This window comes from Pristiophorus japonicus, unplaced genomic scaffold (genome assembly GCF_044704955.1).
Source record: "Pristiophorus japonicus isolate sPriJap1 unplaced genomic scaffold, sPriJap1.hap1 HAP1_SCAFFOLD_42, whole genome shotgun sequence".
Lineage (NCBI taxonomy): Eukaryota > Metazoa > Chordata > Chondrichthyes > Pristiophoridae > Pristiophorus > Pristiophorus japonicus.
The window spans coordinates 5,425,400-5,497,488 of record NW_027254090.1 but is presented as its reverse complement, the minus strand read 5'-3'; the positions used below and the strand labels follow the sequence as shown (position 1 = coordinate 5,497,488).

The following is a 72,089-nucleotide window of genomic DNA, read 5'->3' as shown; positions in this document are numbered from 1 at the left end:
TGTCTGGACTCGACAGTTCAGCACAGAGCGAGGATGAGTTCCTCTGTGCATTTACCATCCAGACAACAATGGAAGGCTCTCAATGTAATTAAATTTGAAGAACAACATTCTACTTCTACCAGCCTCACAGCACAAACAGCAAATGTTCTGTTACTTACACCAGAGGTGTGGATAATGACCCACCAGGTACTCCAATTGCTGCCAGGATAGGGTAATACACCAATTCGATCTCCGTAATTCGATAAAAAAACATTTATTTTTGAAGATGACTTGTTTTTGTGCTGTAAAGAGCTGTTCACATTCCAATAGTCAGTTCATGAAGATAACGTTTTGGTTAATATCGTTCGAGCAAACCGCTAGTGGGACAATTAGATCACATCCCCACTGACATTACTTACAGACTCTTGAACAAACAGGTTTTGGTCCCATGTGACGTTTATCTACAACACTCATTAAGCTGATGCAACATTACACATTGTACAACTGAGTATCTTTTGGAACAATGAAATGCACAATGACAGAACCACGATTGTTAAGTTTCATATATCCCATGGCAAATGTAACCAGAAGCACACGGCGTAAAATAAAAGGATATATTGCTGATTAAAGTGCCATTTTTACTTGAATCACGTGTACTGCAGATCCCAATCCAGCCCTGTTGTTCCTTCTATAGCCCGACCATGGCCTTTAGCAAAATCTCGGTCACATTGTTTCAGTCACTCCCCCTCGTACTGTCACTCTCATTGCCCAGACCCCTTTCACACAATCCCGAGTTCCTTGTCTGGTAGATTTCTCCCTGTCAGTCTTCATCTTTAATGCCCTCTGCCTCTCGAGCTCCATTTCCTTCCTGTTCTCCTCTCTTACCGGGTAACGAACGTGACTCAAAATCATTTTCTATCCTCAGCTCGTTATAAGTTTGTTGGGTAAGGGTATCGCTTCACGTGTACCTGGGATTGCAGTGTCAGATATTGAATATTGAAGGAAAGAAACACCATGGGCGCTTCCAGAGGCCTCTACTGATTGGAATTCTAAAGAATGAGAGGTGATCTTATCGAAACGTATAAGATTATGAGGGGGATTAACAGGGTGGATGCAGAGAGGATGTTTCCACTGATGGGGGAGACTAGAACGAGAGGGCATGATCTTAGAATAAGGGGCCACCCAATTAAAACAGAGATGACGAGAAATTTCTTCTCTCAGAGGGTTGTAAATCTGTGGAATTCGCTGCCTCTGAGAGCTTTGGAAGCTGGGCCATTGAATAAATTTAAGACAGAAATAGACGGTTTTTTAATCGATAAGGGGCTAAGCGGTTATGGGAAGTGGGCAGGGAAGTGGAGCTGAGTCCATGATCAGATCAGCCATGATCTTATTGAATGGTGGAGAAGGCTCGAGGGGCCGTATGGCCTACTCCTGTTCCTATTTCTTATGTTCTTATGTCCATGAGCAACTCTTCAGATACTGAAGCAGTCTGAGCCCGCATGCATCATATTCCCATGTGGATATTTGCACCTGCAGCTCACCAACATTATTTGGATCTGGAGGATAACTGGTTTAGTCATTCACCACCAGATCTGGCTAGATCACATAAAGCATTGTTGGGTCCTGCTCCCGTCTGCAAACATTGCTCACTATTCCACAATCATTCTGGAATGTCAATATAAAATGTGGCTTGTATTCTCCACAGTTAACCATCTTTTTAAACCCCTCTCTCATGTCTCCACCCTCCGACACTAAGTGTGAGGAGCTCATGGACTTCTTTGTCTCTCAGATTGTGACCATTCGTTCGGCCACCTCTGCCTCTTCCCTTCCTTCCCCTCGCCTATCGGGACAAACTTATTCTAAAGTCCAACTGCCCGAGCCCTGAGCTCACACCTTCTCCACTTTATCTCCCATCTCCCCCCATAACCTCTCTGAGCACATCCTAGTCCATGAGACCCATTTCCTTCTCCCTTTACCCTGTTCCCAACAAACTGTTGACCACCCAACTTCCTTTTCAGGCTCCCATGTTAGCTAATATTGTTAACGGTTGTCTCTCCTCATGTACGTTCCCCCTGTCCCTCTGATCAGCCGTCATCACCCCTCTGCTCAAAAATCAGCCCTCGACCCCTCCGTCCGTGTTAACTACTGTCCCATCTCCAACATCCCTCTTCTCTCGAAATCTCTTCAATGCGTTGTCGCCTCCCGAATCCGTGCCCATCTTTCCCACAATTCCATGTTTGAATCCCGCAAATCCGATTTCTGCGCCTGCCACAGGACTGAAACTTCTCTCATCAAAGTTACAAATGGCATCCTTTGTGACTGTGCCAAAGGAGAACAATCCCTCCTGGTCCCTCTTGACCTGTCTGCAGCCCTTTGCTACGGTTGCCTACTCTATCCTTCTCCAACGTCTCTCCATCATAGTCCAGCTGGGTGGAACTACGTGCGCCTGGTTCCATTCTTATCTAATCGTAGCCAAAGAATCAGCTGCATCGGCTTCTCTTCCCACCCCCACATCGTTCCCCAAGGATCTCTCCTTGGCCCCCTCCTATTTCGCATCTACATGTTGCCCCTTGGCAACATCATCTCAGTTTCCACATGTCCGCTGATGACACCCAGCTTCACCTCTCCATGGTCTCGAATTGGTCAGACTCCTTGTCCCACATCCCATTCTGGATGGGCACAAATATTCTCCAATTGAATATTGGGAAGACCGAAGCCAATGTTTTAGGACTTGCCACAAACTCTATTCCCTCTCACTGACTCCATCCCACTCCCCCGCTTCTATCTGAGGCTGAACAATACGTTCGCAAACTTGGTGTCATACTTGACCCAGAGTTGATCTTTCGACCACCTATTGACAGCATAACTAAGACCGCTTATTACTACCTCTGTAACATCGCCCACTCCGCCCTTACCTCAGCTCATCCACAGCCGAAGCCCTCACCCATGCCTTTGTTACCTCTAGACTTGACTGTTCCAACGTACTCCTCGCTGGTATCCCACATTCTACATAAACTAGGTGATCCAAATCTCAGCTCCCCGTGTCCTATCTTGCACCAAGTCCCACTCACCCATCATCCCCTGTGCTCGCTGACCTACATTGGCTTTCGCTTAAGCTGCGCCTCAATTTCAAAATTCTCATTCCTATTTTCAAATCCCTCCATGGCTTCGCCAACTATCTCTGTAAACTTCTCCAGCCCCACAACCCTCCAGGAGACATCTGCACTCCTCTAATTCTGTCCTCCTGACCATCGCTGATTATAATCGCTCAAAGATTGCTGCCCTTGCCTTCTATTGCCTATGTCATAAGCTCTGGAATTCCCTGCCTAAATCTCTCCGCATCTCTACCTCTCTTTCCTCTTCAGGACACTCCTTAAAAAAAACCTCTGACCAAGCTTTTGGTCACCTGCCCTGATTTCTCCTTATGTGGTTCAGTGTCAAACTTTTTACTTATAGTTTGTTGATCAATATTGCCAGGATATAGAGTCCGAACATTCCATTTACTGATGTCATGGATCGAATTTTGTTCTAATTAATGGTGAGGCTTCCAGTGCCCACCTTCGTTTGTGAGCAAATCGGACAGCAACTTTCAGGGACCAAGCTGTTCAATGTGGAAATCTGGAAGTTCCTGTGTAAGATACCCAGCTCCTCACAATGCTTCCTCGTAAAACCATTTCACCATCTGACTCAGCATTTAAAGGGAGTAAATGGCGTCAATTTGCTGTAATGACATTGTAGATAAGAAACTCACCAAAAATGCTTTACACATGCCCGTTCCAGTGTAAGTACCCTTGTAACGGCCGGGTAAATGTTAATTACTGCCAAACAAACTACCCGGCACTGAAAATTAACTTTTCCAATTGTGGAGTCTCATTCCTTCAGTTTTTAGTTATTGGTGGAGTTTTTAAATAAATATTTCTCTCCTAATCAAATGTTTCTTTCCCTCTCCTTATTTTTCTTTCAGTGCGTGGTTTCGGTCTGAATTTAATGTTCCAACTGAGACTTCCTGGTCAGACTCTGCGCTGCTCATTAACGATGCTTCAGTCTGATTGGTTGAGGAGAGACAGTTGCTTCCCTGTTCACACAGGTCCCATTTGCCCTGTAGAGGGCGCTGTGCTTTTTGGATGGGTGGCTGCAGGAGGTTGTTGAGCGAAGGTCTCCGACAAGTGTAAGTCTAATAAATGTCTGACGCCGTTCTCACACCCTTGTGTTTCATGGCCAGTAAAAATGTTTCCATCCCAACTCGATTCTTGAAAGATGAGCGCAGCACCGGGAGGAGTGGGACTGAACAAAGATTTGATCTCACCGTTAACGTTGGAAGGTAGTTACACATGTGTAATTCCATATTACTTTGGTATCAGAGGGGATAATGGCCTCAGAGAGAGTATCAGGGAGGCTAAGGGATTTTTTGTGGGGATTATAAGTGCATGGGGTTCTCAGAGGCTGTAACAGAATCCAAGGGATTCCCGGGGGTGGCAAGGAGTTTGGGCCTCTCAGAAGGTCTCAGCGAGGGCAGTGTGACCAAGAAGATATGAGAGAGGGTAAGGGGCTCAGGAGGTACCACAGTTAAGGGGGATCAAGCAGAGAGAAGCAGTGGCGATTCTGAGGGCATCGGAGAGGGTGAAGGACAACGTATCATGGGGAAGGAGCTTTCAGGGGCACTGGAGAGCGTAATGAATACGGATCAGGCATCAAAGAGGATGAGAGATTTTCAGAGCATATCGGAGAAGGTAAGAGACAGAGTGCATCGGAGAAGATAGAAGAGCCCAGGGAGAATCAGTGAGGGTAAGGGAAGCTCCGATGATATCAGAGAGGCTAATGGACCCATGTTATATTCTAAACATGGCAGCTTCTAAACAATACTTGTTCTAAATAACAACTTAGTTATAATGGCAAAAAATAAAGGAATAATGGAATAAAGACAATTCTCAGAATAAGAGGGTAAGAGACAGAGCACATCAGAGACAATAAGGTGTTCAGGGAGAATCAAACAGGGGACGGCTCGCTCAGGAGGTGTCAGATAGTCTAATAAGTTGGCAACATCTAAATATTATATTTTCTATATAACATCGTTAATAACAGCAACAAATCAAACTGAATTGAACAGCTAACGTGCCGTGTCACACGTGGAAGGAATGCGAGAGTACAATGGGAGCGGACTGGATATTCGACAGCGCTGGCGGGTTCCTTTCATGCCGCTCAGCGTTGTGGCCATTTTTATAACTGGGTTCCATGGACTGAAGCCAAGAGATTGCTCCTGGAACCATCTGTCCCCCAGTGTGAGAAGTGAAAGACAAACTGCTGGAACCCACAACGCTGAGATTCAGAGACTCCTGCTCTACCACCTGAGCTAGCCATGCCTGCCCCAATCACTCCTCCCTGTCTGTTATTGCAGGAAGGCAGCTCTTGGCGAAGCTGCAGGGGCTCAGCTTGGCATACAATCCCAGAAGTGCTCCTCTAGCACAAACACTTTTTATTGTGGAATCATTCTCAGGCCTTTCACTTGTCATCGTGCCCCATATTGAGCAGTATAGTACCATAGGGACAGGAGAAGACCATCCAGCCCCTCGGAAGGGAACGCAAGCCGAGGGCTAAGGGAAAGCTTGCATAGTGGTTATGTTACTGGCTGAGTAATCCCGAGGCCTGCATTAATCATTTGGAGACGTAAGTCCTTAATACCACCTGGGCAGCTGGGGAATTTAAATTTATTAACTAACTAAAGCTGCAGTAAAAGGCCAGTATCAGTAATGGTGACCATGGAACCACCGGATTGTCGTCAAAACCCATCCCGTGCACGACTGTCTTTTAGGGAAGGAAATCTGCCGTCCTTACCTGATCTGGCCACATGTGACTCCAGACCCACAGCAATGTGGGTGACCCTTAACTGCCCTGTGAAACGGCCTATTAACATGCACAATCTCTTGGTGGAGAGAGTTACTGCGTTCTGCAATAATTTGTGTAATTGTGTCCTTCCTGATTTGACTCACGATAGAATGCAGCACAGAGGGAAGCCATTTGGCCCATAATCCCTGGACTGGCTCTTTGAAAGAGCGAGCCAATTAGTCCCACTGCCCAGCCTTTCCCCGTAGCCCTGAAAATTTCCCCCCTTCAAGTATTGATCAAATTCCCTTTGTTAATAATATTATTGAATCTGTTTCCATCTCTCGCTCAGGCATCGCATTCCAGAATGTAACAACCCGCTGCGACAAACTCGTCTCGCCTCTGGTTCTTTTGCCAATTATATTAAATGTGTCTCCCCTGGATACCGCCCCTGCAGCCAGTGGAAACACTTTCTCCCATTTTACTCAAAAGCCTCATAAACCCCAGTATTAATTCCCTCATTCCTGGCTCCATTCTAGGAAATCTCTTCGGCACCATTTCCAAAGCTGTGCCATGATTTGATGTGGTGCCCAGAATTGGACACAATACTCCATCTAATGCCGAACCAGTGATGTGTAATGATTGAGCACAACTTCCTTCCATTTGTATTCTATGCCTCTGTTTATAAATCCAAGGATAGTGTATGCTTTATTTAACAACCTGCTCAATGTGACCGGCCACCTTCACTGATTTGTTATGCAAACGCCAGGTCTTTCTGATACTGTATCCCTTTAAAATGTAGTTCATATTGCCTCTCCTCATTCTGCCTTGCAAATTGTATCACTTCACATGTCCCTACAATAAATTTCATCCGCCATGTGTCTGCCAATTTCTCCTGTCTGTCCTCCTGTAGTCTGTTACTATCCTCCTCATTGTTTACAACATTTCTGAATTTGGTGAAGTCTGCCAACGTTGAAATTATTCCCAGTATACACAAGTTCGCGTCATTATTATATATGGAAAAGAGCAGTGGTCCTAATGCAGATCCCACTTTATATTTTATACTTCTCTCCAGTCTGAGAAACAACCGTTCACCACTACTCTCTGCTTTCTGTCCCATGTGTGTACTTTATTAAATGCTTTTTGGAAGTCCAGATATACAACATCTACCACAATACCCTCATCAACCCTCTCCATTTGTTCACCAAAGATCTCCTTCAAGTTTGTCAGACAGGATTTTCCGTTCACAATTCCATACTGGCTATCATTTATTAACCCCTCATTTTCTAATATTTTTTCAACAGCGGTGTAACGTTTGCAACCCTCCAGTGTTCGGGCAGCTGTCCCAAATTAAGGAGGATTCAAAGATTTTGGCCAGAGCCTTTGCTATTTCTCCCCTTACTTCCCTCAGCAACCCAGGATGCATCCCATCTGGACCAGTTGACTTTTCTACTTTGAGCACTGCCAACCTTCTAAATATTCCCTCTTAATTTTTTTACCGATCGAATGTCTCCACTAACTCCAGCATTACTGTGACATTGGCAGCATTCTCTGCTTTTGTAACAACAGATGCAAAGTCATCATTTAGTGTCGCAACCCTCTGCATTAACAAGTTTATTTCCTTTTTGGTCCATAATTGGCCCCACTCTTCCTCGGTCTATCCTTTTACTATTTGTACATTTATAAAATACTTTGTGTTCCCTTTTATGTTACCAGCTAATCTATTCTCATAGACTCTATATTCCCACCTTATTTCTTCTTTACATTTCCCCTCTGCACTTTCTGTATTCTGTTTCATTATCCGCTGTATTATGAATCTGCCATTCTTTGTGTCTGTCCTTCTTGGGTCCCCTCCCTCACCTCTTTTTCGGGAACATTGATGACTGTATTGGTGCAGGTTCCTGCTCTCGCCGCGAACTCGAAAATGTCATTCACTTTGCATCCAATGTCCACCCTTCCCTCACCTTCACATGGTCCATCTCTGACTCTTCCCTTCACATCCTCAACTTCTCTGTCTCCATTTCTAGCGATCGGCTTTCGGCCACTGACTCCCACAGCTGGCTGGACTATACTCCCTAATATCCCGCATCCTGTATGGACTCCATTCCATTCTCCCAATTTATCCATCTCCGTCGCATCTGTTCTTACGATGCCACCATTCACATGAGTGCCTCTGACGTGTCTTCCTTTTTCCTCACAGTGGATTTCCCCCCACGATAGTTAACATGGCCCAACACCGTGTCTGTTCTATTTCCTGCACCTCTGCTCTCACCCCTTCCCCTCCCTCTCAGAACCACAACAGGGTCCCCCTTGTCCTCACCTTCCAACCAACCAGCCTCCACATTTTACGGACATCCTCCGCCATTTCCTCCAGCTCCAGCCTGGTCCCACCATCAATCACATCTTCCTCTTCCCTCCCCTCTCAGCATTCCAAAGGGCCCACTCCCTCCCCGACAAGCTGGTGCCTTCTGCAGTCACCTCCAGCAGCCCCACTCCTTCCCACGGCACCTTCCCGAACAAGGGCAGGAGAGGCAACACCCACCCTTTTACCTCCTCCCTTTCAGGTATTAAATGAGTGTTTGTATCTGTCTTCGCCAAGGGAGAGGATGCTGCCATAGACATAGTGAAGGAGAGGGTAGTGGAGACAAATGGATAAACATTGATAAAGAGGCTTTAAGAAGGCTGGCTGTACTTAAAGCAGATACATCACTAGGAGCGGATACTGAGGAAATTGAGGGTGGAAATGGTGGAGGTACTGGCCATAATATCCCAATCCTCCATAGCTACAGGGGAACTGCCAGAGGAATGGAGAATTGCAAATGTTACACCATTGTTCAGGAAAGGGAGTAACAATTAACCCAGCAACTACAGGCCAGTAAGTTTTACCTCGGTAGTAGAAAGATGTGAGAAACCATAATCAGGGACATAATTAACAGTCACTTGGATAGGAGTAGATTAATGAAAGAAAGCATGCATGGATTTGTTAAAGGAAAATCGTGTTTAACCAACTTGATGGAGTATTTGTGATGAGGTAACAGAGAGGATTGATGAGGGTGATGCAGTTGACGTAGTGTACATGGATTTGCAAAAAGCATTTGAAAAAGTTCCACATAGTAGGCTTGCCAGAAAAATTGAAGCCCCTGGAATATAAGGACCAGTAGTCTGGATAGGAAATGGTCTCAGTTACAGGAAACAAAGAGGAGTGGGGAATGGTTGTTCTTCGGTCTGGAGGAAGGTGGTCTTCCCCAGGGTCGCTTTGGGACCACAGCTTTTCTTGGTATGTATTGATGTCTTGGACGTGGCTATCCAGGGCACAATTTCACATTGTTCAGTTGAGGAAACTGGAAGTGTATTGAGGAGGAAGGTAATTGTCTTCAGGAAGACAGAGATGGCAGCTGAAATTTAATGCAGAAATATGTGAAGTGATGCATTTTGGTAGAAATAATGAGGGGAGCACATATAAACTAAATGGCACAACACTAAAGTGGGTGTTCAAACAGAAGATAACTGGGGGTATGTGTGTGTAAATCGTTGAAGCTGACAGGACAGGTCGATAGAGCGGTTATAAAGCGTACAGGATCATGGGCTTCATAAACAGAGGTATAGAGTGGAAAAGTGTGGAACTGATGATAAACCTATGTAAAATCCTGGTTCGGCCCCAACTGGAATACTGGGTCCAATTCTGGGCATCGCACTTGAGGAAAGATGTGACGGCCTCAGAGAGGGTCAGAAAATATTGGTGAGAGTTATTCCAAGGATGAGGGACTTCAGTTACATGGATAGACTGCAGAAGCTGGGCTTGTTCTCCTTATTACTATTATATCTTAACCCCATGTGACAACCTCATTCAATACAGTCGTGCATTTACATAGGGTGAACAGGTCCCACTGGTTCTGTAGTTTGTTCCACTCCAGCGGGGAGCTTGTTGACTGTGAGGTGGAGCATGGTGGCGAGAAAGATTGAGAAGAGGGTTGGGGCAATGACACAGCCCTGTTTGACCCCGGTCCGGACATGGATTGGGTTTGTGGTGGATCCGTTGGTAAGGATCACGGCCTGCATGTCGTCATGGAACAGGCGGAGGATGGTGATGAACATTTGGGGGCATCCGAAATGGAGGAGGACGCTCCATAGACCCTCGTGGTTAACAGTGTAAAAGGCCTTTGTAAGGTAAGAGAAGGCCATGTATAAGGGCTGGCGCTGTTCCCGGCATTTTCCCTGCAAATGCAGCGCTGCAAAGATCATGTCCGTTGTGCCCCGTAGGGGACTAAATCTGCACTGTGACTCTGGGAGGAGCTCCTCGGCCAAGGGAAGAAGGTGGTTGAGGAGGACTATAGCGATGACTTTCCCAGTGGTTAATAGCAAAGAGATTGCGCCGTCTCCAGGCCAGATCCAAGACCACCCCAACCTCTGTCGTTGAGATACAGTACACGGATGAGGCCTGCATCTGCGCACATACAGAGGCTGAACTCCTGGACATAGTCGACGTATTTACTGAGGCGTACGAAAGCATGGGCCTTCCGCTAAACATCCGTAAGGCAAAGGTCCTCCACCAGCCTGCCCTTATCGCACAGCACTGCCCCCATACATCAAGATCCACGGCACGGCCCTGGACAACGTGGACACTTCCCATATCTCGGGAGCCTCCTATCAACAAGAGCAGGCATTGATGACGAGACCCAACACCGCCTCCAGTGCACCAGTGCAGCCTTCGGCCGCCTGAGGAAAAGAGTGTTTGAAGACCAGGTCCTCAAAACTGCCACCAAGCTCATGGTCTACAGGGCTGTAGTAATGCCTGCCCTCCTGTAAGGTTTAGAGACATGGACCATGTGCAGCAGACACCTCAAGTCGCTGGAGAAATATCACCAACGATGTCTCTGCAAGATCCTACAAAACCCCTGGGAGGACAGGCGCACCAACATCAGTGTCCTTATTCAAGCTAACATCCCCAGCATTGAAGCACTGACCACACTCGATCAGCTCCGCTGGGCAGGCCACATAGTCCGTACGCCAGACACGAGACTCCCAAAGCAAGTGCTCTACTCGGAGCTACTTCACAGCAAATGAGCCAAAGGTGGGCAGAGGAAATGTTAGAAGGACACCCTCAAAGCCTCCCTGATAAAGTGTAACATCCCCACTGACACCTGGGAGTCCCTGGTCCAAGACCGCCCTACATGGAGGAAGTGCATCCTGAGAGGGCGCTGAGCATCTCGCGTCTCGTCGCCAAGAGCATGCAGAAATCAAGCACAGACAGCGGACAGAGCATGCGGCAAACCTGTCCCACCCACCCCTTCCCTCAACGACTATCTGTCCCACCTCTGACAGGGACTGTGGCTCTCGTATTGGACTGTTCAGCCACCAAAGAACTCACTTCAGGAGTGGAAGCAAATCTTCCTCGATTCCGAGCGACTGTCTATGATGATGATGAATTTACGCACATGTTCTCCAAACTGGCCTTTGCATTTCTCCCCCGTCTGATCCCTCTTTTTGAACTACTTGTAATTCTGATGCTGCTTGTCACTCGCCGTCCTCTGTACACCTTGTGCCTCCTCTCTGATGCATCATCCTGATTCCCAACAACTGGCAAATTAGTTTCCACCCTCCCCCATAGCAAGAGTTAACCTCCCTGTGAGGACATTTGCCTCAGCCCGGTCCATATGCATCCTTTCATCTTGAACAGGTTTCTCCTGCCGCAGGATTGGTCCCAATGTTCCAGGAATGTAAAGCCTCCCTCTTGCACCATATCACCAGCCACACATTAACCTGATTTATCTTGTTATTACTGTACTATCGGTGTATTTAAGGGGAGGCTAGATAAGCCGATGAGGGGGGTGGATGTAGAGGGTTATGCTGATAGATTTAGATGAGGAAGGACAGGAGGAGGCTCCAGTTGAACATAACCGCCGATATGGACTGGTTGGCCGAATGGTCTGATTCTTTGCTGCATATTGTATGTAATCGATGTACTAGTGCGCGGCAGTGTCAATAATCCAGGGATTGTCACCTTCGAGGTCCTTCTCTTCCAGCCCCTCCCTAACTGGCCAAGTGTTGTCTGTAGGGTACGAAGCCTTTTCCATCCGATATCATTAGTTCGAACATGGACCACGACTTCTGACTGTTACCCTGCCCCACAGAATGTTTCTGTTCCACGTCATATGTAAATCTGGCACCAGGGAGGGAACATTTCATGTGTGACTCACACCGAGAGTTACAGAAGGACATGTCTATCCCCCTCACTATTCAATCTCCTGTGAACTAGGCATTTCTACCCTTTCCTGTGCCCCCATGTAGTCCTTTGCCCCACAATGCCGTCAATGTGCTCTCGACTGTAGTGCGCCCGAGGTGCTGCTACCCGCGAAGACAACCAGTTTCTGAGTGCCACACTCCCGGCAGATTGCTGCACTGCCTGCCTCGTATTCCTCCCATGTCGGATGGCCACCCACGTACTGTCCTCCTGAACTCTCTGTGCTGCACGCTGGCAACTTCCTGGAACGTGTGCTCCCGGGAAATCTCAGCCTCCCATATTCCCAGCGGTGACACCTGGCGCTCCACAAGCTCAGAGACCCTGAGCTCAAGCTCCAACAGCAGAGGCACTTCTTTGCCCGTGGTAATCCAGGAGACACGAAGTGTCCTCGAGTTCCCACATTGAACACAATGTGCAGGCAATGGGTCTCGGCTCTCCCATCATTTTACTGACATTAACCGTTAGTGATGTTAAAGTTCTTTTTACATCGAGTGCTTCACTCCTCCCTCCTGTATTTTGCTCTTGTCCCCCCCGCCCCGGTTTAAATTACTTCTCACCTCCTTCCCTCTCTGCACCTAATCCCCCCTCTCACCAAATCCCTGTTTTAAAGACATTTTCCTGCTGGTAATTCACTGTGTCGAGCAGTTCACTCTCTCCATGCTCCATCCCTCGAGTTTCATTCCAGTTCCTGTCAGTAATTTAATGCTCCCCTTCTTTCTCTTCCTGACAATCCAGTGTTGTTTATTTCTCCAAAGTAGAAGTTTGTTCTTTGATTATCAAGTCATCGTCACTGTAATTCTACCTTTTCAATTCAATATCTCAACAAACATCACCTTAAAAAAACTACAACAGGGAAACATACATAGAAATATAGAAAATAGGTGCAGGAGTAGACCATTCGGCCCTTCGAGCCTGCACCACCATTCAATAAGATCACGGCTGATCATTCACCTCAGTAGCCCACTCCTGCCTTCTCTCCATACCCCTTGATCCCTTTAGCCGTAAGGGCCACATCAAACTCCCTTTTGAATATATCCAACGAACTGGCCTCAACAACGTTCTGTGGTAGAGAATTCCACAGGTTCACAATTCTCTGAGTGAAGAAGTTTCTCCTCATCTCAGGTTTATATGTCTTACCCCTTATCCTTCGACTGAGACCTCTGTTCTGGACTTCCCCCAATATCAGGAACATTCTTCCTGCATCTATCCTATCCAATCCCGTCAGAATTTTAAATGATTCTCCGAGATCCCCTCTCATCCTTCTAAATTCCAGTGAATACAGGCTCAGTCGATCCAGTCCTTCTTCGTATGTCAGTCCTGCCATCCCGGAAATCCATCTGGTGAACCTTCGCTGCACTCCCTCAATAGCAAGAATGTCCATCCTCAGTTTCGGAGACCAAAACTGCACACTATACTCAAGGTGTGGTCTCATCGAGGCCCTGTACAACTGCAGCAAGACCTCCCTGTTCCTATATTCAAATCCTCCAGCTATGAAGGCCAACATACCATTTGCTTTCTTAACTACCTGCTGTACCTGCATGTCTACTTTCAATGAATGATGTACCATGACACCCAGGTCTCGTTGCAGCTCCCATTTTACTAATCTGTCACCATTCTGATAATAATCTGCCTTCCTGTTTTTGCCACCAAAGTGGATAACCAAACACTTATCCACATTATACTGCATCTACGATGCATTTCCCCACTCACCTAACCTGTCCAAGTCACCCTGCAGCCTCTTAGCTTCTTCCTCACAGCTCACACTGTCACCCAGCTTTGTGTCATCTGTAAACTTGGAGGTATTACATTTAATTCCTTTGTCTAAATCATTAATATATATTGTAAATAGCTGGGGTCCCAGCACTGAACCTTGCAGTACTCCACTAGTCACTGCCTGCCATTCTGAAAAGGACCCATTTATTCCCACTCTTTTCTTTTTGTCTGCCAACCAGTTCTCTATCCACGTCAATACATTACCCCCAATCCCATGTGCCTTAATCTTACACACTAATTTCTGGTGTGGGACCTTGTCAAAAGCCTTTTGAAAGTCCAAATACACCACATTCACTGGTTCTCCCTTGTTCACTCTACTAGTTACAACTTCAAAAAATTCGAGAAGATTTGTCAAGAATGATTTCCCTTTCATAAATCCATGCTGACTTGGACCAATCCTGTCACTACTTTCCAAATGCGCTGCTATTATATCTTTAATAATTGATTCCAGCATTTTCCCCACTACTGATGCCAGGCTAACCGGTAGAGAATTCTCTGTTTTCTCTCTCCCTCCTTTTTTAAAAAGTGGGGTTACATTAGCAACCCTCGAATCCACAGGAACTGATCCCGAGTCTGTAGAATGTGAGAAAATGACCACAATGCATCTACTATTTCTGGGGCCACTTCCTTAAGTACTCTGGGATGCAGACTTTCTGGCCTTGCGGAATTATCGGCCTTCAATCCCATCAATTTCCCGAACACCATTTCCTGACGAAGAGGGATTTCCCTCAATTGCCCCTTCTCGCGAGACCCTCAGTCCCCTAGTATTTTCGGGAGGTTATTTGTGTTTTCCTGAGTGAAGACTGAACCAAAATATTTGTTCAATTGGTCTGCCATTTCCATTGTCCCCATTATGAATTCACCTGATCCTGTCTGCAAGGCATCTACATTAGTCTTCACTAATATGTTTGTCTTTCCATATCTATAAAAGCTTTTGCAGTCAGTTTTTATGTTCCCTGCAAGCTTACTCTCATACTCTATTTTACCCGTTCTAATTAATCCCTTTGTCCACCTCTGCTGAATTGTAAATTTCTCCCAGTCCTCAGGTTTGCTGCTTTTTCTGGAAAATTTATATGCCACGTCCATGGATTTAACACTATTCCTAATTTCCCTTGTTAGTCACGGTTGAGCCACCTTCTCCGTTTTATTTTTATGCCACACAGGGATGTACAATTGTTGAAGTACATCCATGTAATCTTTAAATGTCTGCCATTGTCTATCTACCGTCAACCCTTTAAGTAGCATTCGCCAGTCTATCCTTGCCAATTCACATCTTATACGATTGAAGTTACCTTTCTTTAAGTTCAGGACCCTAGTCTCTGAATTAACTGTGTCATTCTCCATCGTAATAACCCTATTATGGTCACTCTTCCCCAAGGGGCCTCGTACAACAAGATTGCTAATTAATCCTCTCTCATTACACAAGACCCAGCCTAGGATGGCCTGCTCTCTAGTTGGTTCCTCGACTTTTTGGTCTTGAAAACCATCCCTTATACACTCCAGGAAATCTTTCTCCACAGTATTGCTACCAGTTTGGTTCGCCCAATCTATATGTAGATTAAAGTCACCCATGATAACTGCTGTACCTTTATTGCACGCATCCCTAATTTCCTGTTTGATGCCATCCGCAACCTCACTACTACTGTTTGGTGGTCTGTACACAACCCCCACTTAAGGCTTCTGCCCTTTGGTGTTTCGCAGCTCCACCCATATATATTCCACATCAGCCAAGCTAATGTCCTTCCTTACTATTGCGTTATCTCCTCTTTAACAAGCAACGCTACCACACCTCCTTTTCCTTTCTGTCTATCTTTCCTGAATGTTGAATACCCCTGGATGTTGAGTTCCCAGCCTTGGTCACCCTGGAGCCATGTCTCCGTAATCCCAATTACATCATATCTGCCAACAGCTATCTGTGCAGTTAATTGATCCAGCTTATTACGAATGTTCCTCGCATTGAGACTCAGAGCCTTCAGACTTGTTTTTTTTAGAATTATGTTGGAATGTGTCCCTTTTTGATTTTTGCCCTTAATTTCTCTGCCCTCCATTTTTACTTTTCTCCTTCTTATCTTTTGCTTCTGCCCCCTTTTTACTTCCCTCTGCCTCCCTGCATAAATTCCCATCCCCCTGCCATATAAGTTTAAATCCTCCCCAACAGCACTTGCAAACACTCTGCCAAGGACATCAGTTTCGGTCCTGCCCAGGTGCAGACTGTCCGGTTTGTACTTGTCCCATCTCCCCCAGAACCGGTTCCAATGTCCCAGGAATTTGAATCCCTCCCCCTTGCACCATTCCTCAAACCAGGTATTTCTCGAAACTATCCTGCTATTCCTACTCTGACTAGCACATGGCACTGGTAGAAATCCAGAGATTACCACCTTTGAGGTCCTACTTTTTAATTTAACTCCTAGCTCCCTAAATTCAGCTTGCAGGACCTCATCCCGTTTTTACCTATATTGTTGGTACCTATATGCACCATGACAGCTGGCTGTTCACTCCAGCCCTCCAGAATGCCCTGCAGCCGCTCCGAGACATCTTTTGATCCTTGCACCAGGGAGGCCACAAATCATTCTGGAGTCTCCTTTGCGGCCGCAGAAATACCTAGCTATTCCCCTTACAATTGATTCCCCTACCACTATCACTCTCCCACTCTTTTTCCTGGCCTCCTGTGAAGCAGAGCCACCCACGGTGCCATGAACTTGGCTGCTGCTGCATTCCCTCATGAGCCACCTCCCTCAACAGTATATCTCTTTTGGAGGGAGGTGACCGCAGGGGACCCCTGCACTACCTTCCTTCCACTGCTCTGCCTGCTGGTCACCCATTCCCTATCTGCCTGAGTAACCTTTACATGCGGTGTGACCAACTCACTAAATGTGCTATTCATGATATCCTCAGCATCACGGATGCTCCAGAGTGAATTCATGCGCAGTTCCAGTGCTGCAATGCGGTCTGACAGGAGCTGCAGCTGAACAGATTTCCTGCACACATAGTAGCCAGGGATACTGGAAGTGTCCCTGACTTCCCACATAGCACAGGAGGAGCATGACGTGGGTCTGGGCTCTCCTGTCATGACTTAACCCTTAGATTGACTTAATTTGGCAACAATGCCAAAGGTTTCCTACTGATAAGAAAAGAAGAAAAGATGTAATTCGGTTGTGAACAGATTGCCTATTGCAGACAATACCTCCTATTGATAAACTCAGGGTCTGCTCGAGCACAGAGCTCTCAGCTTTTAATCCGTGGTCTTCATAAGAGTTAATGAAGTTTTCTTGTTGATTTGTTCTCTGGTGTCGATTTACTCGTTTTCTTCGCCTGATTTCCCTGCGGTCCAATGAAATTCTCGCAACAGATTTCTCAATAATAACTTGACTTTTCCGCACAGGACTTCTAGTTTGATGGATTTGGAACTATTTCGTTGAAGGATTGAGTTGATTTTGTTCTGTAAATCTCTCGCTAGCGTCTTTATGGTCAACACAAGTTTAACTGTTGTGTTTTCAAGCAGCCAATAACTTTATTTCAAAAGCCCACTGTCCCAGCTGATGACATCACTGGTGCTGATGATGTAATCATTGACCCAGTCGTGTAGATGTGGGTTGATGTTTAAAATGGTTGAAAATTATTTTCCAGAAAGCCCATCAAAACTAATCAACATAAAAATGGAGATTAGATGGACATGTGCTCCCAGTGGGGATTTCTGCTGGTCTCCATATACGAACATAAGAAATAGGAGCAGGAGTCGGCCAATCGGCCCCTCGAGCCTGCTCTGTCATTCAATAAGATCATGGCTGATATGATCTTGGCCTCAACTCCAATTTTATGCCTGCTCCCCATAACCCTCTACTCCCCTATCATTGAAAAATCGGTCTATCTCCACCTTAAATATATTCAATGACCCTGCCTCAAAAGCTCTATGTGGTAGAGAATCCCGAAGACTCACGACCCTCTTGGAGAAGAAAATCCTTCTCACCTCTGTTTTAAATGTGCGACCCCTTATTTTGAAACTATGTCCCCTAGTTCTAGATTACTCCACTAGGGGATACATCCTCTCTGCATCAAACCTGTCGAGCCCCCATAGAATCTTTGGTTTCAATAAGTTCACCTCTCATTCGTCTAAACTCCAGTGAGTATTGGCCCAACCTACACAAGTTTTGTTCACTTCCCCATTCCCCACAGGCACTCTGTGCTCGAAGTCTGTAATGGACACATGATAATAAGAAATAGGAGCTGGAGTAGGCCAATCAGACCCTTGAGCCTGCTGCGCCATTCAATAACATCATGGCTGAACTTCTACCTCAACACTGTCCTGTGCTATCCCCATAGCCATTGTCCCTTAATATGCAAAAATCTATCGATCTCTATCTTGAATATACTCAATGACTGAGCAGGCACAGACCCCGGGGTAGGGAATTCAAATGATTCCCCACCCTCTGAATGAAGACATGTCTCCTCATCTCAATCCTAAGTGGCCAATACCTTATTCCAAGACTGCAACCCCTGGTTCAAGACTCCCCAACCAGGGGAAACATCCTCAATGCATTTCCTTGTCAAGCCCTGTCAGAGTTTTGTATGTTTCAATGAGATCACCTCTCTACTCTAGGCCTATTCTACTCAATCTCTCTTCATAGGACCTAATCTCCCCTCCTGCCTCCATCCCAGGATTCAGTCTGGTGAACCTTCGTTGCATGCTCTCTGTGCCCTGTATATCCTTCCTTAGGTAAGACCAAAACTATACACAGAAGTCCAGGTTTGGTCTCAACAAGGCCCTACATAATTACAGTAAAACTTCTTTACCTCAAATCCTTTTATAATAAAGGACGACATTCCATTTGCTTTCCTAATTGCTTGCTGTCCCTGCATATTAACGTTCAGTGATTGGTGCACAGGGACACCCAGATCCGTCTAACCACCAACATTTCCCCATCTCTCACCATTTAAAAAATACTCTGCTTTTCTATTTTTCCTACCAAAGTGGATAACTTCACATTTCTCCACATGTTATTCCATTTGCCGTGGTTCTTGCCCTCTCACATAGCCTGTCTACATTCTCTTCAAGTCTCTTTGCATCCTCCTCACAATTTACATCCCCAACGAGCTTTGTGTCATCAGCAAACTTGGACATATCACACCTGGTCCCCTCATCCAAATCATTGATAGAGATTATGAATAGCTGGGGGCTAATGACAGATTATCGCATTTTCCATACTACTGATATCAGGCTAACTGGTCTGTAGTTCCCCATTTTCTCACTCCCTCATTTATTAAATAGCAGGGTTATATTCGCTACCTTTCAGTCTGCGGGAACCGTTATAGAATCTATGGAATTTTGGAAGATGACAACCAGCGCATCCACTATCGCTATAGCCACCAATTTCGACACCCTAGGATGTAGGCCGTCAGGTCCAGGGGATTTATTGGATTTCAGTCCCATTAATTTCTCCAGTTCTTCTTTTTTTTACGAATACTAATTTCTTTCAGATCCTAATTCTCGCTAGACCCTTGGTACTCCATTATTTCCTGGATGTTTTTTGTGTCTTCTTCCATGAAGACATACACAAAGTATTGTTTTAATTTCTCCTCCATTCCCTTATTCCCCATTATAATTTCTCCTGTCTCAGCCTGTAGGGGGCCCACATTGACTTTGGCTAATCGTTTCCTTTTTACATACATGTTGAAGCTTTTAGTCTCTCATTTTCTATTTTCCCTTTCCTTTTCAATTTCTTGGTCCTGCTTTGCTAAATTCTGAAATCCTCTCAATCCTCCGGCTTACTGCTCTATTTGGAAAAATTATAAGCCTCTTCCTTCGATTTAATACTAATTTAAACTTCTCTTGTTAGCCACGGTTGGAGCACTTTTCTTGTGGGGCTTGTGTGCCTTAAATGAATGTATGGTTATTGTAAATTATGTATTAATTCCTTAAATGCTGGCCATTGCTTGTCTATCGTCAGACATTTTAATGTAGTTTTCCAATCTAACTTAGCCATCTCTCCCCTCATGTATACATACATAGTTTCTTTGTTTAGATTCAAGACTCTAGTTTCAGATTTAAATAAATCACTTTCAAACTTAATGTAAAATTCTATCATATTATGGTCACTCTTCCCAAGGGCCGCTTTATTACAAGGTTATTAATTAACTCTTTCTCATTGCAAAATACTCGATCCAAAATGGCCTGTTCTCCAGTTGGTGCCATAACTTATGATTTTGAAAACCATCTTGTACACATTCCATGAATTCGTCCTTCACACTATTATTGCAAGTATGGTTTGCTCAGCCTATATGTCGGTTAATCTCCCCCAGGATTTCTGTATTACCCTCGTTACATGCACCTCTAATTTTGTGGAGTTATACTGTGCCCTACATTACCACTTCTGTTCGAGGTCCTATAAACAACTCCCAGCAAAGGCTTCTGCCTCTTGCTGTTGCTGTGCACCACCCAAACTGATTCTACTTCTTGGTTTTTAGAGCTAAGATCCTTTCGCTAATGTCTTCATTATCAGATATCCCTCCTCCTTTTTCATTTCGCCTATCTCTTCTAAAAGTTAAATATCATGGAATATTTAGTTCCCAACCATGGTCACTTTGCAACCATGTCTCTGTAATGTCTGTTAGATCAAATCTATTAAGTTCTGTTTGCACTAGTAATTCATCTATTTTGTTTCTGCGACAGCACCTCCCAAATATGCCACCTCTAACACCCAGAAGGTCAAGGGCAGCAGGTGCATAGCAATATCAGCACCTCAAGGTTCCCACCCAAGTCACACACCATTCTGACTTAGAAATATATTGGCATTCCTTTATTGTCACTGGGTCAAAATCGTGGAACTCCCTCCCTAACAGCACTGTGGGAGGACCTTCACCACACGGACGGCAGAGGTTCAAGAATGTGGCTCACCATCACCTCCGAAAGGGCAATCCGTGATGGGCAATAAATGCCCAACTTACAGTGACACCCACATTCCGCGGATAAATAAAACAAGAATATCCTTAATTTGTGACTAACTGAGCAAGATGATAACCATGAGCTGCCGTTTGATGACGTACCACATACGAGACGTGTTAACAACATTGAATGACGTGGGATAAAAGGGCAACATGGATACATTATTGGCAAAGGGACAACAAGCAGAGAGTTGTGGTGAATGGCTCTGTGTCGGACTGGCGGACGATGTACAGTGACGTTCAAGGTTCAGTCCTCGGACCACTGCTGGCTTTGATAGACATTAATGAATTGGACTTGGGGGTGCAGGGCGAAAGTTTACAATTTGCCGAAAGCACGAAACTTGGAAGCGTGGCGAAAAGTGAGGAAGGTAGCAATAGACTTCAAGAAGACATAGACCGGCTGGTGGCATGGGCGGACAAAGGGCCGATGGAATTCAGTGCAGAGAATTGTAAGGTGATATGTGTTGTAGCAAGAATGAAAAGAGACCGTACAAACTCAATGGTACAATTTTAAAGGGGGAGCAAGAACAGACAGATCTGGGAGTGTTTGTGCACAAATCTTTGAAGGTGTTGGATAAGCTAATAAAGCAGTTAGCAAAGCATATGGGACGCCGGGCTTTATACATGAGAACACAAGAAATCGGAGCAATTTTGCCCCTTGAGCCTACTCCGCCATTAAATAGTATCATGGCTGATCTGATCTTGGCCTCAATTCCACTTCCCTGCCCACTTTCCATATCCCTTGACTTGGTTATCATTCAAATATTCATCTACCTCCACCTTAAATATATTCAATGGCCCACCCGCCAGAGCTCTCTGGGTACAAGAGTTCCAAAGATTCATGACCATCTGAGAGAATAAATTCATCCTCATTACCATTTTAAATGGGCAACCCCTTATACTGGAACTATGCCTCCGGGTTCGATATTCCCCCTCGAATGGAAACGTCCTAACTGCATCATCCGTGTCAAGCCCCCTCAGAATGTTATAATTTGCAGTAAGATCACATCTCATTCCTCCAAACACCAATGAGTATATGCCCAATCAGCTCAATATTTCTTCATAAGGCAACCCCTTCATCTCAGCAATCAAGCTCATGCACCTCCACTGAAATGCCTCCAATGCAATATATCCCTCCTTAAATAAGGAGACCAACCTGCACGCAGTACTCCAGGTGTGGTCTCACCAACGCCCTGTACAGTTGTAGCAGGACTTCCCTACTTTTATCCTCCATCCCCCTTGCAATAAAGACTAACATTCCATTTGCTTTCCTGCATGCTATGTTTTTTCCATGCATATTAACCCCCAGATCTTAACCTATCTATATAGTTTTGCATATTATTTGCATCCTCCTCACAACTTTTTTTCCCACCTATCTTTGTATCCTCAGCAAATTTGGCTGCAGTACACCCGGTCCATTCATCAAAGTCATTTATATAGCTGGTAAATAATTGAGGACAAACACTGATCTCTGTGGCACCCCTCCAGTTACAGTTTGCCACCTCTCTGTTATTTGTTAGTTAGCCAATAGTCTATCCATGCTAATATATGACCCCCAACCCCCGATCACTTATCATGTGCAGTAACCTTCTATGTGGCAGCTTATCGCATGTTCCCTGGAAATCCAAATACATTACATCTACTTGTTCCCCGTTAACCACCCTGCTCGTTGCATCCTCAAAGAACTCTATAGCAAATTTGTCAAACACGATTTCACTTTTATAAAACCATGCTGACTCTGCTTGATTGTATTATGATTCTCTAAATGGCCTGATACTATTGGACTCCAGCATAACTGATCTATAGTTTACCGCTTTCTGTCTTCCTCCTTTATTTAATAGGGCCGTTACATTTGCCGTTAAAATCGGGGATTCTCAAGGGGCCAGTATGGGGAGCGCAGAAATCTTGGGGTGTTGTGGGGCTGGAGGAAATTACAGAGATAGGGAGGAGCGCCACCATGGAGGGGTTTGAGAAATTAAGGAATATAATTTTTAAATCAAGGCATTGCTTAAGCAGGAAACAGTGTCGGTCAGTGAGCACAGTGGTGATGGGTGAATGAGACTTATTCTGTGTTAGGACATGGGCAGCAGAGTCTTGGATGACCTCACGTTTACATAAGGTACACCGTGGAAGCCAGCCACGGCAAGTCTAGAGGTAACAAATGCATGGATGAGGATTTCAGCAGCAGATGACCTGAAGCAGGAGCAGGGTCAGGTGATGTTATGGAGCTGGAAATAGGCAGTCTTAGTGATGCCACGGATATGTGGTCAGAAGCTCACCTCAGGGTCCAATATTGCACCAAGGTTGCAAACAGTTTGGTTCAGCCTCAGACATGTGGCAGGGAAAGGGAAGGAGTCGGTGGCTGCGAAATGCACAAGATTCCACAAAAGAGACTGTTAGCTAAAATGAGTGAAATTGAAGGCAAATTATTGGAGTGGTTAGAAGATTGTTTAGATGGTCGAAGACAGGGAGTAGGGATAATGTGAATATATTCGAATTGGAATGTCGAACTAGTGGTGTCCCACAAGGATCTGTGCTGGAGGATCAACTATACACTCTATTTATTAATGACATGGACAACATTACAGAGAGCCAAATATCTAAGTTTGCCGATGGTACAAAGTAAGTCGTGTAGATATAGTAAGTAGTGTAGATATAGGCACAACATTACAAAGATACATTGATAGATTAAGTGAGCGAACAAGGCTGTGGCAGATGGATTATAAAACACACAAGCGTGACTTCATCCATTTTGAACCTGAGAGAAATACATCGAGTATTTTTTGAGTGGTGTAAAGCTGGGAGCCGTGGGTAGATTTCGGGGCCCATGTACATACACTAAAATATAGTAGTCAGGTGCAAAATATATTCACAAAGGCTAAAATAATTTTCGTCTTTAGATCTACAGTGCTGGAATATAAAGAAGAGAATGTATTCCTAAACTATAAAAAGCTCTGATTACATCATATCTGCAGTATTGTGCACAGTTTTCGGCACCGCACCTTAGAAATGATATATTGGCCGTGGAGAATGTTACCAGGGCTCCGTGTTAAACTGTGAGGATAGATTAAATAAACTAGGCTTCTGGTCCTTGGAATACAGCAGGTTAGGGAGCGATTTCATTGGGTGTATTGGACTTGGAAAGGAATTGAAGGGTAGATGGAGAGACACACTTTCCGCTGGCGGAGGACTCTAAGACAAAGGAACACAACCTTAAAATCCCAATCTGGCCATTCGGGAGAAACGTTGGGAAACACTTCTTCACTCAAAGGGTGGTAGAAGTGAGGAGCTCTCTCCCACAAAATGCAGCAGATGCTATCTCAATGAATTATTTTAAATCTGAGGTAGATGAAGGTTTTCTTGCCAAGGGTATTACAGGATATGGAGCCAAGGCGTGAGGACACAGATCAGCCACAATCTCATTGACTGGAGGAACAGGCTCGAGGGGTTGATACATATTAATGCTTGAGGGTCACCAGACACCAGAGGGCGCTGCAGTCGGAGGTCATGGGGGTTTACACCTGTGGCATGCGTGCTTGGTCATCTGTTTCTAAGCTGGGTGTCTTTGTCACGCAGACACTCTCGGGCTGGAATAAAGATGGATCAGGTTGCACCTGAGTGAGTTTACAGCAACAAGACTCTTGAGTCATTACAATTGGCGTCGAGGTAATTTAAGACCCTTCGCATGCACAACGGGCACATTGGAAATCCTGAAGAGATTTGTGAAGGGTGAGGATTGGACGGATTTTGTCGACCGCCTGGATCAGTATTTTGTGGCCAACGGCATGGAGGCAGAGACCTACACAGTTAAGCACAGGGCAGTTCTCCTCACCGTTTGTGGTCTGTAAATTTACGTCCTCATAAAGAATCTTCTCTCGCCTATACTTTCGGTGGGAAAAGTGCATGAAGAATTGTGTACGTTGGTGGGTAACCATCTGAAGCCACAGAGGGGAGATCGTCATATCACGCTACCGTTTCTACACACATGTTCGTGCTGAGGCTGAGGATGTGTTGGGATTAATTGCCGACCTGCGCCGTCTTGCTGAGCCGTGTAAGTTCAGGAACATGCTGGAAGACATGCTGCGTGATGTCTTCATGCTGGGCATCAGCCATGATGCGATCCTCAGGAAGCTGTTGGCTGCAGAGACGCTGGATTTGAAAAAGGCCATCGCGACTGCCCAGGCTTGCATGACGACGGATGATAATTTGAGGCAGATATTATCGATGAGTCAGAGTTCCACGGCAAGTACTGTAAACAAGATGGCGCCGTTTCTGGGCAGAGCTGCTTACACGAAACCTGCCGCTGCTCAGAGCCCGCCAACTGCTTCGAACCAGATTTCACCCTGTTGGCATTGTGGGGGCAATCATCGGCATCATCAGTGTGAGTTTAGACAATATTTATCAAATGAATGTTCGAAAGTGGGGCATCTTCACAGGATGTGTCAGTTTCCCCTCTTTATGCTCCGCAGATAAAGGCAGCATTGGACAACAAACTCATTTCTCCTCCATAGATTTGTAACAGGTAACTGTCGGTTGAGCACACGATTTGACAACTCGATTTGTTGATCAAGCCTCATTGACAAAGGCAACAAAACTGGCCACCAGCATCAGGTGTCTCTCACTTGTTGATCCCAAATTTTCAGCAGCTGGGACAACATGAATTCAGATCCACCGAGATTTGAACTTGAATCACTGGATTCAGAATCCAAAGTGCTGACCATTACACCATGGAACCAACAATGGCAAAAAATTGGAAACATTTCCCAAAACAACAAAACCATCTCCAACATTACACTTTGGCTCGGCCTTTTCTCATCCACACCGTCAGTTTCCCCTCTTTACGCTCTGCTAATTATTGATGCAGAGCAATTCACACAGATGCCGTCGAGGCTATGGGTTCTCAAGTAGCTGTTTCTGTTTCACACTGTTCATCACAGCTTGTACTTCAGTCTTGCCAGGTAAAAAGTGCGTTGGCATTGCAATGCATTAATGTAAAATGCTTGGCATGAAAAGAAAATGCAACGTTTTGTCGAGTGCATATTCATCCTGCTGATTGCATATTGCACAGATAATCTCAGCACACACTGAGCAGGCAAAAGCAGCATTAGACGACAAACTGATTTCTCCTCCGCTGACTTGTAACAGGTGTAGGGGGTGGTCTCGGAGGTCACGTTCACCTCTGACCTTCTGAGCGGTTCGAATTGCTCCCATTCCCTGAGTTCTAGACTTTGGATTTTTTGGGGATGTGACAAAGTGCAAGAGACAACTGGTTTGGTGCAAGAAACTTTAATTTTATTCAGGAAAGATAACTACAATGTCAAAACATACAATCTCTGGAATAAGGAACACTTTATTACACATGCAAAAGGGGTTACAGAAAATAATACACCTCCCTCCTCCCAATACCTAAATCTGACTCGGTTAAACTCTAGGGCAACGGGGATAATGCTCACCAATCCTCTTATTGACAGTTAGCGGTGGATCACGGTTTCAGGGTTCGCTGGACTCTGTAGGTTCTGCTTGTCGAACCCCGAACATCGTGGAAGATTTCTTACTGCATAGTCTTCAGTTGGGTGGAATCCGCTGATGCAGTAGGGCGTGTTTTGGATTTATGGGGTGAGTATCCACTTTGCTCTGGTAGGAGTGGGTTGTAAAGTTCCTTTCGGTAATGTTTTACCAGTTGGTTGCTCAGGGATAGCTTGTAGAGTGAAAACAGCTTGCGAATATTCGGGTTTTCGTCGAGTTGACTTCAGTTTGGAAGTCGTTGTTTGCAGTGGCTCAATATTGCCAATTTGGTTGCTGGTAATATCTTGTTGGTTGTTTCTTGAGCCTCTTGCTGCCGCGGCATGCTTGGTGTCCTAAGAATTAGAAACAGGAGTAGGCCATCTAGCCCCTTGAGCCTGCTCCGCCATTCAAAAAGAACATGGCTGATCTGTTTGCGATGCTGTCTTGGTCAATGTTCTGAAGATACCAGGTTAATGAAAGCTGGTGTGCTGATCTTGAAGTCTGCCAGGTCTGAAGTATATGAAGCTGGTGTAGGAGCAAAGGTGGCTACTTCACTGTAAAACAGGGCCTCAATTATACCTTGAGAGCCTTGCGAATGTGCGCGCCAAATCAAACCCAATTCTTTGTCTTAATTTTGGATTGGTAATTCTTTGTTGGATTTTGGCGGGCTCGTTAACGGTAACGTGTTTTAGGATGTGTCGATCGGTTGAATTCGAATCGGAATTATACGAATTATATTCGGTGTTTACGTTGTCTGCCTAGGCCTGGGTTTTCCATGTAGGCCGGAAGGTGATTCACATTATGCATGTGTGGATGGGTTTCATTCTTGGAGCTATCGCTGGCTATCTCTGGGTCAATTGTTGCTATGTTAATGTCTCCTCGGGAGCAGAGTTTTGGAGTTTACAGAGTTCCGCATACAATTTGTTTTGGCTCGAATATCCCAGACAGCTCCAATACCCAAAGACTGGTCTTTTAAGAGATTACTGTTCCCCTGGAACATTTGCAGTCCTTTTCCCTTGCAGACTCATGCAACCTTTAACATCCCAAAGTTCATTTTAAGCGATTCCAAAATGAGCCTTCCTTAGAATTTCTTTGTACAGAGGGGGAATCTGTGAATTTTGAGAGAACTCGAGTTTTACACAGGTAACTGATGGTTGAGCACACGATTTGACAACGAGACTTGCAGATCAAGCATCAATGACAAAGGCAACAAAACTGGCCACCAGCACCAGGTGTCTTTCATTTGTTTGTCTCAAAATTTCAGCAGCTGGGACAACAAGATTTGAACTCGGATCACTGTATTCAGAGGCTAGGGTGCTGAACATTACACCATGGAACTGACCATACCAAAGTCTTTGAAACAGTTCTCAAAAACAACAAAATCATCTCCAATATTACACTTTGGCTTGGCCTTTTCTCATCCACAGCGTCAGTTTCCCCTCTTTAGGCTCTGCTAAATATCGATTTAGAGCAATTCACACAGATGCCGTCAGGTTTCTGGTCAATAGTGACCCCCAGGATATTGATGGTGCGGGGTTCGGTGATGGCAATGACGTTGATAGCCGGGCCTGCTTCAGTTGCATGTTCCTGTCACTGATTGCTGCCAGGCTCCTGTTGGCTCCGCCCCGTTGGTTTATCTCGAACTTTAAACCACGGAACAGGTTCTCCTGAATTCCAAGGTGTGAACGGAAATCAACCACCAAAAGTCCTGTCATTAACCACAGGGGTTCCGACAATTTTCTGATCGCAAAGCACTTTCAGTCCTTGTCCTTGTCCAGAAAATTGCAGAGGCGGAAAATGGGGAGCTTAATGACATTGAAAGGAGAACATTGTTGTTTGGTGCAGTTCCGTTCAGAGAAATGTTTGTAAAAGGAACTTTTTGCAGAGAGAGGGATTGAGCATTTCAGCTTGTTGCTGAGCACTTCTCTCTGGGCACTGAGCTAAGCAGTAGTTTCTGTAGTGTAGTGGTTATCACGTTTATCTCACATGCGAAACGACCTTAGTTTGATCCCAGGCAGAAATATTGTTTTTGAAACAAAAACTTGTGTGCGATAAAATTGAACAAAAGCAGTCCGGGTCACATTGTCGCATGATGCAAGCTACTTCGGACCCGGGCCAAAGCTCCCCGTACACCGAGCACACGCTCAGGAAAACCCCGGAGGAGAGGATATCCCGGTCACTGGGCCTTCCAGCAACACTGAACAAGCGCCCGGTCTGAAACTTTCCAGAGTAATAACTTGCAACTGGCGCATTCACCAGTCAGGATGGCCGAGCGGTCTAAGGCGCTGCATTCAGGTTGCAGTTTCCTCTTGAGGCATGGGTTTAAAACCCCCTCCTACCATTAATTGTATTTAATTACAAACTCATTTGTTTTGACACCACTCTGAAGTGCATTGGGACATCCATCTAACTTCATAAAATTATTCCACTTCAATTCCAAACGGTAATATCAAAGTTACTTCAGAAACAGCCTCGATCCCGGGTGGCTGTCGCGAAAGCAATGGTTTTGTGAAGTATTGAAAGGTGCCCTCGAAATATCTGGCACTGCTAATTTAAAAACACGGTTATAAGTTGTTTCAGTGCAAAAGAAGGCAGGTTCGAAGGGCCAAATGTCCGACTCCTGCTCCTGGTTCTTGTGTTCTTATGCAGAGCACAGAACAAATGATTAAATTATCAACTCTCCCTCAGTTCGCATTTCTTTCATTGTGCAAAAGTAGATTATGGGCTCATTAATAATGTTTTCCCGTGAAAACAACATAAGATTTAAGGAAAATTAATCACCCAACGTGGGGCTCGAACCCACGACCCTGAGATTAAAAGTCTCATGCTCTACCAACTGAGCTAGCCGGGCTTCTCAACATTTACTCTATCAATCCCCTTCAGAATATTGTCCGTTTCAATGAGATCACCTCACTTTCTTCTGAACTCCAGAGAGTTTTGGCATATTCTACACAATCTCTCATCATAGGACAGTCCTCACATCCCAGGAATCAATCTGGTGAACCTCTGTTGCACCACCTCCCAGGCAAATATATCCTTCCTCAGATAAGGAGACCAAAACTGTGCACAGTACTCCAGGTGTGGTCTCACCAGAGCCCTGTACAATTGTAGCAAGACTTCCTTACTCTTGTACTATGGGCTATTTATTAGGTACTATGGGCTGAATATCCTGTTTTTCTGCTGATTCTACGGTTGTATAAAAATGTATTAAAATTTGACAGTCACTTATTTGTATTTCCTTCAGTGTGCAACACATGTGGGTGGATTAATGATGATTGAAACAATTATTCAGTATCTCACAGACTTCAATTATTTTTGTCAATTTGCTCTGTAAAAATGCTTTCTGTGACCGAGAATCAAACCCAGACCACAGCAGTGAGAGCACCAAATCCTAACCACTAAACTACCAGGGAACACTGCTTACAGACTCTGTGATAGCTTTAAATATAGTCAGCTTACAATCACAGCTGAGAATTGTGCGGTGACACGGCGTGTAACTGGATTTGCTGGGAGCTGCGTGGAGGCCCCGACCTGCGTGAGAACACCAGTGGCAGGTCGGGGCCATAAAAGGAGCGGTGAGCGGCGGCCTGGGAGCAGCGTGGTGGTGTACCATGGCAAGGTACAGCGCGAGGTGGTGCAGGAGGGCGACGGCAGCGAAGAGTGATGTCATCAAAGTCCAGGTCGGTGATTGGAGCGTGGGCAGGTACAGCAGGAGCAGCGAGAGACTGTGGAGGGATGTGATCGGGTTCCAGGGTCGGTGTGAGTTCAGGGCCAGGTGCCCAGGGGCAGCACGGGCCAGCCCACACTGCAATATGTGTGTACACCAGATCCGTGCAGCAGAGCTGGTCTCCAGTTGTCTGGGCGTTCGAGCGGCAGGAAGGTGGAGCGAGCAGGGCCCTATAAAGGCCCAGCAGGAGTCGGGGATCGGCGGCAGTCGGAGGTGTAGCTGGAGGAGGAGCAGCGAGCAGCGAGCTACAGCTGGTGCAGGATCAAAAGTAAGAAAGAAGTTTAAAGTAATCGAAGGGTGACGTCACAACTAATAGGGCAAGTGATTGGCTGGTTGAGTAGTGTGTCGTTTTCCTTTCGTTTTTCTTTCTTCTTGTTCTTAGCAGTAAGAAACCTTGTCATTGTTGAAAAATTAACTAATTTAAGGGTTCATTCATGGCAGGAGAGGCCAGACCTGTGTCATGCTCCACCCGAGCTATGTGGGAAGATAGCGACGCTTACAGCATCCCTGACGACTGCATGTGCAGGAAGTGTATCCAGCTGCAGCTATGGCAGACCACATTGTGGCACTGGAGCTGCACATGGATTCACTCTGGAGCATCCGCGATGCTGAGGAAGTCGTGAATAGTACGTTTAGTGAGTTGGTCATACCACAGGTAAAGGTTACTCAGGCAGATAGGGAATGGATGACCAAAAGGAAGAGCAGTGGAAGGAAGGTACTGCAGGTGTCCCCTGCAGCCATCTCCCTCCAAAACAGATACACCACCTTGGGTACTGTTGGGGGAGATGACTCATCAGGGAAAGGCAGCAGCAGCCATCCATGGCACCAGGGTTGGCTCTGCTGCACAGGAGGGCAGGAAAAAGAGTGGGAGAGCTATAGTGATAGGGGATTCTATTGTAAGGGGAATAGTTAGGCGTTTCTGCGGGCGCAAACGAGATTCCAGGATGGTATGTTGCCTCCCTGGTGCAAAAGTCAAGTATGTCTTGGAGCAGCCAAAGAGCATTCTGGAGGGGCAGGGTGAACAGCCAGCTGTCGTGGTGCATATAGGTACCCACGATATAGACAAAAAATGGGATGAGGTCCTACAAGCTCAGTTTAGGGATCTAGGAGTTAAATTAAAGAGTAGGACATCAAAGGTAGTAATGTCACGATTGCTACCAGTGCCATGTGCTAGTCAGAGTAGGAATTGCAGGATAGCTCAGATGAATACGTGGCTTGAGGAGTGGTGCAGAAGAGAGGGATTCAAATTCCTAGGACATTGGAGCTGGTTCTGGGGGAGGTAGGACCAGTACAAACCAGACAGTCTGCACCTGGGCAGGATTGGAACCAATGTCCTAGGGGCAGTTTTTGATAGTGCTATTGGGAAGAGTTTAAACTAATATGGCAGGGAGATGGGAACCTTTGGAGGGAGACAGAGGGAAGTAAAATGGGGCAGAAGCAAAAGATAGAAAGAAGAAAAGTAAAAGTGGAGGACAGAGAAACCCAAGACAAAAATCAAAAAGGGCTACATCACAGTAAAAGTCTAAAGAGACAAAGTGTGTTAAAACGATAACCTGAAGGCTCTGTGCCTCAATGCGAGGAGTATTCGTAATAAGGTGGGCGAATTAACTGCGCAGGCAGCTATTAATGAATATGATATAATTGAGATTATGGAGACATGACTCCAGGTTGATCAAGGTTGGGAGCTCAACATCCAGAGGTATTCAATATTCAGGAAGGATAGACAGAAAGGAAAAGGAGGTTGGGTAGCGTTGCTGGTTAAAGAGGAAATTAATGCAGTCGTAAGGAAGGACATTGACTTGGATGATGTGGAATCTGTATAGGTAGAGCTACGGAATACCAAAGGGCAGAAAACGCGAGTGGGAGTTGTGTACAGACCAGCAAACAGCAGTAGTGCGGTTGGGGACAGCATCAAACAAGAAATTAGGGATGCGTGCAATCATGGGCGACTTTAATCTGCATATAGATTGGGCAAACCAAACTGGTAGAAATACGGTGGAGGAGCATTTCGTGGAGTGTATTAGAGCTGGTTTTCTAGATTAATATGTCGAGGAACCAACTCGAGGGCTGGCCATCCTCGACTGGGTGATGTGTTATGAGAAAGGACTAATTAGCAATCTTCTTGTGCGAGGCCCCTTGGGGAAGAGTGATCATAATATGGTAGAATTTTTATTAAGATGGAGAGTGACACAGTTAATTCAGAGACTCAGGTAACTTCGATGGTATGAGGCATGAATTGGCTAGAATAGACTGGCGAATGATACTTAAAGAGTTGACAGTGGATAGACAATGGCAAACATTTAAAGATCACATGGATGAATTTCAACAATTGTACATCCCTGTCTGGAGTAAAAATAAAATGGAGAAGGTGGCTCAACCGTGACTAACAAGGGAAATTAGGAATAGTGTTAAATCCACGGAAGGGGCATATAAGTTGGCCAGAAAAAGCAGCAAACCTGAGAACTGAGAGAAATTTAGAATTCCGCAGAGGAGGACAAGGATTTAATTAGGAAGGGGAAAATAAAAGTATGAGAGGAAGCTTGCTGGGAACATAAAAACTGACTGCAAAAGCTTCTATATTTATGTGAAGCGAAAAAATTTGTGAAGTCAAGACGGAGTTAGATATGGCCCTTGTGGCTAAAGGGATCAAGGGATATTGAGATATGATCAGCCATGATCTTATTGAATGGTGGTGTAGGCTCGAAGGGCCGGATGGCCTACTCCTGCACCTATTTTCAATGTTTCTGTGATTCTATGTTTCTATGTCCCTTGCAATCAGAATAATGTGAATTTATAATGGAGAACAAGGAAATGGCAGACCAATTGAACAAATACTTTGGTTCCGTCTTCATGAAGGAAGACACATATAACCTTCCGGAAATACTAGAGGACCGAGCGTCTTGCGAGAAGGAGGAACTGAAGGAAATCCTTATTAGTCAGGAAATTGTGTTAGCAAAATAAATGCGATTGAAGGCTAATAAATCCCCAGGGCCTGATAGTCTGCACCCAGAGTACTTAAGGAAGTGGCCCTAGAAATAGTGGATGCATTGATGATCATTTTCCAACATTCTATAGACTCTGGATCAGTTCCTATGGATTAGAGGGTAGCTGATATAACCCCACTTTTTAAGAAAGGAGGGAGAGAGAAAACGGAATTATAGACTGGTTAGCCTGACATCGGTAGTGGGGAAAATGCTGGAATCAATTATTAAAGATGTAATAGCAGCGCATCGGGAAGGCAGTGACAGGATCCATCCAAGTCAGCATGGATTTATGAACTGGAAATCATGCTTGACAAATCTTCGAGAATTTTTTGAGGATGTAACCTTTAGAGTGGACAAAGAAGATCTAGTGGATTTGGATGTGGACTTTCAAACAGCTTTTGACAAGGTCCCACACAAGAGATTAATGTGCAAAATTAAATAAATGGTATTGGGGTAATGTATTGACGTGGATAGAGAACTGGTTGGCAGACAGGAAGCAAAGAGCAGGAATAAACAGGTTCTTTTCAAAATGGCAGGCAGTGACTAGTGGGGTATCGCAAGGTTTAGTTCTGGGACCCCAGCTCTTTAAAATATGCATTAAGAATTTAGACGAAGGAATTGAATGTAATATCTCCAAGTTTGCAGATGACACTAAGCTGGGTGGCAGTGTGAGCTGTGAGGAGGAAACTAAGAGGCGGCAGGGTGAATTGGACAGGTTAGGTGAGTCGGCAAATGCATGGCAGATGCAGTATAATGTGGATAAATGTGAGGTTATCCACTTTGGTGGCAAAAACAGGAAGGCAGAATATTACCTGGATTGTGAAAGATTAGGAAAAGGGGAGGTGCAATGAGACCTGGGTGTCATGGAACATCAGTCATTGAAAGTTGGCATGCAGGTATAGCAGGTAGTGAAGAAGTTAAATGGCATGTTGGCCTTCAGAGCGAGAGGATTTGAGTATAGGAGCAGGGAGGTCTTACTGCAGTTGTACAGGGCCTTTGTGAGGACACACCTTTGATCTCCTAATACACCTTTGATCTCCTAATCTGATGAAGGGCTGTTGAGAGAGTGCAGCGAAGGTTCACCGGACTGATTCCCGAGATGGCAGGAGGGAGATGGGGAAACAATTAACGTGTGCCTATTCCAGAGACTTCAGACTGGATCGACGAGGCTTATATTCACTGGAATTTAGAAGAATGAGAGGGGATCTCATAGAAACATATAAAATTCGGATGGGATTGGACAGGTTAGATGCAGGAAGAATATTCCCAATGTTGGGGAAGTCCAGAACTAGGAGACACAATCTAAGGATAAGGGGTAAGCCAGTTAGGACTGAGATGAGGAGAGACTTCTTCACTTAGAGAATTGTGAACCTATGGAATTCTCCACCACAGAAAGTTGTTGAGGCCAGTTCGTTAGATGTGTTCAAAAGGGAGTTAGATGCGGCCGTTACGGCTAAAGGGATCAAGTGGTGTGGAGAGAAAGCAGGAATGGGGAACTGAAGTTGCATGATCAGCCATGATCATATTGGATGGTGGTGAAGGCTCGAAGGGCCTGCACCTGCACCTATTTTCTATGTTTCTATCTTTCTATTATGGTTGAACTGTTTAAAACTGTCGTTAGGCCAAAGCGAGAGTACTGAGCACTGTTCTGGTCACCAAATCACAGGAAATGTTAATTGAACTGCAAAGGGTAGAAGGGAGATTCACGAGGATGTTGCCAGGACCGGACAATTTTAGCCATGTGTCAAGATTGGATAGCCTGCGGTTGTTTACTGTGGAACAGAGAATGCGGAGGGGGAGATTTGATTGCGGTGCATGAAATGATGTGGGGCCCAGATAGAGTGGGTTAGGATGGAACTAATTCCCTCAGCAGAGATGGAAATTACCAAGCGGGAGAGAATTAAATAAAGATTTGAAGGATTAGAGAGGATTAGTGAAGAACACTTCTGAACCCAAACACTAGTGTGGGTTTGGAGGTCACTGCCTGAATGGTAGTAAATGCAGAAAGCCGCATCGTATTTACAAAGTGTTTGGTTATGCACGAGAAGTGCTGTAACTGACACGGCTACGGCCCAAGAGCTGGAAAGTGGGATTAGGCTGGAGAGCTTCTTTTCAGCCCACATAGACACGGTGGGCCCAATGGCTGCTCTCTGTACTGTAACTTTCTATGATTCTACCTTTCCCAGTATTTCCTTATAAGTTTTTTAAGAAAAGGAAATTATGTCATTCTTTTAGGAATGTGAGACTTTTGTCTCCGGGTCTTCTGGGCTTTATCTGATTGGGAATTGTGCTCATGTTATTAAAAGTCTTGTTGTGAAAGTTGTTGATATCATCTGTTTGTTCAGTAACTGCAACTAAACCCAGTCAGCAGGGGCGATGTTATAACTGGATGGATTCTCTCGCCTATAAATAAGAGGAATCTTCTCATTGTCTCAATCGGTGAATTGCTCCCAGCGTTAATACCAACCATCGATTCATCGATTCTAATCGCAAGGGAAAATGTCTCTTGGTTTTCTCATCAAGCTCCAGATTCTATGGGCAATTTTTGATGTCCAAAAGATTTATGATCCTCTGCTGGCTGCAGTGGGTGTCCCTGGTATGTTCCTCCTTTCAGCCGGTATTTCAATAACCCGAGATTAACAGTAAATGGCTTCTTAGTCCCTGTGTCCAGCTTTTTATTCAATTACTTTCCTTGCAGTATAGCAACGAATAAACTTTAAAAATGCATCGATGTCTGAAAACACTTTGGGGCATCCTGTGGTCATGAAAGGTGCTGCACTCCGGCAATTCATTCATTCATTCATTCACAGAAACACAGAAACATAGAAAATAGATGCAGGAGTAGGCCATTCGGCCCTTCGAGTTTGCACCGCCATTCAATGAGATCATGGCTGATCATTCCCTCAGTACCCTTTCCTGCTTTCTCCCCATATCCCTTGATCCCTTTAGCCATAAGGGCCATATCTAACTCCATCTTGAATATATCCAATGAACTGGCCTCAACAACTCTCTGCGATACATAATTCCACAGGTTAACAACTCTCTGAGTGAACAAGTTTCTCCTCATCTCAGTGCTAAATGTCCTACCCCTTATCCGAAGATTGTGTCCCCTGGTTCTGGACTTCCCCAACATCGGGACCATTCTTCCCGCATCTAACCTGCCCAGTCCCGTCAGAATCTTATATGTTTCTATGAGATCCCCTCTCATCCTTCTAAACTCCAGTGTATAAAGGCCCAGTTGATCTTGTCTCTCCTCACATGTCAGTCCAGCCATCCCGGGAATCAGTCTGCAGAACCTTCGCTGCACTCCCTCAATAGCAAGAACGTCCTTCCTTAGGTTAGGAGACCAAAATTGAAGACAATATTCCAGTTGAGGCTTCACCAAGACCCTGTACAACTGCAGTAAGACCTTCCTGTCCTGTACTCAAATCCCCTAGCTATGAGGGCCAACATACCATTTGCCTTCTTCACCGCCTGCTGTACCTGCATGCCAACTTTCAATGACTGATGAACCATGACACCCAGGTCTCATTGCATCTCCCCTTTTCCTAATCTGCTGCCATTCAGATAATATTCTGCCTTCGTGTTTTTACCCCCAAAGTGGATAACCTCACATTTATCCACATTATACTGCATCTGCCATGCATTTTCCCACTCACCTAACCTGTCCAAGTCACCCTGCAGCCTTTAAGCATCCCCCTCACAGCTCACACCGCCACCCAGTTTAGTGTCATCTGCAAACTTGGAGATATTACACTCAATTCCTTCATCTAAATCGTTGATGTATATTGTAATGAGCTGGGGTCCCAGCACTGAGCCCTGCGGCACTCCATTCGTCACTGCATGCCATTCTGAAAAGGACCCGTTTATCCCTACTCTCTGCTTCCTGTCTGCCAACGAGTTCTCTATCCACATCAGTGCATTACCCCCAATACCATGATCTTTGATTTTGCACACCAATCTCTTGGGTGGGACCTTGTGAAAAGTCTTTTGAAAGTCCAAATACACCACATCCACTGGTTCTCCCTTGTCCACTCTGCTAGTTACTTCCTCAAAAAATTCCAGAAGTTTCGTCATTAATCATTAATCCATGCTGACTTGGACCGATCCTATCACTGCTTTCCAGATGCGTTGCTATTTCGTCCTTAATGATTGATTCCAACATTTTCCCCACGACTGATGTCAGGCTAACCGGTCTATAATGACCTGTTTTCTCTCTCCCTCCTTTTTTAAAAAGTGGTGTTACATTAGCTCCCCTCCAGTCCATAGGAACTGATCCAGAGTCGATAGACCGTTGGAAAATGACCACCAATGCATCCACTATTTCTAGGACCACTTCCTTCAGTACTCTTTCTTCCTTCCTTTCTCCTGCCTCTCTGTTGTTTTGTGAATCGCTCCTGTGTGTGTTTGATTATGGTCCATGCTGCACTGATGTGAACTCCCATTCATTGTTAGCAGTTCAATGATTGCTGTGTCTTTCATTTGTCATTATTATTTCCATTTCAGCAGTCGTATTTAGATCTGACTCTTCTGTCAGGCGATGGGACCAGCCATACTACTTATTCTCTCACTTTAAAGGGGATACTTTGTTGTAAATTCTGAGTCCGAGTTTCGGCTGAGAAACTGTTCCATGATCTCACACAAATTAGACAATTTCTGCATTATACAGTTGGTTATTTAATTGTACAAATCAGTCAGAACAGTTAACTGACAGAAGCATTGATAATACAATCTGATTCAGCTGCCGCACTTTCCATCATTTCCCGTTTTAAGTTATGTCACTGTTTCTGAATAGTTAAATTACAGTTCTGATTTTGATCCCGGTTTATTATTATGCAGCACATTTAATGGCTTGATTACTGAGACTGAATCCGCTTTATCAATTGAATCCCGTGCCTGCCTGATACAGTTCATCATATCGCTGATCGAATGTATAGTCATTGCAGCATAGTGTTTTGTTAGTGACACCATTCGTTATTGGATTGTGATTTATTCATTTTTGAATTAAAAGCCGAGTGCACTCACACCACTTGAGGAAAAGACCAAGAGTCACAGTGTTTGAATAGAATTGAAATATTTGCCGGCACAGATCCGATGCACCGATTGGCCACCTTCTGTGCTCTACCATTCTACGATTCTACGATTCTCACTTCTGTACCCAGTTTTGGAGTAATGGCCTGGGATTTGCTCTCAGCATTTGCCATCATTACAACTGTGAATCTGAGAGCAATGTCCGGAGTAAGCACATTCGCAGTTACAGGCGGAAATCGAGGAGTTGCTGCCAATCATTTCCTGTTCCTCCCCAGGACTCGCTGTTAAACTCCCCACAGCCGGCAATCAATTCAACTCGCTGACAGAAATTAAACTTTTTTCTGTTATATCTCTCTTAAAAGCCCCGGAAATAGTCAAGCTTTGTTGAAAGAGACGTAACTGTGTTTTTGATGGTGTATTACATTCTAATTACTGCTGAACCGTCGTCCTGGCACTAAACATCTAATTTTATACCGACGTTATGTCAAAATCTTCCACAATGATAAAAATTCCGTGGTTATTTATAACTGAAAAAACATGTTTCCTTATATTATTTTAGTTTCTGCATTATTCCTGTAAATGTCCCAATATTTATTTCGCTCTCTGTAAAATAATTAAAACCTGAAGGATAATCAGTGTATTTTACTTCCCAATTTGCAATCTGTGAATTGTTCAATGTGATTGGCTGCTGAGCCAGCTTCATGACATCACTGTTGCTGGAGTCTGGAGATCCCCTATACTTGCCCTCAAATGCAAGTTACTATCAGCGGGGTGATATTGATGCCACAGGAATCACTGGATCTTTGTGGGCAGCATTGTTCGAGGACAGCGGTGAGCACTGACCGCAAAATCTGGGCGATTATAGTTTGAATCATATTATTCCACTATTTACAGTAAGAGCAGCATTGTTCCAACTGTAACCTGTAAGGTAATTGAGAAATTGTGGGGTAAAATGAATGATATTAAGGGGACATTCTCCGCCGTTGTATTCTTGGTGCAGTACATGACACGTGAACATGAATTTCCAATTGCCGAGTGTAGAATCAGAGAATGGTTACAGCACAGAAGGAGGACATGCGGCCAGTCTCGCCTGTGCCAGATCTTTGCAAGGGCACTTCAGCTATTCCCACTCCCCACCCTTTCCCCTGAGCCCGAGATGTTGTTTCCTTCAGAAGAGCATAGGATGTCAGTTACTCGGCTCCTCGAATGTTAATCCATCGGGAATCCAAGGGCAAAGCATCAGAATTGGAATCACATCTAATATCCAAAATAAACATTAATTCAGAATTGAGCATTTTTTATTAGGAGCACAAATGTGGAACAATATTTCTACATGAGATGATGTAAACTAGTTGTAATTTTAAATGTATATGCGACAGGCTCGCTGGGGAGATGGTGGAAGCAGTGAGAGTTGACTCATTCAGAGGTAAGTTCGATAAATATGCTTCAAAAATTACCTTTCCAGGATAGAGTATCTGTGTCTTTCCCCTAGCCCCACACTAACCCTACGTCCTTCTGTGACCGCCCTGGAACACTCTCTCTCCCGACTCTCTTACAACTGCACTTACGAGATCCCAACTGTCCAGCCTTCGGCCCTCCATTCACCACGATATTTCTGCAGCTACCGATCTGCTCAACTACACCCTCACCACCACATTTGTTGGCCAAGTCCCGATTAAAACAATCAGTCTCTCTCTCACACTGGCTGTTCCCCCTGGTGCAGTACCCAACTTCACTCCCTCAAGTCCAAGAGACACAGACTTAAACGGATATGGCGGACAACTGGTTTAGCTATTCACCGCCAATAATAATGTATTATTGGGTCCTGCTCCTGTCTGACAAAATTGCTCCCTACTCCAGAATCATTCTGGAATGCAAAGATCAACCCGGCTTCCATTGTCTAGTGCTAACCATCTTCTTAAACCCTCTCCCCAGTCTCCTTCATCCTCACCTCCCACAACAATATTAGGCGCTCATGCACTTCTTTGTTTCTAAGATTGAGACCATCCAATCAGCTGCCTCTGCCACTTTGCTTCCTTCCCCTAGGCCACCGTGACAAACTTCCTCTAAGGATCGCCCTGCCCTAGCCCGGGACTTGCATATGTTTCCACTTTCTCTCCAATCTCCCCTCATGACTTATCTGTGCTGAAATTGTTCATGTATCACTTCTTGCTCCCTCGACCCTATTACCACCAAACTGCTTACCACCCAACATTCCTTCCTGCCTCCCATGTTAATGGACACAGTTAATGGATCTCTCTCCTCGCGCTCTATCCCCCTCTCCTTCAAACCTGCTGTGATCAACCCTCGCCTCAAAAAAGCAAACCGCTTGACCACTCTGTCCTTGGAAACTGCCGCCCCGTGTCCATCCGCCCTTTCCTCGCCAATGTCTTTAAATGTGTTGTCGCCTCGCAAATCCGTGTGCATCTTTCCCACCTCCATGTTCGATTCTGTCCACTCAGGTTTCTGCCCATGCCACATTACCGAAACAGCTTATCATGGTCAGAAATGTCATCCTACATGACTGTGACAAAGATAAGCTATCCCTCCTCGTCCTTCTTGACATATCTGCATTCTTTCACACTGCTGACCACTCCATTCTCCTTCAACGCCACTCCAAAGTCATCCAGCTGGGGGGGACTGCACTCAGCTTGTTCATTCTTATCTTTCGAATCTTAGCCAAAGAATCAGCTGCAAAGGCTTCTCTTCCCACTCCCGCATTGTTACATCTGGTGTCCTCCATGGATTTATCCTTGGCCGCCTCCTATTTCTCATCTGCATGCTACCCCTTGGCGATATCATCCGAAAACACAGCGTCAGTTTCCCCATGTACGCTGGTGACACTCAGCTCGAAGTCACCACCACTTCCCTTGACCCCTACAAATAATCTAACTTTTCAGACTGTGGTCCGTCATCCAGTTCTGGATGAGCAGACAATTTCTCCCATAAAATATTGGGAAGCTGTTGCCTTTGGTCCCTGCCACAAACTGCGTTCTCCAGCCACTTACACCATCACTCTCCCCACCTTCTGTCTGAGGCTCAATCACAATGTTTGCAACCTTGCTGGTATATGTGACCCTGAGATGAGCTTCTGAACATATACCGTTCCATAACTAATACTGCTTTTTTCCACCTCCATAATATCGCCCGTCTCCACTCCTGCCTCAGCTCAACTGCTGCTGAAACCCTCACTCATTCCTTTGTTACCTGTAGAATTGACCGTTCCAATGTACCCCTGCCCAGCCACATTCTACCCGATGTAAATTTGAGCTGATCCAAAACTCCGCTGCCCTGTCAGAACTCGTACCAAGTTCACCCATCCCCCTGTACTTGCTGACCTACATTGTCTCCCCATTAAGTAACGCCTCTATTTCAAAATATTGCTGTTAAATCCATGCAAGGCTTCGCCCCACCCTATCTCTGTAAACTTCCCCAGTCCGACAACCCCCCAAGATATGTGCGCTCCTCTAATTCTGCACTCTTGAGCATCCCTGATTTTAATCGCTCAAACATTGGTGGCCGTGCCTTCTGTTACCTGGGCCCTATGCTCTGGAATTCACTGCCGAACCCACTCTGTCTCTCTTCCTCGATTTCCACCTTTAAGACGCTCCTTCAAACCGACCTTTTTTACTAAGCTTTGGTCGTCTGCTGCACTTTATCCTTATGTGTCTGGGCATTAATTTTTGTATTATAATACACCTGCGGAGCACCTTGGAAAGCTTCACTGTGTTAAAGACGAGATATAAATACCTTGTTGCTGCAGTTGTAATTGGAGACATGTCATGTGGTAAAAGTAGCTGCTGAGAGGGGACACATGACGTTGGATTTGTACTTCCCAATGCTCGCCACCAGGGGGCTTCTCTTCCAGTCATGCCTGGCTCGATTGTACACTGTTGGCAGCGATTGATTTCTCTGATTAGACAACGACGCAATCATCATTACATCGTGTGACAACCCGGAAGCTACAAGGTAAATTAGATGAACTGTAGTATTTTTATTCATCCAGTAACTCCTATGATGCTATTGCGTAGATTACAAACATTTGATAGCCAGGTTTGGGTTGTGACATTGTACAGGTGCGTTCAATGCCTTGAACCAATGACCATTGTCGATCTATGAGCACAGAGAGTGGGTGTTGTTAGCTTACAATCCCATCCTAAGGGCACCATCAATTGTCCCATTCCTCTTACTGCCAGGCCTCTTCTATCCCTTCCCCTCCTCGGGATAGTAAGTTCAGCTGTATCACTCCAACAACTAACTCGTACACTCTGCAATTCAATCCTGCAAATACCCCCCATTTCATTCTCCCGCTGGCTCACATGTCGGTGAAGCTCACACTTCTCCATTCATTATTTTAGGGTTTGTTCTAAAATCAGGTTCTGGTTTGAACCGTGTTTCATTTGGTCCCATTGTGTCTCGTATTTTGCGATAATTTACCGATTCCTCTGATTACAAATCTCCACGTATCTCCATCACCGATAATATGAAATGGTTCCATCACTTGATGAAATGCCAAGCAGCAAAATTCTTGGTGCATCTCATGTTATTGTGAAGAACGATATTATCCCTGTTATAGATCCGACTCCGTCATGTCTTTGGAAACACAGCAAACTATGGTATGTATCCGCTGTTTGTGAATAATGTCCCTATTTTCCTCTTGCTCACAGTTAACGTGGTGACGATTGTGATTCTGTCTCGGGGAAAGTGCGGTCTCTCCAAATGTGTCACTCACCACCTGGTGGCCATGGCAGCGGTGGATCTACTGGTCGTGATCATCGATCTGATACTGAGGCAGATTCCTATTGTTTATCAGGATCAATTTCTTTTTCTGTTTCACGTTAGAATGTGTAATATCCATGCTATCCTGCTTTATGTAGCCACAGATTGTTCTGTCTGGTTCACGGTCACGTTCACCTTCGATCGATTTGTGGCCATTTGTTGTCAGAAGCTGAAATTGAAATATTGCACGGAGCAAACAGCGACTGTGGTTCTAGGAACAGTGACAGTGCTGAGCTGTCTGCGGAACATTTTCTGGTATTTTCTGTATACAAGTGAATATTGGTTGTCCAACAGTCCATGGTTTTGCAGTGTGACAATTGGTGTATCTTGTTCGCTGGTCTGGACTATCGTTGAATTAATGCATTACATTTTACACCTTTTATTCTATTTATTTTGATTCTACTGTTCAATGCTTTAACAGTCAGACACATTTTAGTGTCCAGCAGAGCCCGCAGTAGACTCCGGGGTCGGAGCAGTGGCGAGAGCCCCACTGACCCAGAGATGGAGAACCGAAGGAAATCGATGATTGTACTGTTTGTTATATCGGGGAATTTCATACTGTTATGGGTGGTGTTTATGGTCTGTTCTATCTTGAGACGATTGAATGACTTGGGATACTCTGTTTCTCTGCCCACGTTTGTATCGGAAATCAGCTTCATGCTCCAGCTCCTGAGTTGCTGCACGAACACTTTTATTTACGCAGTGACGCAGAAGAAATTCAGAGAGGATTTGAGTAATGTAGTCACATATCCTTTCACAATAATGCTCAAGTTAATTCGATGAGAAGGTTTCATATTTTCTCATATCATATATTGTTATGTCATATTCTGTTAATTTCACTGTCGGCTTTATGTAATTTATATTTTATGAAACATATCGCAAGCTGTTTGAATGTTAACAGTAAGTTAATATCATAATAGGGTCCTTGCAGACATGTGTTCCCCCAGGGCAGCACGTTACCCAAGAGCGGATTGATGCCTCAGACAGTCAGGGGCTGAGCTCGGTATCCAGGGGTATATTGGCAATGGGAGCCTTGTGCCATTTTTTTATACATTAGACCATTAGTTCACCATTTCCCCTCAGTCAGAGGGAATACAGTTTCTCATTGTTGAAAACTTTCTCGGATCTCTGCTAATCTTTGAAGAAAGACTTTTTTGAAAATCAGGTCATACACCAGAAAAAAATCAAGGTGGAAGAAGACTGTGAAGGAGATTAATCTCTGCATCCTCACTGGGATAGATACAGAAACAGAATCAATGTTTGGACTTCAACTTGTAATCAAAAGTTTTTGTTCGATCTTTATTTTAGTGACAGTTTCCAAACTGATGTTGAACTGCTTACACTGGACTCTATCGCTCTCAGTGTTCTGTATGTTTTACCTATTGTGCAATAAAGCAGATTATACATCGAACAAAAAAACACTTTGCCCAGTAATACATTCGTCCAGCGTTCGATAGTCCCAAGAGCTTCTCGGCCCGATCAGAAGGTAATGTCAAAGCTGCAATCCTGCTCCCGGTACAGCACTCTCCCGTCTCCCGGTACAGCTCACTCACTGATCCCAGTACAGCTCGCTCACTGATCCTGGTACAGCTCACTCACTGATCCCGATACAGCTCACTCACTGATCCTGGTACAGCTCACTCACTGATCCCAGTACAGCTCGCTCACTGATCCCGGTACAGCTCACTCACTGATCCTGGTACAGCTCACTCACTGATCCCAGTACAGCTCGCTCACTGATCCCGGTACAGCTCACTCACTGATCCCAGTACAGCTCGCTCACTGATCCTGGTACAGCTCACTCAATGATCCTGGTACAGCTCACTCACTGATCCCAGTACAGCTCGCTCACTGATCCCGGTACAGCTCACTCACTGATCCTGGTACAGCTCACTCACTGATCCTGATACAGCTCACTCACTGATCACGGGACAGCTCACTCACTGATCCTGGTACAGCTCACTCACTGATCCTGGTACAGCTCACTCACTGATCCCGGTACAGCTCACACATTGATCCCGGTACAGCTCACTCACTGATACTGGTACAGCACACTCACTGGTCCCGATACAGCTCACTCACTGATCCCGATACAGCTCACTCATTGATACTGGTACAACTCACTCACTGATCGCGGTACAGCTCACTCACTGATCCTGGTACAGCTCACTCACTGATCCCGCTACAGCTCACTCACTGATACTGGTGTAACTCACTCACTGATCCCGGTACAACTCACTCACTGATCCCGGTACAACTCACTCACTGATCCCGGTACAGCTCACTCACTGATCCTGGTGTAACTCACTCACTGATCCTGGTCCATCACTCTCCCCTGTCCCGGTACATCACACTCCTGTGTCCCGATACAGCACAATCCCATGTGTGAATGTTTAAAAATGTATAGAGACATTGAATTGAGAACGTGGGAATTGTATAGGGACAGTATAAGCTAACAAAGAATTCATGGAGGAAAAGCCATGACATCTCAGACTCGAGACTGCGAAATGTTACAACACTAACATGTATTGAAACAAAACCCACAGCTTGCAGAAAAACTTCAAGGTCTTATTAAATTATGTTATTAACCTGAAACATTAACAGAAGGTCTTTGTTTAAAATCAGACCATACTTAGGTCGGCTTATGAGTGGACAAGTGGAAAGAGGGATCAAAAGAGATAGGCTGGACTAGGGTGTCACTCTAGCCCTATCTTGTTATCTTTTGCCGAAAATGTATAACCATCGTCCCTTTACAATGTAACGCCACTTTGTCCGTAGGAAGTGAGTACGTTCGAACAGACTTGCATTCCTTCTGTCTGATAAAGTCCCCGATTGGGATTTGCTTTTTAAATAAAAGCTTGCTTTGTTTAAAGCACAAACGGTATTCGTTTCAGTAATTGTGCTGAACCAGATTGAGGTAAAAGAATCCAGAAATCAACATTTGGTGTCAGAAGTGGGATCTCAATGGACGACTGCTGAAAACTTGCGAATTAAGAGCCAGACTAGCCTTGGACGAGACGAGGGGAAAGTGGCCACTGGAGTGAGTATGATTTCAATACTGCTCCAGTTTCCCCCGGTTTCAAAAGTCTGAGGAAAGTTTAGCCACTCGCTGGTTCTCAGGTAGTGTCTGAACGAGATCCAGGACAATCTGGTGAATACCTTTCAAACTTAGAATAGGGATCGAGATAGGGAAATTGCGCGGTGATGCAAACCAAGCGGCGACTTGGAAAGATAGGTTATAGTTAGAGCTAGATAGGGATAGATGATTAATCTTGGATCCAAAAATTAATAGGAAAGAAAAGAGACTCTTGTGAACATCTGTTTAAATGAGAAATGCTTCTGTGATTTTTACTGTAAAAAAAAAAGCCGGGGAGTTGTGGTTTGTTTTAGCTCCACCTACTTTTTCAAACAGAATGAAAGTTTTTTTAACCCTTCGTGTGTTGTCCTGTATGTGGGAAGTTTAAGAGTGTGAACCTTATTAAATTACGTATATTCGGATGATAATTATGGAGCCAGGAAATGCACAAAGGATAGGTTTGTTGAGTAAAAAAAAAGAAACAATACATGGTCCCGGTGGTTAAAAAAAAAGGATTTAACATGCTCACTTACTTGTTGAACGCAAACATTCAGAGAAGGCACAGCAAAACAACTGAGATGGATTCAAAAGGATTAAAAAATATATATTATATTAAATAACACGACCTTGAGGCTGGAACAATTGAGATAACGAAAAGCAGTCCACAGCCTACGTGCCAGACTTCTCTCTAGTTATGGAAAAGAAAAGTAACGTACTAAATAGGTGCTGAAAAAAAACATTTCTGAGATTTTAATTTATGAGAAAAATTCCACTGTAGTCTAAAAAAAATCACTCCTGTCCATTTGGCAGAAAAACTCCATTAAATTAGGGCTTTCATTGACTGATTGGATTTAAACTGCACAGTGACGCGAAAGGATAGGTAAATTTGGAGACTAAAATAAATTAAATAAGGCTCATAAGAAATCAAATTTAGAAAATTAGGCTCACAGGGAATTAAGTAAGGCTTATGGGGAATTAAATAGAGGATAGGTGTTCAAGTCAGGTGTGACGTCGACCTCTTATATCACTTGGCCCGTCTAGGCACTGATTGAATTTAAATCACGCAGCAACTTTAAAGATAGGGCTAGATAAGCGTGCGGCGGTGCGAACGCGCAGCGGCATGGGACGTGCGGCGGCGCGAGCACGTGGCCGAGTGAACGTGGGCCAACGCAGACGCGCAGCAGCATGAAACACGTAGCGGCGTGGGACGCGCGGCGGCGCGAGTGCGCGGCAGAGTGAACGTGGGCCGACGTGAACACGCAGCAATGCAAACCGTGGGGTGATGCCAAAGTCAGTGCTGGTTTCAGTAAGTCTGTGTTTATTTTAAGTTTGTTAAATCATGCGGTGACGTGAACCGCGGGGCAACACGGGAGTCCGTGTTTATTCTAAGCGTTTCAAATCGCGCGGTGATGCGAAACATGGGGCAGCGTGGAAATCAGTGTTAGCTTTAGTAAAGTCTGTTTATTCTAAGTGTTTCAAATCGCGTGGCAACGAAAACTACGGGGCGATGCGGAAATCAGTGTTAGCTTTAGTAAAGTCTGTTTATTTTAAGTGTTTCAAATCGTGCGGCGACGCGAACCGGGGGGCGACGCGGGAGTCCTTGTTTATTCTAAGTGTTTCAAATCGCGCGGCGACGCGAACCACGGGGTGACGCGGAAATCAGTGTTAGCTTTAGTAAAGTCTGTTTATTTTAAGTGTTTCAAATCGCGCGGTGACGCGAACCGCGGGCAACGTGGAAGACAGTATTAGCTTTAGTAAAGTCTGTTTATTTTAAGTGTTTCAAATCGTGCGGCGACGCGAACCGCGGGGCGAAGCGGAAATCAGTTTTAGCTTCAGTAAAGTCTGTTTATTTTTTAAGTTTGTTCAAAGTCAGTGTTCGTTTCAGTAAAGTCTGTGTTTATTTTAAGTTTGTTTAAATCGCACGACGACGCGAACGCGTAACGATACGGTAATTAGAGCCAGTTTAAATATGAGGGGCAGCGTGAAAATGGGTAATCAGTTGGATAAAACAACGGATGCGGATAGTCCGCTACAAAAGTTACGTGAGGAATTCCCTGAAAGAGCTGAAGACTTTAGAAAATTATCAGGAGCCCTGAATAAATTATTCGGAGATGACCAGTGGCCTCTAGGTGGCACTAGAAGCATAGAGGTAGCAAAAAAAGCACAGGGATTGTCAAAAATTAAAAGATGCATCACTTCTGTCAAGTTGCCAAATAAATGCTATTAAATTAGGAATCTCATTGACAGAGAGAACACATGTTAAAACTGTAGACATCTTTAAAAAAGAATGTGCGCACGAGAAACTTACGAAGACATCCTCTGGGACCTCTGAGAAAGGTATTGACCGACTACGTAGTCAAATGGCTGGCTTTGTGTTAACCGAGGCTGATGATGACATTGATGAGTGGTCACTGACTCAGCGCCCAACGGCGCCTCCCGCACCCCCTGGCCCCTTGCTCCAGTCCTCTTCCCAACACCCTCCACCTTACACTCCGGCGAGAGGAGTTAAAAATAACCCCATACCACCAAAGCAACAAACCCAAACTGACTCCTCATCCTCTGATAGCGATTCGGATCCCCAGTTCACAAGCAATATAGCCGAAAGTAACAGATCTCACACTCGTAAGGGCAGAACTATATCTCGATATCACAGACAGTCCCGCAAATCTTCTAGTCAATCTACCAGTCCAAGTTGTAAAAGACATAGCAAACACCCCCGCCGATCGAGACGCAGAACTGTCAAGCAGTCAGACAGCTCCGAAACATCCTCCGACCTAGAAATGATTTCCAAGATCCCAAAGTCCCGACACCAATTCCCTGTCAGACCAATGCCAAACCCTGATGCACAAAAAGCTGCAGACCACCCCACTATAGATGTCTATGTGATCTTCGAACAACTATTTCAGTTTATAATGCAGAATCAAGGGACCTGTGGGCCCTGGTAAAGCAAACCCTGAGCCCAACTGAGCATGCCCGATTTCTAACTCACCTAGGATATGCTACTCATGATGCATTGTTGGTTGCTCACCCTAACGATGTCCAGGATCACCTAAATGCTATATTTAATGCTCTCACCACGACCCTTCAGAAGCCCATCAGTATGGCCGCAGTATTAGAAACTAAACCCAAACGAGAAGAAACTGCCGATGAATTCATGGAAAGATTTATTGAAATATACGGAAGTCAATGAGGAGATAATGCCTTCAGGGCAGTTGAGGATTCTCCTCAATTCTGCGCTATCCTACTTCAGTGCCTGCCCTATTCGATTGCTCACGCTATCCGGACAAATAATATGAATTGGGCAGATAACAGTAAAGCGCAGATGGAAAGGGCGGTTAGATATTATTGGCAGCAAAAGAAAGGGGAGAGGGGAGGTGCGCCCCAACCCGGGTCAAGACTGAATACGTGACTAGAAAGGAAGAGCCATCTCGGGAGGAAGGAGCAATAGAACCGCAGTGTTGCATACAGGATTGGATGGATCAGCAGGGATACGGTTATACTGAAGAACCAAACGGCCCGAGCCCTGCTAATAAACCTCTCTACTGTCCTCCCTGGTATGGGAAGAGGTCGGGGCTGGGAAAGACGAGATGGATGCTTTATTTGTGGGCAAGAAAGACATTGGAATAGAAATTGTCCCTCCCGTCAGCACGAAAAAGGAAGAGGAGGAAGAGGAGGGGGGCAAGGGGGGAGAGGACGGGGATCTTACACTAACTTCTCCCAGAACAACACCTTTGGCCAACCGTCCCCCGATTCGTAATGACTACGCAGGGACCCTCCCTGGATGATGAACCGATGATATTGTTAAAAATTCGGAATGAGTGGCAACCCTTCTTGATAGATACGGGAGCCTTCATGTCTTCTGTACAATCAAAGCTTAAACTCCCCGCCTTCACTGAAACACAGGGACTGTCAGGATTCCTGGGACAAGTCTCTGCATTCCCGGTGTCAGAACCGGTTAAAATGGGTTACCAGGAAGAATCGGTGGAACATCGATTTGTTATCACAACCAATCTGGACTGTAACTTGATGGCTAGAGACCTCTTCTGCAAATTCCAGTTGCATTTGGAGTGTGGAGATGATGGGATTATTGTAAAACAGGGAACCCTTAAGCTGCAGTATACCACTAGAACCCCTCAGTGGTGATCTCTGGACCTGCCGCAGGCACCCTATCACGTGACCCTAGCATATGATCCCAGTGGAAATGGGAAGACCTCTTCACTCCAGCAATCAATGTCCCCCATGCTCAGAGGCAGAGCAAAACATCAACTTTGCTTGTGCCAGACACCAGAGAACAGACCAGTGCAGCACCTGAGGCACAGACCATCCATCACGACTGCGTGGCAATGATCCGACTGGAACGATCTAAAAATACCTTCCCAGCTCCAGTGGCAGGACTCCTGGGGAAGAAGATCAATTCCATAGGTACCCTTCCAGCGGTTGTGGCAGAATCGTGGGAGAGAAGGATCAACGCAAGATGGCGTTCCTGCTGCAGCGAGGGGCAGCGTGGTTCAAAAAAGAGCCCCACCACGCTAAAGATTTGGAAGTTATGGTGCGCCAGGCTATAGACGAGGCTGACCTTACCAGCCGGGATGTGCAAATTGTAAAACATGGCCGAACAGTCCAATTCCACGGGGACCCCGAGAAGGTCTTAACGACTCTGCAGCATCATACTGGCTCTGGCATCACTGACTATGTGGATCCTCATGTGTGGGCAGAGGACCCCTCCCAAGTGGGTTATACTCCCATTGATCCGATTGAGATCCCAGTGCAGGGCAATGTGGACTGGCCCTCTATCCGACAGAACCCACTGAAATCACAGGCAATCCTAAACTGACCTTTCGGCACTGTACTGCCATTAATCCAGCCTGTTTTCTTACTGAGCCGCCCCAAGATGAGGAAGAACCGAGTCATGACTATTTATCTTTAATTCAAGAAGCTAACTCAGTCAGGGAAGATTTAGTTGATGTACCAATGGAAGATCCAGACTGTATTATGTATGTTGACGGAAGTTCTTCTATTAATCCAGAAGGTACACGAATCTCAGGATATGCCATAGTAAACCAGAAGAATCAGGTCTTGGAATCTGCCGCTTTTGAAACCGCCTATTCTGCCCAACAAGCTGAACTATTCGCCGTCACCCGAGCCTGTATCTTGGCCAAAGATCTCAAAGTCAATATCTATACCGACTCTCTGTATGCCTTTGGGGTGGCCCATGATTTCGGACAATTATGGAAAAATAGGGGATTCCTAACCTCACAGAGGAATGAGATATCCCATAAGCAACTAGTGTCTGATTTGTTGCAAGCCCTCATGCTCCCCAAGCACTTTGCCATTGTTAAATGTACCGCCCACACCACCGGAAAATCCCCGGTTGATATAGGGAACCACTGTGCTGACAAAGAGGCTAAACAGGCCTCTCGTGACCAACAGATGGTAGTGCCCAAAATTATGAGTCAGACTAAAAATCCTGCGAAGGATAAGTTAGCCTTGGAAAAACCAATGCCAACCATCCAAGATGTTATAAAAGCACAGGAGGACACTCCTGACAAAGATAAACTGTTGTGGAAATATTATGGATGTACTTATGACAATGTTTCTAAACTCTGGACCACTCCCGCGGAACAGACTTGCATGTCTGACGAGTTGGCTCTATGGGTTATTGACTGTATGCATTTTGCTACTCATTGTGGAGCAAGAACCACGAGTGATACACTTTTGGCTACTTGGTGGCACCCTTGACTCCAGGCGCTCGCCCAGAACATCAGTAGTCGTTGCCTGGTTTTCCAGCAACATAATCCAGGGAAGGGAGTCCCCTGTGATTGGGATAAAACGCCCCTACCCGAAGGTCCCTTTGAGACATTTCAGTTGGACTACATTGAGTTGCAAAAAGTTCAGTGTTACAAATATGTGTTAGTAATAGTAGATGTATTTAGCAGATGGATTGAAGCCTACCCAAACCTGGACAATAAGGCTCAAACTGTTGTTAAGGTGTTAATGAGGGAAATTGTTCCTAGATATGGTATCTCAGCTCGACTGATGACCACCTATGTTCTTTCTCTGACTCAGGTTCTGCGACTAGCTCACAACCAGGTTCAAGATGCTCACCTCGAACTCCCAGTTTTACCCGAATTGTCCCTCGTGGCACCAGGGAAGTATGGATTTGGAAGGGATTAGAGCCACAATGGGAGGGGCATTTTCAGGTGTTACTCACTACCCCCACTGCAGCCAAGGTTGAGGGGAGGGGTGCCTGGGTTCACCTGCACCGCTACAAGCTCACCACCCTCTAACTAACCTATTTTACTGGTTATCCTAATTCCTGTTTCTGTTCCAGACTTCCTCTTCTCCATAGCTGAACAAGGCCGTTGGCATCCTAATTGGAACGTGGACCAGTTTGAACTTTTACCCGTAGTGATAGACAGCCAGCTACACCGACGGTGACCTAAGAAGAGAGACGGGAGAACCGAACTCTTTTAATCAGCAAAATAATTGGACAATTTATCTGAATCCTGAGCCACAAGATGAAACTGTCTGTATGCCACAGTCTGTATAATAGTATTGATATATGACAGTTTTGGCGCATGGGAGGGGAGACAGAGACGAGAGCTCCATGTAAACACCTTTTTGTACATGTCTTATGTTTATGCGCAAAATGGGAACTTTTCTAGATTTTGGGTGTGTTCATATTCCCTATACATTCCTTATACATTCCAAAGGGGGAATTCCTTTGCGCCCCGTTCCACTAACACTAACTGAGACTGTCAGATGGATTCAGAGCCAAATTATCACGAGAGGAGAGGGGCCAATACAATACTGCTGAAGCTCTGGAGGGCATCACAGCTGAAATGGTAGCAATAAGGACCGTAGCATTAGAAAACCGAATGGCCCTCAATTACCTGTTAGCTGAGAAAGGGGGAACGTGCGCCCTGATAGGATCTGAATGTAGCACTTACATTCCTGATAGTTCAGAAAACATAACCAATCTCGCTGATCACATAAGAAGGGAAGTGAAGAAGTTATCCACACCAGCAGAAGGATCTAGCTGGTTTGATTGGCTATCAGATGGATCTTGGAGATCCTATCTAATTGTTGGTTGCCTTAACCTTTGTTGTAAAGTAATGATGGCAAGGTGAGCAAACCCTCTTGTGGTCAAGGGCTCCCGAGTTATGATCCAACGAACTAAAGAACTACTCGACACTAACAACAATATGATTCAGGAAATAGAGTGTGAACGGATACTCCTAGAATGATCCTAAGTGTTATCATGGAATGATAAAAGGGGGGAATGTGAATGTTTAAAAATGTATAGAGACGTTGAAGTTGAGAATGTGGGAATTGTATAGGGACAGTATAAGCTAACAAAGAATTCATGGAGGAATAGCCATGACATCTCAGACTCGAGACTGCGAAATGTTACAACACTAACATGTATTGAAACAAAACCCACAGCTTGCAGAAAAACCTCAAGGTCTTATTAAATCATGTTATTAACCTGAAACATTAACAGAAGGTCTTTATTTAAAATCAGACCATACTTAGGTCGGCTTATGAGTGGACAAATGGAAAGAGGGATCAAAAGAGATAGGCTGAACTAGGATGTCACTCTAGCCCTATCTTGTTATCTTTTGCCGAAAATGTATAACTATCGTCCCTTTACAATGTAACGTCACTTTGTCCGTAGTAAGTGGGTGCGTTCGAACAGACTTGCATTCCTTCTGTCTGATAAAGTCCCCGATCGGGATTTGCTTTTTAAATAAAAGCTTGCTTTGTTTAAAGCACAAACGGTATTCGTTTCAGTAATTTTGCTGAACCAATTTGAGGTAAAATAATCCAGAAACCAACACATGTACCATGAAACCTCACTGACTAGTTTGTTATATCGGGAATTTCATATTGTTATGGGTGGTGTTCATGGTCTGTTCTATATTGAGACGATTGGATTACTTGGGATACTCTGTTTCTCTGCCGTGTACCATGAAACCTCACTCACTCGTCCTGGTACATCACACTCCCGTGTACCATGAAAGCACACTCACTGGTCCTGGTACAGCGCACTCCCGTGTACCATGAAACCTCACTCACTCGTCCTGGTACATCACACTCCCGTGTACCATGAAAGCACACTCACTCGTCCTGGTACATCACACTCCCGTGTACCATGAAAGCACACTCACTCGTCCTGGTACATCACACTCCCGTGAACCATGAAAGCACACTCACTGGTCCAGTTACATCACACTCCTGTGTACCATGAAAGCACACTCACTGGTCCAGTTACATCACACTCCCGTGTACCATGAAAGCACACTCACTGGTCCTGGTACATCACACTCCCGTACACCGTGAAAGAACACTCACTGGTCCTGGTACATCACACTCCCGTTTACCGTGAAAGCTCACTCACTGGTCCTGGTGTATCACACTCCTGTGTACCATGAAAGCACACTCATCAGTCCTGGTACATCACACTCCCGTGTACCATGAAAGCTCACTCACTGGTCCTGGTGTATCAAACTCCTGTGTACTATGAAAGCACACTCATTGATCCTGATACATCACACTCCCGTGTACCATGAAAGCGCACTCACTGATCCTGGTACAGCACACTCCTGGCTCCAGTTACAGGACATTCCCGAGTCCCAGTCCAGCAGAATCCCGGATCCACGTACAGTACGGATAATAAGAAAACCGCTGGGAATCCACATCTGGAAGAAAGCGGGGGCCAGACCCTTATGCGAGTGTTTGCTTGAACTGAACTGGAGTAGACATGCTCAGCAGTTTCTAATTGTTCATATTTTACTGTGTTTGATAAGGGTTATACTTTATATAAACCCATCGTGGCATATCGACCAAACTAATGATAAACCACGATTATGGTCATTTTAAGTTCTCATCAATTTAACCCAACCTGGGAGACAAGCATTCTACCATTGATGTTATTATTGGTGCAAAAACTGAACCATTGCTGCTGTTGTCAATAGTCCATTAACACATGATACTCTGCCGGTTATTTAAAAGCACATGCCTTTCAAAGCTTGTGTTAAATTGGTAAATAACCGGAGTGTTCAATGTGCGAATATCCAGCCTTTAAATGGGGCAATACCCGGATTGTTAAATGGGTCCGTGCCATTAAACAGCAGCGGGTTGTGGAAAGTAAATCAAACAGATTAGAGGATCACCTCATAATTCCCCAAACAGTGATCACGGGTTTACCACCGTAATCATCCACTTTCGTTCATCTGTTCTTCCAGGAAACATACATGTGCTGGCAACTAATGTAGTGATTATTGTATTGGGTTCGTCATTCAAAGACCATGACCAATTCGGCAGAGTCCATTAATCCGTCGGGATGAAGAATCCTCTATTCAAGTTTCTGTTCAGTTGCTGGTTTTGTCAGTGATCGGCCCCTCCGTTGGTTCTCGCTGCGTCCGCAACAGGTAGAAAGAAAGTGAGAGAAAGAGAGAGAGAGAGAGAGAGAGAGAGAGAGACCGGGGGAAAATCTGTTCCATTTCTGTCCCTTCCCTGAAGACCAACAATCCAAAGTCGGATGATTCCTCTTACCCCCACGTGTGGTTCCTGTGTTTGGGCAGAGGATGAAATTTAAAGCAGCCATTGCCAGGATATTACTGCCAGAGCTGGTGCAGTCCGTGGATATTACTGCCAGAGTTGGTGTAGTCCGTGGATATTACTGCCAGAGTTGGTACAGTCCATGGATATTACTGTCAGAGTTGGTGCAGTCCGTGGATATTAATGTCAGAGTATGTACAGTCCATGGATATTACTGCCAGAGTTGGTACAGTCCATGGATATTCCTGCCAGAGTTGGTGCAGCTCTTTGGATATTACTTTCAGAGTTGGTACAGTCCATGGATCTTACTGCCAGAGTTGGTGCAGTCCTTGCATATTACTGTCAGAGTTGGTGCAGTGAGTGGATATTACTGTCAGTGTTGGTAAAGTCCATGGATATTACTGTCAGAGTTGGTACAGTCCATGGATATTCCTGCTAGAGTTGGTGCAGCCCATGGATATTACTGTCAGAGTTGGTACAGTCCATGGATCTTACTGCCAGAGTTGGTGCAGTCCTTGCATATTACTGTCAGAGTTGGTGCAGTGAGTGGATATTACTGTCAGAGTTGGTAAAGTCCATGGATATTACTGTCAGAGTTGGTACAGTCCATGGATATTCCTGCTAGAGTTGGTGCAGCCCATGGATATTACTGTCAGAGTTGGTACAGTCCATGGATCTTACTGCCAGAGTTGGTGCAGCCCATGGATATTACTGTCAGAGTTGGTACAGTCCATGGATATTACTGCCAGAGTTGGTACAGTCCGTGGATATTACTGTCAGATTTGGTACAGTCCATGGATATTACTGCCAGAGTTGGTGCAGTCCAGGGCTCCAGAAGATGAGGCAGAGGATGTGAAAGAAGTGAAACTGAAAGTGCAGATATTAGTTTAATCGTGAGACAGGACCCATTACTGCGGCATGAACCTCTCACCTGAAGATTATTCCCACCAGAGTTGGCCCTGTGCGGCTTTAACGGTGCAAGTGGGCAGTGCGTGAGACATATATGGCAGCACAGCCTCGGGAAATGCCATGGTGGTGAGATTCGACCCTGACTTAGAGAAACCCATCCTTATACTTCTGATGGCTTGGACTGAAGTTTCAGGTACAATTGTTACGCTGCAGAATGCATCCACTTATCTCTGTTACCTTTTGGCATTAGATACCTCCAACCCACCGTCTTACAGCAGCAGATGGGAGTTTTAAGGTAAAGCATTAGTCGTCCGTGTTCATAGGAGGCATGTGGGCGAGAAGGCGAGTGTTGACTGGGTGAAAGGACCGGCAAGATAACTGTCATGTATTCAACCAGCATTGTAACCCATGTAGAAACTGACAAGTTGTACACTGTGAGAACAATGACCACTAGGTGATGAACTTGTGGGAGACACTCCTAACTTGGACATTCAGGTACAAAAGGGGAAGCTCCACCCACCTCCATCACTTGAGTGCTGTGGAATAAAGGACAGGTCACAGATTGATCTTCTCTCAATACTATACTGTATAGTAAGGACGTATCAATGGCGGCGAGAAACTGGGATTTAAACCACGTGAGCATGGCCACTAGCAGATCGAGAGTGTTATGGAATGGTTGGGACAGAGAATCAACATTGTCAAAGCAGCACGCAGTTCTCCAGGCAGACAAGGGCAATTGGGCATGCCCCAACATGTAGTCGAGCCCAGCGGGGGAGTTTGACAGAGACAATGGCTAGTCGAACGGCAATTCACGCCATTGCAAGGGACAATGCGGCCAGTAATGGAGCCATCAACACCTGTTAATGGCGCACTTAAGGACAATCACAGAGGCAGTCAGAGACGATCGACTGGCAAGGGGCCTTTTGTTTCCAACAACAGCTCATGTTGGAGGTGTGGAGGCACACACTCAGCCGGAGTTTGCAGAGATGAGCAAAATACCTGCAGAAATTAATGCTGGGGAAATCGGTGGAAGCTGAAGTTCAGCGAGTTCATGTGGAGCACGTATACAGTTCATACAGCAGGACGCCACCGATAATGATAAAAGTGCTCCTCAATGGCATCCCAGTATCAATGGAGCTAGACACGGGGGCCAGCCAGTCCCTGATGAGTATCAAACAGTTCGAAAAGTTGTGGGCGTCCAAGGCCAGGAGGCCAAAATTATCGCCGATTGACGCATAGCTACGGACTTACACAAAGGAGATCATTCAGATGCTAGGCAGCACCACGGTAGTCATGACCTACAAAGGTTCGGAGAACAGGTTGCCACTCTGGATTGTCCTGGGGGTCGGTCCCGCACTACCGGGGAGGAGTTGGCTTGCTGTCATGAACTGGAAATGGGGCGATGTCTCTGCATAGAAACATAGAAACATAGAAAATAGGTGCAGGAGTAGGCCATTCGGCCCTTCTAGCCTGCACCGCCATTCAATGAGTTCATGGCTGAACATGCAACTTCAGTACCCCATTCCTGCTTTCTCACCATACCCCTTGATTCCCCTAGTAGTAAGGACTTCATCTAACTCCTTTTTGAATATATTTAGTGAATTGGCCTCAACAACTTTCTGTGGTAGAGAATTCCACAGGTTCACCACTCTCTGGGTGAAGAATTTCCTCCTCATCTCGGTCCTAAATGGCTTCCCCCTTATCCTTAGACTGTGTCCCCTGGTTCTGGGCTTCCCCAACATTGGGAACATTCTTCCTGCATCTAACCTGTCTAACCCTGTCAGAATGTTAAACGTTTCTGTGAGGTCGCCTCTCATTCTTCTGATCTCCAGTGAATACAAGCCCAGTTGATCCAGTCTTTCTTGATAGGTCAGTCCCGCCATCCCGGGAATCAGTCTGGTGAGCCTTCGCTGCACTCCCTCAATAGCAAGAATGTCCTTCCTCAGGTTAGGAGACCAAAACTGTACACAATACTCCAGGTGTGGCCTCACCAAGGCCCTGTACAATTGTAGCAACACCGCCCTGTCCTTGTACTCAAATCCCCTCGCTATGAAGGCCAACATGCCATTTGCTTTCTTAACCGCCTGCTGTACCTGCATGCCAACCTTCAATGACTGATGTACCATGACACCCAGGACTCTTTGCACCTGCCCTTTTCCGAATCTGTCACCATTCAGATAATAGTCTGTCTCTCTGTTTTTACCACCAAAGTGGATAACCTCACATTTATCCACATTATACTTCATCTGCCATGCATTTACCCACTCACCTAACCTATCCAAGTCGCTCTGCAGCCTCATAGAATCCTCCTTGCAGCTCACACTGCCACCCAACTTAGTGTCATCCGCAAATTTGGAGATACTACATTTAATCCCCTCGTCTAAATCATTAATGTACAGTGTAAACAGCTGGGGCCCCAGCACAGAACCTTGCGGTACCCCACTAGTCACTGCCTGCCATTCTGAAAAGTCCCCATTTACTCGTACTCTTTGCTTCCTGTCTGACAACCAGTTCTCAATCCATGTCAGCACACTACCCCCAATCCCATGTGCTTTAACTTTGCACATTAATCTCTTGTGTGGGACCTTGTTGAAAGCCTTCTGAAAGTCCAAATATACCACATCAACTGGTTCTCCCTTGTCCACTCTACTGGAAACATCCTCAAAAAATTCCAGAAGATTTGTCAAGCATGATTTCCCTTTCACAAATCCATGCTGACTTGGACCTATCATATTACCTCTTTCCAAATGCACTGCGATGACATCCTTAATAATTGATTCCATCATTTTACCCACTACCGATGTCAGGCTGACCGGTTGGAATTCCCTGTTTTCTCTCTCCCTCCTTTTTTAAAAAGTGGGGTTACATTGGCTACCCTCCACTCCATAGGAACTGATCCAGAGTCAATGGAATGTTGGAAAATGACTGTCAATGCATCCACTATTTCCAAGGCCACCTCCTTAAGTACTCTGGCATGCAGTCCATCAGGCCCTGGGGATTTATCGGTCTTCAATCCCATCAATTTCCCCAAAACAATTTCCCGACTAATAAGGATTTCCCTCAGTTCCTCCTCCTTACTAGACCCTCCGACCCCTTTTATATCCGGAAGGTTGTTTGTGTCCTCCTCAGTGAATACCGAACCAAAGTACTTGTTCAATTGGTCCGCCATTTCTTTGTTCCTCGTTGTGACTTCCCCTGATTCTGACTGCAGGGGACCTACGTTTGTCTTTACTAACCTTTTTCTCTTAACATATCTATAGAAACTTTTGCAATCCGTCTTAATGTTCCCTGCAAGCTTCTTCTCATACTCCATTTTCCCTGCCCTAATCAAACCCTTTGTCCTCCTCTGCTGAGTTCTAAATTTCTCCCAGTCCCCGGGTTCTCTGCTATTTCTGGCCAATTTGTATGCCACTTCCTTGGCTTTAATGCTATCCCTGATTTCCCTTGATAGCCACGGTTGAGCCACCATTCCTTTTTATTTTTACGACAGAGAGGAATGTACAATTGTTGTAGTTCATCCATGCGGTCTCTAAATGTCTGCCATTGCCCATCCACAGTCAACCCCTTCAGTAGCAATTTCCTCTGTGGATCAAGTATCATGCTCACAGATCCTGGACAAATTTGACTCACTGTTTCAACCCGGCATTGGCACTTCCATGGGGGCCACGGTAGTGATTCACATAAACCCGGATGCGAGGCCACTACACCACAAGGCCCGAGCGGTGCCGTACGTGATGCGGGAAAATATAGAAGGTGAATAGGGCCGCCTGCTGAGGGAAGACATCATCTCACCCATCGAATTCATTGACTGGGCGAGCCCGATTGTGCCGGTGCTCAAGGCGGATGGGTCGGACACGCTATGTGGTGATTACAAGGCCATCATCAATCGGGTGTCACTCCAAGCCCAGTACCTGCTACCGAGAGCGGAGGAACTCTTTGCGACGCTATCCGGTGGCAAACCTTTTTCAAAATTGGACCTGATCTCAGCTTCCATGACCCAGGAGCTGGCGAGTGAGTCGAAGAAGCTGACCACCATCACGACACACAAGGGGTTGTTTAAGTACAACAGATGTCCGTTCGGGATTCGCTCCGCCGCCGCGATCTTTCAACGAAATATGGAAAGCCTCCTCAAGTTGATTCCAGGGATGGTGATTTTTCAAGACGACATCCTCATCATGGGTTGCGATACTGAAGAACACCTGCACAACCTGTAGGAGGTGCTACGCAGACTGGACCGGGTAGGGCTGCGACAGAAAAAGGCAAAGTGCGTCTTCCTAGCTCCAGAGGGAATTCCTGGGGATGAGGGTCGTAGCAGACGGGATCAGCCCGACTGCGTCCAAGACAGAAGCGATCCAGAGAGCACCCAGACCCCGTAACACGACGGAGCTGCGTTCGTTCCTGGGGCTCCTGAACTATTTTGGTAACTTTCTTCCCAAATTGAGCACGCTGCTAGAGCCGCTACACGTGCTCCGACACAAAGATCGCAAATGGGTCTGGGGGGACAGCCAGGAAAGTGCTTTTAATAGAGCACGCAATTTGTTATGTTCCAACAATCTATTAACACTATATGACCCATGTAAGAAACTTATGATAACATGTGATGCGTCGTCCTATGGTGTCAGGTGTGTGTTGCAGCATGTCAATGCCAAGGGTCAGTTACAGCCGATAGCTTCGGCCTCCAGAAGTCTGTCCCAGGCAGAAAGGGGCTATGGGATGTCAGAAAAGGAGGCGCTTGCATGTGTATATGTGGTAAAGAAAATGCACCAGTACCTGTTTGGCAAGAAATTTGAGCTGGAGACAGATCACAAACCCCAACGTCCCTTTTGGTCGACAACAAGGCTATAAATGCAAACGCATCGGCCCGCATACAGAGGTGGACATTCGCGTTAGCCGCCTGTGACTATACAATTCGGCATAGACCGGGCACTGAAAACTGCGCCGATGCACTCAGCAGACTCCCACTAGCAACCACTGAGGGAGCTACCGAGCATGCCGCTGAGATGGTCATGGCTGTTGAAGCTTTCGGATGCGAAGGCTCACCTGTGACAGCACGTCAGATTAAACCCGCTATTGCCTTTATTCAAGAAATGTGTCCTGAATGGGGACTGGGCAGCCACAAACGGAACATGCCCTGAGGAATTTAAACCATTTCACAGGGGCAGGGATGAACTCTCGATTCAGGCCGATTGCCTACTGTAGGGAAACCGCGGAGTCATGCCCCAGATGGGCAGAGAGGTGTTCATCAGAGAACTCCACAATAAGCACCCGGACATTTTCATGATGAAGGAAATTGCCAGATCACACGTTTGGTGGCCAGGGATAGACGCAGATCTGGAACTTTGTGTTCGCAGGTTCAACACGTGTGCCCAACTGGTCAATGCGCCCAGGGAAGCCCCCCTTAGCCCCTGGCCATGGCCCGTCAAGCCTTGGTCACGCATCCATGTGGACTACGCAGGTCCTTTCATGGGAAACATGTTTTTGGTTGCAGTAGACGCCTACTCCAAATGGATCAAGTGTTACATTTTAAATTCAAGCACATCATCTGCCACGCTAGAAAGTCTACGGGCAATGTTCGCCACCCATGGTCTACTGGATGTCTTGGTCAGCAACAATGGCTTGTGCTTCACAAGCACTGAATTTCAGATCTTCATGGCAGGCAATACAATTAACCATGTCAGAATGGCACTGTTAGTGTTAGTGTTTTATCAGAAGAATCACTCAACACTCAGAGTCGGTTCCAACCCCAATGCGGCCTTTATTAACGCCAGCGGGGAGGAAGCCTCAGGACTGGAACCAGGCTTCTCTCCACAGAACAAAGGGTTTCATGGATCTTTATATGTTTTACAACAGTTTTTACTACAGTTACATCAACCCATTTCGGCTGGATACTATCCAATCATATAGATTATGAATTCAACTAGACCAATAGATAGAGTCAGTTTCTAAACATAAAGTGGCTCATGTGTTGCTAAGAGATGTGTTGCTAAGAGATGTGTTGCTAAGGAGTGTGTTGCTCGGAACGACTCATGTATCCTGAGACATAGTCCAGGCTCCCCTTATCTTACTGTCCTTGGGTAGCCTCCTTATCTTAATCCTGTTACAGAGTCGTATTGTTCTTACATCCACCAGAACATTCTCCTTCGGAGGCCTGAATGATTGGAGACATCTGCAGAATTTGCTTGTTATTCCCGTGTATGGGAAACAACAATTATCAGTTTCCAGGAATGCGGTCCATTTAAGCTAACAGAAATCCCTTGAGGCCTCACGGGTAGCTATTTTATGGTATTCGAGTTAAATATTTAGTTATAACCTTATACTACAGGTGTAGTTCTAACCTTATGCTATAGGTGCCGTTGCCCTAGGTTTTGATATATTCAGCAGGTGCCTAATGCCTACAACAGCACCATTCAAACTGGCCTCAAATGGCCAGGCAAAACGAGCAGTGCAGATAATCAAACAGAAGATGCTCGGAATCCAAGGGGATTCCCGATAAAGCCGCTTATCACGCTTCCTATTGGCCTACAGATTCCGAACACACTCGCTCACAGGGGTTCCAGACACAGAGCTGCTAATGAAAAGGACGCTCAAAATCAGGTTATCCCTGAAACACCCCACCATGAAAGAAATTGTCGAGAACAGGCGCCAGTCACAATGTGACTATAATGACAGGAATGTGAGGGCGCGATGTATTGATGTAATTGACCCTGTCTTTGTCCTCAACTACCCTGCAGGGCCCAAATGGCTCGCAGGCACTGTGATTGCAAAATGGGGAGAATAGGATTCTGGGAGCTAAACTTACCAATGGACAAATCTGCCGCAAACACGTGGATCAAACAAAAATGAGGTTCAGCAACCCCACAGAAGAAGCAGAGGAAGAACACAGGTGACCGAACACCGGAACCAAAGGGAAGAGAGCCCAGTAACTGTGGGCAGTCCGAATAGGCCTGAGGCACCGCAAACAGCAGACACACAGGCCAGCGCCCAACAACCGGAGCCCCAACTCAGGTGCTCTACAAGAGAGCGTAAACCACCAGAGAGACTCAACCTGTGATCCCAATAAGATTTGCGGGGGAGGTGATGTCATGTATTCAACCAGCATTGTAACCCATGTATAAACTGACAAGTTGTACACTGTGAGAACAATGACCACGAGGTGGTGAACTTGTGGGAGACACTCCTAACCTGGACCTTCAGGTATAAAAGGGGAAGCTCCACCCACCTTCATCACTTGAGTGCTATGGAATAAAGGACAGGTCACAGACTGACCTTCTCTCAAGCATGGGCCTCGTGTGCATTTATAATGTAGAGTAAGGACATATCAATAACTTTACTCTGAAGGATCAAACACACCGTTCTGGTTTTGGTGAAGAAGATAATCATTGATCTGAAGTGTGGGGTTGAAGACGTGGAAAATGCTGCCTGGTGTCATGGTCTAACAGGTCATTTGATTCAGCTTACAGTTTTTAAACCTTCCTGCTGTGTTGTTGGTGGCACAACGGGAGAATGCGGATTAGTGAACTGTGTGTCCGAATGTCACCATGTGTACACCGACTTGCCATCTGGTGTGATATTGGCGATTTGGGCAGAAATGCGGTGTTGTAAGCTCCGCGTCCCCTGTGTTAATCCTTCTAAAGGGCTCCGCAACTTCCGTGTGCAGGAAGACCCGGAGCTTGTGATCTGTCAAGGTATGCCTTGGTTATTATAGATCAGAATTTAAAAACAAAATGACGTGCAAATACTTAATATTTGTTTAATAAAATATTGGCACGGCTTAAAATGTTTCATATAATTTTTCAAAATATTAACTTTAATTTTATTTGTTTTCAGAAAGTGGTTTTTAATTAAATTTGAAAATCAGAACATTTATGCTGAGTAACATTTGTCGTTTAATTATTTGTGGATTCGATTCGGAAATGGCTATAATGGAATTCTCCATTTTGATCGGAGGACCATTCCCACGTGATCTCAGGGACGCTTCCAAACTGTCTGCGTCCCTGGGATCCGTGGGTCTTCACACAGGCGACAGCTGCAGGCCCCAGACCAGAACTCTGTGCAGCCTGGGAACCTGGAGGTCTGCTTGGGAATATTTTGTGTGTCTGAGGTGTACTCCAGAGGTTCGCCTCCGACTGCAATTTCAGGACATTGCTTCACTGAAATGAAGATATCTCTGTCAGGTGGAGAATTGATCTTGTAATTCATGCAATAATGAACATGCACCGCTGATAATACAAAGACTCATCTCATTGGATGACCAGAACTCCCTTCACCATATAACCATAAACTCCCTTTAACTGCAGCTAGCAGCGATCTTCTAATTCTGGAACAGGCAACATTCCCCAACCTTTGATCATACACATGGCAAAGCTTCAGCAGCAATCAGCGATCTTCCTCCCTGATAGTGACAACCCAGAGTTGTTGTCATTTAACGGTGTGTTTTACCATTCAAACCTTAACAGGAAAATGTGCTGGGGAAATATTCTGTTCTTCTCGAGATGAATATCGGCCATGTGGAGCAAAGGACGTCAGATAAGATAACTAACCCTCCATGTGTCTGTTGTGATGGCTACAACCCCACAATGCATTCTTCAAAACACACATTTAGGACGTGCATCTTTGGCCTTTGTCCATCACTCACAGATTGCAAAGATTTCAGATCACCTTCCTGTAAATAATAATCTCAGCACAAAGGACTGGAGATCAGCTTGTGCGCTGGTTTCCCTCCCAGGGTTGAAATCAGCATTGTCCTCTCTATCCCTGCCCCAGTAACACAATTTTTCTCTCTATCCCTGCCCCAGTAACACAGGCACAAATGGCTGTCCTGTGGACTACCCTTTGGTTCTGTGTAGGTTCTGTAAAATTGGAGTTTCTTTGGCGAACACTGTGAATGGGAGAGCTGGTGTGACTTGTATATGAAGCGCCTCTACTGAATTAAAACATAACGTGTTGCTAAAGAAGAAAATTAATGACTCAACATGTTACTATTCAGAAGAATGAGAGGTGACCTTATTGAAACAGATAAGATAATGAGGGGGCTCGACAAGGTGGATGCAGAGAGGATGTTTCCACTAATAGGGGAAACTAAAACTAGGTGACATAGATAGAATAAGGGGCTGCCCATATAAAACTAAGATGAGGAGAAATTTTTTCTCTCAGAGGGTTGTAAATCTGTGGAATTCTCTGCCCCAGAGAGCTGTGGAAGCTGGGTCATTGAATATATTTAAGGCGGAGATAGACAGAGTTTTGAGTAATAAGGGAGGGAAGGACATGGAAGTGGAGCTGAGTCCATGATCAGATCAGCCATGATCTTATTGAATGGTGGAGCAGGTTCGAGGGGCTGAATGGCTGCCTCCTGCTCCTATTTCTTATGTTCTTGTGACTAGAAAGGTGAAGTAAAGCTGACCCACCGCACGTCATGTTGGATCTGTTATTGAGCACGCGTTCCGTATATTCTCTGGGTTACAGCTTCACTGCTTATGAGGCAAAATACCGAATAAGTGCATACGAACGCGAGAAATAAGAGCAGGAGTCGGCCATTCATCCCTTCGAGCTTGCTCCGTCGTACAATGAGAACATGGCTGATCTTCTACCTCAACTCCACTTTCCCACACTATCCCCATATCCCACCATTCCCTTAAGATCCAAAAATCTGTCGATCTCTGTCTTGAATAAGCACAACAACTGAGCTGCCACTGCCATTTGTGGAATATAAATGCAAAGATTCACAATTCTCTGAGTGAAGAAATGTTTTCTCATCTCAGTAACTAGTGGGGTGCCCCAGGGATCAGTGCTGGGACCCCAACAATTTACAATCTATATTAACGACTTGGAAGAAGGGACCGAGTTTAACATAGCCACATTGCCTGACGATACAAAGATGGGAGGACAAGCAGCGTGTGAGCTAGCAAAAAATCTGCAAAAGGACATAGACAGGATAAGTGAGTGGGCAAACATTTGGCAGATGGAGTATAATGTTGGAAAGTGTGAGGTCATGCACTTTGGCAGAAAAAAATCAAAGAGCAAGTTATTATTTAAATGGAGAAAGATTGCAAAGTGCTGCAGTACGGCAGGACCTGGGGGTACTTGTGCATGAAACACAAAAGGTTAGCATGCAGGTACAGCAAGTGATCAGGAAAGCCAATGGAATCTTGGCCTTTATTGCAAGGGGATGGAGTATAAAAGCAGAGAAATCTTGCTACAGTTATACAGGGTATTGGTGAGGCCACACCTGAAATACTGCGTGCAGTTTTGGTTTCCATATTTGCAAAAGGATATACCTGCTTTGTTGGCAGTTCAGTTAATGTTTACTAGGTTGATTACGGCAATGAGGGGGTTGACTTATGAGGAAAGGTTGAGTAGATTGGGCCTCTACTCATTGCAATTCAGAAAAATGAGAGGTGATCTTATCGAAACATATAAGATTATGTTTGGGGCTTGACAAGGTGAATGCAGAGAGGATGTTTCCACTGATGTGGGAGACTAGAACTAGGGGGCATAATCTTGGAATAAGGGGCCCCCCATTTAAAACTGAGATGATGAGACATTTCTTCTCTCAGTTGGTTGTAAATCTTGGAATTCGCTGCCTCAGAGAGCTGTGGAAGCTGGGACATTGAATAAATTTAAGCCAGAAATAGATAGTTTCTTAAATGATAAGGAAATAATGGGTTATGGGGATGTGCAGGGAAGTATAACTGAGTCCATGATCGGATCACCCATGATACTATTCAATGGTGGAGCAGGTTCGAGGGGCAGTATGGCCATGCAATAAAGATACTGCAGTTATCATGGGCGACTTTAATCTACATATTGATTGGGCTAGACAAACTGGTAGCAATGAGATGAGGAGGATTTCCTGGAGTTACTGGGATGGTCTTCTCGACCAATGTCTTGAGGAACCAACTAGAGTGATGGCCATCCTAGACTGGGTGATGTGTAATGAGAGAGGACTAATTAGCAATCTTGATGTGCGAGGCCCCTTGGGAAAGGGTGACCATAATATGATAGAATTCTTTATTAAGATGGAGAGTGTCAAAGTTAATTCAGAGACTAGGGTCCTGAACTTCAGGAAAGGTAACTTCGAAGGTATGAGATGTGAATTGGCTAGAATAGACAGGTGAGTGATACTTAAAGGGTTGATGGTGAATCAGCAATGGCAAACATTTAAAGATCACATGGATGAACTTCAACAATTGTACGTCCCTGTCTGGAGTAAAAATAAAACGGGGAAGGTGGCTCAACCGTGGCTAACAAAGGAAATTAAAGATAGTGTTAAATCCAAGGAAGAGGCATATAAATTCGCCAGAAAAATCAGCAAACCTGAGGACTGGGAGAAATTTAGAATTCAGCAGAGGAGGACAAAGGTTTAATTAGGAGGGGGAAAATAGAGTATAAAAGGAAGCTTGCTGGGTACATAAAAACTGACTGCAAAAGCTTCTATAGATACGTGAAGAGAAAAAGATTAGTGAAGACAAATGTAGGTCCCTTGCAGTCAGATTCAGGTGAATTTATAATGGAGATAAAAGAATTGGCGGACCAGTTGAACAAATACTTTGGTTCTGTCTTCATGAAGGAAGACACAAATAACCTTCCGGAAATACTAGGGGACCGAGGATCTAGTGAGAAAGAAGAACTGAAGGAAATCCTTATTAAGCAGGAAATTGTGTTAGGGAAATTGATGGGATTGAAGGCCGATAAATCCCCAGGGCCAGATAGTCTGCATCCCAGAGTACTAAAGGAAGTGGCCCCAGAAATAGTGAGGACGTTTTTTGAGGATGTAACGAGTAGAGTGGACAAGGGAGAACCAGTGGATGTGGTGTATTTGGACTTTCACAAGGCTTTTGGCAAGGTCCCACACAAGAGATTGATGTGCAAAATTAAAGCACATGGTATTGGGGGTAATGTACTGATATGGATAGAGAACTGGTTGGCAGACAGGAAGCAGAGAGTCGGGATAAAGGGGTCCTTTTCAGAATGGTAGGCAGTGACTAGTGGGGTGCCGCAGGGCTCAGTGCTGGGACCCCAGCTCTTTACATTATACATTAACGATTTAGCTGAAGGAATTGACTGTAATATCTCCAAGTTTGCAGATCACTCTCAACTGGGTGGCGATGTGAGCTGTGAGGAGGATGCTTAGAGGCTGCAGGGTGACTTGGACAGGTTAGGTGAGTGGGCAAACGCATGGCAGATGCAGTATAATGTGGATAAATGTGAGCTTATCCACTTGGGTGGCAAAAACCCGAAGGCAGAATATTATCAGAATGGCGGAAGATTAGGAAAAGGGGAGGTGCAACGAGACCTGGGTGTCATGGTACATCAGTCATTGAAAGTTGGCATTCAGGTACAGCAGGTGGAGATTAAGGCAAATGCTGTGTTGGCCTTCATAGCTAGGGGATTTGAGTATAGGAGCAGGGTGGTCTTACTGCAGTTGTGCAGGGCATTAGTGAGGCCTCACCTGGAATATTGTGTTAAGTTTTGGTCTCCTAATCTGAGGAAGGATGTTCTTGCTATTGAGGGAGTGCAGCGAAGGTTCATCAGACTAATTTCCAGGATGGCAGGACTGACATATGAGAAGAGACTGGATCGACTGGACCTGTATTCACTGGAGTTTGGAAGGATGAGAGGGGATCTCATCGAAACATATAAAATTCTGACAGGTTAGATGCAGGAAGAATGCTCCCGATGTTGGGGCAGTCCAGCACCAGGGAACATAGTCTAAGGATAAGGGGTAAGTCATTTAGGACTGAGATGAGGAGAAACCTCTTCACTCAGAGAATTGTTAACCTGTGGAATTCCCTGCCGCAGAGAGTTGTTGATGCCAGTTCATTGGATGTATTCAAGAGGGAGTGAGATGTGGCACTTACGGCTAAAAGGATCAAGGGGTATGGAGAGAAAGCAGGAAAGGGGTACTGAGGTGAATGATCAGCCATGATCTTATTGAATGGTGGTGCAGGCTCAAAGGGCCGAATGGCCTACTCCTGCACCTGGTTTCTATGTTTCCATGTTTCTATACTTAATATAGGGTGGCCAGTTCACATCAGGGCAGCATGGACCATTGGTGACAGACCAACTGATGAAAAGTGCAAATGATAAAGGAGAAAACTACTGAAACTCTCGTTGACACAGGCATGTCTTTCAAATCCTCAGCTGGGGATGAGTTTTGCTCTTGGTACTTATATTCCACTTTGTCAAATGCTGTTCTTTACTCGATCTGAACTTCACATCTTCCTGCTCTTTCATTTTTTCATTGAGGTGTTCAATCCCACCCTTTCCCTTTCCCTTTGCTCTCCTTGAACCTTTGTTGGTTTCTCTCTGTTCCATCACCATTCCAGGTGTTACTGCGTCGGTTCGTAGTGCATAAAATGGTCATGTGACCAAATGCTCTCAGAACGCAACAGGAGCCCGATAATTTCAGCCGAACATCACACACTGCTTGTAGTGCAAGATTGTGTGTGTGAGAGCGGTTATATCTTCAGATCCTCAGTGGGATTACTTATGGAGTGCACAGCTCGCAGTCTGGACGCAAACCGCTCATATTTCCGCTCATATTGCCCAGTCAATATCCACCATGAGGCTCGGTAATTGCAAACGTAACATTCCTGAAAGCAAAGAGCTATTTCCAAAACCGAAAAACGTGCAGACCGAATGCACTATTTCCTCTTCACACTTCAGAATGCACTTCCTCAGCGGGGACAATGCTAGAAATACACAGCCATCAACAATTGAATAATCGGTGTTTGCAACACAGCAGGAGGCCATTCTGTCCAGCACATATCTGCCAGCGGTTTGTTAGAGTAATCGAACACTACTCCCTCTGCTCTGCTCTCTCCCTCCATAGTCTTGTGTCTTCATCTGAGTCAAATATTGCTCACTTTTGCCTCAGAAGTTGCAGTGGTGTCTGCATCAAGTACTTCCTTTCGACAATCATTCCCTTCCCCAAAAACTCCTCCTGTACAAACATCATTTATTATCTCCTCTTACTCTCTTAATGTTTGTATAAACAGTGGAATAGTGTTTCCAGATTATACAACATAAGAACATAAGAAATAGGAGCAGGAGTAGGCCATACGGCCCTCGAGCCTGCTCCGCCATTCAATAAGATCATGGCTGATCCGATCATGGACTCAGCTCCACTTCCCCGCCCGCTCCCCATAACCCCTTATCGCCTTATCGTTTAAGAAACTATTTCTGTCTTAAATTTATTCAACGCCCCAGCTTCCACAGCTGTCTGAGTCAGCGAATTCCACAGATTTACAACCCTCTGAGAGAAGAAATTTTTCCTCAGCTCTGTTTTAGATGGGCGGCCCCTTATTCTAAGATCATGCCCTCTAGTTCTAGTCTCCCCCATCAGTGGAAACATCCTCTCTGCATCCACCTTGTCAAGTCCCCTCATAATCTTATACGTTTCAATAAGATTACCTCTCATTCTTCTGAACTCCAATGAGTAAAGGCCCAACCAACTCAACCTTTCCTCATAAGTCAACACAGAAACATAGAAACATAGAAAATAGATGCAGGTGTAGGCCATTCGGCCCTTCGAACTTGCACCACCATTCAATATGATCATGGCTGATCATTCACCTCAGTACCCCTTTCCTGCTTTCTCTCCAAACCCTTTGATCCCTTTAGCCGTGAGGGCCATATCTAACTCCCACTTGAATATATCGAATGAACTGGCATCAACAACTATCTGCAGTAGGGAATTCCACAGGTTCACAACTCTCTGAATGAGGAAATTTCTCTTCATCTCTGTCCTAAATGGCTTACCCCATATCCTTAGACTATGTCCCCTAGTTCTGGACTTTCCAAACATTGCGAACATTCTTCCTGCATTTAAACTGTCCAGTCCCATCAACCCGCTCCTCTCCGGAATCAACCTAGTGAACCTTCTCCGAACTGCCTCCAAAGCAAGTATATCCTTTCATAAATATGGAAACCAAAACTGCACGCAGTATTCCAGATGTGGCCTCACCAATACCCTGTATAATTGTAGCAAGACTTCCCTGCTTTTATACTCCATTCCCTTTGTAATAATGGCCAGGATTCCATTGGTCTTCCTGGTCACTTGCTGTATTTGCATACTATTCTTTTGTGTTTCATGCACAAGTACCCCCAGGTTCCGCTGCATTGCAACATTTTGCAACCTTTCTCCATTTAAATAATAACTTGCTCTTCGATTTTTCAGCCAAATTGCATGACCTCACACTTTCCAACATTAAACCCCATCTGCCAAATTTTTGCCCACTCACTTAGCTTGGGGCAACTGTGGGACCAGACTGCTTCCAGGCATCCACAATGAAGCACTCTTTATTTTGGAAAAGTAAAACTGAGAGTGGACAAGTTTCAACCTGGTCAGAGCAATCTGAAGCTTTAATTCATTGACACCCTGGTTAAAGATGTCTTGTAACATGTGCCTGCGTCAGTCTCTGTGGCACAATGGGTTAGTGTGTTCTGCTATTAACCGAAAGGTTGGTGGTTAGAGCCTACCCTGGGACAAAGCCTTTAACTGTTAATTTTCCCTCTGAGGATTCAGTGCCCCACAGTTCCAGGTTGTCAATATGCATTTTGGCTGTGCGGATATATTCCGCAAACATTGTCAGCTGCGCTATTATCCAGTGAGTTCCCACTCCAATACATTTGGGAGCATTCAGTTCAAGTAAAACGATTAAAAAATAGACTGATCATGTTCCTGCAGCAAACGCATTGGAAATAAATGTCGTCATTGGGTTTGAAGATACTGTTGGAAATTGATTCTATGGATACATATAA

At 45.2% G+C, this 72,089-nt stretch overlaps 1 non-coding gene and 1 pseudogene across 1 annotated transcript; one reads left to right on the top strand and one right to left on the bottom strand.

Moving 5' to 3' along the window:
- Nucleotides 1-29,035: 29,035 nt before the first annotated feature.
- On the bottom strand, nucleotides 29,036-29,108 carry trnak-uuu (transfer RNA lysine (anticodon UUU)). Its single transcript has one exon. It is a non-coding gene; the product is annotated as a tRNA-Lys (tRNA).
- Nucleotides 29,109-35,467: 6,359 nt separating this feature from the next.
- LOC139250751 (probable G-protein coupled receptor 139) lies at nucleotides 35,468-43,561 on the top strand (annotated as a pseudogene).
- The last annotated feature ends 28,528 nt before the right edge of the window (nucleotides 43,562-72,089 follow it).